Raw genomic sequence first — 72089 nt, 5'->3', positions numbered from 1 at the left:
CCTGTTTATGTGCCTGTCAGGCTGTCAGACATGCCAGCCCACCTGGGAACGATGCCATCAGCCCAGGGTGTGCTGGTTAGGATTCGTGTTCAATCACTGCACTTGGCTGCCGCTCTTGTTGCCTGTGGCATTTTGATTGAATGTTTTCCATTCACATGCAGAGCTCCTTTTAATGGCCCTTTTTATGTGACAGTGATCTATATGCAGGTAATTACAATTGGCAATGATGGATAGCACACTCAGATTTACCATGATTATATAGAGATTAAACATGTTTCAGAAATCCCAAATGTCAAAAACTATTACAAGGTCACAGGAAGAATTGTTTCTCCAGGTCCCACAATTGTAATTATTGGAAAGGAAATGATCTTTATGATGAGTGTTTACTTGCATTGTTCCAAATACGGATGACCCAAGTGAAGAAGTACCTCGCGATCTCGTGATGATAGAGTGGAGCGCGTTTGTGCAGCTTCTATAGTGCTACAGAGAGAGTAAAGCCCAGAGGAAAAGCTCTCCATTTACTCGGCCTCTGTTCCCAGTCTTACTTGCGGTCATGAGCTCTAGATATTAACTGGACAAGCGAGATCAAGGATACAAGCGGCTGAAATGAGTGTCGGGCCCCAAAGGGGCAAGCTGAGTGGAAGCGTTGCTCCTGCGCATTGAAAGGAGGCGGATGAGGTTGTTTAGGTTTGTAATCATGGTGCTTCCTCAACACCACCCGAGGGAGATGTTTCAGGTACGTCCAACTTGAGAGGAGACCCCCGGGCAAACTGAGAATACGCTGGAGGAATTAGATGTATCCCATCTGGCCTGGGACCGTGGAAAATGTTGCCATAGGAACGCCTGAACGTCTTGCGTAGCATGCTGCCACCTGGACCAGGATAAGTGATGGGAGATGGATGAAAGTTTGTTTTCATGCCATGAAATCTCATAGTGTGTACTTTATAAGTGACATGCTCATAAGATTGTAGGTTTCATCATTAGCTTGACAGCGAAAACAGACTTTTTGGAGACATAACGTCCGAGACAAGGAGCCTGAAAATGTCTGTGAAAGCAAATAGGCAATGGAGAAACTTTTATCTAATGTTTTCTGCAAAACTTTACAGTTTGAGCTCTGATTTTCCAAGCAAACTTTTCTGATCTGGGACAAAATCCGCAGGTCAGGCCCAAATCAATGCTCATGGCGGCCACACACTCGTTAGATGTAAGGTATGAGATGTTTGAAATCATCAAATCATCATTCAGGTGCTGATGCAGTTTGATTGGATCCGGAAATAGTCCATGATCAAGAGGTCAATGGTCTTGACATTCGTTGTCATGGCAGAGACAATTTGGAGATCAGTGGAATGACGACACCAAGGGAAAATGTTTTGTTCAAGGTAGTTTTTCTTTTTAATAACAAGAAAAGTTTAGGATTATGACTTCAAAGCCTCTTGTTCGGTAAAAATGTAAAGATTTAAAGGAATTGTTCAAGGTTGTTCTCTGAAAGCTTGGCAGGCAGGAGGAAGAGTTCAGTGAACTAAGAGGACATCTGCCAGGAAGACAAGGCCGGGAAGTCTAATTGGTCTGATTAGAGGGACTCCTAAGCCAGCACTTCAGATTAAGGGGAGCGATGGAGGCGATAAAGGCTGAGTGGCAGGTGGCACAGGACCATTAAGTGGGTAAAATGAAACAAAGTTCACTCCTGGCTGGTTTGGGATCCACATTTATATTTTATCCTCAGCGAGCAGTCAGACACGACTGCATCAGTCATTATCTCGTGTCTGTGCTTCCTCCATTCACAGACTGCTACATTCTGGAAGAGCGAACATATCTCACAAGAGAGAGGCAGGAACATTTCTGCTTGGCCGGTTTCAGATTTTCCTCCATTGTTTAATGATTTGTATTCCTTGCCGGAGTGTTTAAACCCAACGCTGCACCTGTGCTTGTGTGCGATCCAATATTTGTACATTTATACAATCAGCAGATTTGATTTTGCTTGCTTCTGGGAGTCTTACCAACAAGTTAAAATTCAGTTTAAAAGCAATAACTGAGGGAAAGAGAAAGAAAGGACACCCGTGTGGCTCTGCAGGGCGTGTGGCATATTCATAAAGCACAGAAACTGGTTTGTTCTTTTCCTTCAATTCTGATGAAGGACGGCTGTATTGTGTTCCGCAGCGCTGACAGATGTCCCCCCCTTAATCCACTGAAGTTCACACTGTGGCATCTTGAAAGAACGTGTTTTAGCCGTGTCAGCACCCTGCAGAACACGTACACGGACGTACTCATTCCTTTTCAAAGCCCACGCTCGGGTCCTGTCCAAGTGTAGATTTGGGGACGCTGTTATTGATAAGAAATGAGGTCGTTTGTGGTGGAAGGAGGAGCGTTTGATAAAAGCAGAGGATGCTTTACACCGTGCCTCACAGGGACTGGACCCGATACAACTGTGTGCATTTATCAGCACGGACAACAGGAAATTGCCAACCTATGCTTCAGTAAACAATTCAAGAGTCAGTGTCATCACAAATGTCAAGCTGTCCGCATGTACGTCGCTCCTGCTGTGATCGCACTGAATCATCGTTTTCTGTTTTGTGCTTTGATTAACTTCGGCCTGCGCTGTGCATTAACGAGCAGGGTGTGTGAATAAACTGGGGCATAGGCGGGTTAGACATGACATCCCATAATTTACCTTCTGGGTTTGGTTCATATTAGCATACGGAACGGTCCAAATAGGAGCATTTATTTATTTATTGCCTTTAGTTCATTTTGTTGTGCTTGGGCTCGGACCAAAAGAGTCAACTCTGGATCTTTACGTCTGTTTTCCCTTGAATTATATTTGTTTTGTTTTCCGTCGGTGGTCGTCGGTTTGTTTGTGCACAGGCAGAAAAGTGAGTGTGTGCTACCAAATAATCCAATGTGTTCATTATTGTTAAGGGGGGGAAAAATAATCAGGTGTCTGTATTCTTATTACCATTTTCAATTATCCCCTATCCGTCTGTGCTGCAGCACCACTGTGCCCACTGAGTGAAACGGGCCAATTTAAGGGGCTTCGATTTCGGCAAACGTGATGTATTTCTGCAGCCGTGCGCCTCGTTTGCCAATCGTTTGCTCTGCTACACGAATGAGAAAGGAAACGTACCTGCATGCAAACACAGTTGGACTCTTTTCCTTTACAGTACATATTAATAGTGCTGTTGGCTATTTATTTAAACCCATTTACCCATTTATCCACTTATTATTGCCATTTAATCTGTCAACATTTGTGTTGCAAACCGTCCCGTCTGCCTTCTGTTGAAGGGTTGCTGCCTTTCATACAAAGCAGCCATTCATTATTGACTTGGTTTGTTATCGTATGTGTGTATGTTTCCCTTCACCCAACATCTTGTTCTTGAACTTTCTTTTGATTGATTATTGCCTCCCCTTGCTTCCTTAGCCCCACCTTGTTTCCAGCGCCATTTAACATCTACGGTTCTGGGTCACGGTTACATAGCTGTGGTGTTAAGTAAGCGTGCTGGTATTGAATTCAAACAGTGCAGCATGTGAGCCCTTCCTCTAAGAGAACCAACACTTTCTTTTCGTGGGCGATTAAACGTCATTTTCCTCAATCAGCCAAACAAACTGCTCTAAAGGAGTAAACACGCCAGGGATTGAATTGAATGCTGCAAACACACACTTCACAGAATAGATCCTTTTTCAGTGTTTTGTATTGAGGAAAAAGAGTGAAAAACACGCTGTGATCTGAGAGTGGGTATGAGGATATTTTCAGAAGATGACTTCTTAAATGTCAGGCTTGGTGTGTGTACAGGCTTCTGTAAAGGAGTGTGTTGTGGCAAAACAATGTCATAAATCAAGTTACACAGCTCCGGCGTGTTGAAGCTTGAGTGGGATACGGCAAAATAAAATCAGAGCAATTATTCTTTTCCAAAGTGAGAAATCAGCGTGCAGAGACCTTTACTCATTGTCCACTCAGCAAGAGGAAGAGGAGGCTTAACTCATTCATCCTTCCGTAAGACGCTGCAACTTCTTATTGCCTCTAGGTTATGAAAGGTAAACGTTATATTGACATTTCAATCACTCACCCTTATTGGTTTCTTCCGGATACTGTCACGGAATGTGTAAATCTCGGGAAATTTCCTCTGGATTTTTGCCTCAGTTGCATACAGTGCTGATGTAATCGGGGCAACGGTCATCTATAGTCACCACGAATGTAGCAATTAGCGTCTAATGAGGCTGTGCGCTTATAGGGCTCACATTTTAAAGAGGACCCATTAGAGAGCTGGCCGTGTTCTGGTTTTCATTTGGAGGTCTGTTTTCAAACCTTTGAAATGTTTTAATGTGTGGAGGGGAAAAACTCTGATCCCCTCTTACTCTCCACTTGCTGCAAAGACAAACTATCTTTCCAGTGGAACGGGACGCACGCAGGTTAGGTGAACCGGATACCCCAAATTGAATGTGTGAATGAGTTTGGCTTCCCACGACCCTGAATTGGACATGTGGGGTTGTAGTGTAATATCATGTAGTACACACAGAACCCATGGTGCAGCCAGCTGACGCCGTTCTGTCCAATCCTTTCCATGTCAGCGACTATCTTCAAGTGTAATTTGGCCTTCAGCTCCCTGTTCTGACTGGACAGCAACACCTGTCAACTACAAAACATGGACGCGGGCAAAACGTCCTCTGTTGTCTGTGTGAAGGCAAGGCGAGAGAGAAATATCACAAAAGTAGTAGGAAAGTGAAAGATCAATCAAAAAATAAGTTTTCCAGTCAGTTTGGTTCTGATAGTTACTGCATTGACTCAGATGTTGCAACTTCGACATCGTTCAATATAAATTCCTGAATATATTATACCATATAAATAAAGGAAAACAACAAAAAGCTAAAGAAGTCCATTTTAAAGTCTCCGGGGAGATTTGAGGTTTTTCCTCACTCGTGCTGCGGTCTGCAGCTCTTTAGTTTATCACAACAACCCAGATCTCCTTCCTTACATTTTCCGGCCCTGCGCTGCACTTCCGAGCGTGAGTTGATGGTTTAATTGGAAATATGCAAGAATATGGCGTTTATGAAATCCCCCCGCATTAATCTCCATCCGTCCTTAATAAACCGCCGCTTCCTCTCAGTCTCTGCCCGGTGACAGCCTCCGAAGTTGTGACATTTATATCCAAATGGTAATTGATTCAGAGGAAGCTGTTAGTATGCAGCTACAATTTAACAACTCTCCTCTTGGGTGTGGGGGGCGAGGGGGCGGGGGGCGGTGGGTGACGGCAGGAGGATCAAGCCCTGGAAAGGAGAGACAAGATGTTTTATTTGTTGTTTTTTTTGTTACTGCTGTTGTTGTTTGCTGTGTTTGGAGGCAGCTACCTGTGTGGCGGCGTGCCCACCCCCAGCCCCCTCCCCCCTCCTTCCAGATGTCAGAAAAGATTGGAATGCTGTGAAAAAAGCATTTTGTTTTTCGCGTTTCGTGTTTTTTTCCCCTCCCCTTCTTCCAACGTATCTGCTGCCACGGGATGCCGAGGCTGTTATTGATTAGATGCCACTGACAGAATGGACTTTGTCACAGGCGGTACACACTCTCCCGGGCTGTGTTTACTGGTGCGTCTTATTCTTTACCTGCAACGTCGAGTCGCCACCACTTCCCACACGGCCGCTGCCGCAGACAACAACAACAACAACAACAACAACAACTGGGACTGACAAGCAACAGTAATCCTCCCCAGACGCTGTCAGGCCCGGTGAACAGAAATAATGGCATCGCATTCGGTGTGCCGACCACGTGCGGAGACACAAAATTGCCAGAATTGTCACTCATGATTACCGCTCGTGAGCACCAGCCACAGAGCGTTACAATTATGACACACTTAACAAGAACAAATGAAGCAATGATTGGCCAAATAATGTGACCTCTACTAACAGCCAGAGGGGATCATTGTGCGCTATCATCCTCACTTTTTTCCTTCAACAGCTGCGAACACCAATGACGGTAATCGCTTATATATGAAAGGTGCTTTTGGCCAAACACATTGGAACCTGGGCAGGAAATGAGGATTTGTGGAGCCCTGCATTATTCTGTTCATTAGAGCATCCAGGGGTGTTGGTGAGTGTTTGTCTTGAAAACAATCACCGCTACATTCAATTTGAAGTCGGGTGGGAGCAGAGGTGCAATGTAATTACAAACCCAATCTGAGCTTAAAACAAGATAAATGTACTCCGATGTTCTACTATTCTACAGTTTATTTTGTCTTAAATCATCCGAGAGGTTTGATTGATCGGTTCTGGGCCCTTGCAGGAAAGAGAGATCTCAGCCAGACGCGTTGCAGCCGCTCTCTCCTTCCAGCTCAACGCTCGGCTGCCAATCAAGCTCAGGGGGATTTAATTGCACAGCGTGATATGAGATCACCCGTAGCAAAACATATTACGCCGAAAGGGTTTTTTTCCTGTTGTGGACGAAATCAGGCGACCGGCCAACGAGCTCAAACCTGCAACCCATTGGCTGGAGCCGCCAAGATGCGGACGCGTGTGCAGGCCGGTTGTTTGATGAGCGTGTAGTACTCACACAGACCCCAGATAACATCTTATACAGTATAATCATGGAGCTCAAATGTGCTGATGTTGTTATGCGCCATATCACAAGAAAGGAAATCGTATTAACACGTTTTTATAGGTCAGACTCAGAACTTATCAATCTAGTAAAGTCTTATTGTTTGGTTAAAGCTTCCTAATTTGGTTCTGAGTAATTTTTATGAGTATGATTACATTTATATTGCGTGTGTGTATACATTTATACACACACGCACACACGCTGTTAGATAAATGAACAGGAGCAAACATGTAGGTAAATATTCGCAAATGTACTCGGTTGCTCTTCACTTCTCCTAATTGCTTCTCGTCTTCCCTTGATCATTAGTTCTGCAGAGATGATTTAAGAGAGGAGATGTTCTTTGGCTCCTTATCGTTGCCTTTGTCTTCCTCTTTCCTCTCCTCACCTTCTGTTATCACAATAACAAGAGATTATTTGATTTTACCCAAATATAAAGAATAGTAACATTATGTAGAGTCAAACTATGTCAGCGTACTGCAATAATGCTCTGAAAGCTTAAGAGTGTTCGCTCTTAACGCTTCATCTCATTGGCCCAGCAGATGTCTTCTCATGAATATGTTTGTTCATCACATAACAACCTGTGACACACGCGCAGACCCACACACACGCACACACACACACACACACACACACTCTGCATTCCGCTCTGCTCCCTCCTCCCCTTGCGTGTGTTTCTGTTTGAATATTTACTCTGCAATCACTCCCCTGATCTCCTCTGAGAAAATGCGAGCAACTTCCCCTCCTGCTCTGAATCTCCTCTATTCACTCTCTGCTCTTCCTCTACGTTTCATGAAAATCACGTTTCACCAACAAAAAAAAGTTTTAATTTCCCTTGAACCTACTTTGGGTGCTTTTGTATCCTTAAAGGTGCAAACCTTTCACTCACTTAGGTCCAAATTAGACGCTGTGCATCTTAAACAGATATGAAGCGGAGTCGACATACCGCACACCATCAGGCCGCCCGATCGTAAACACGGGAGCGCTGGCTGTGCAGCTTCGCCTTGTTTGATAGAAAGACTGAGTCGAGCTCCTGGATCTTTCCCCTCATTTGCCTCGTCTGATTGCCACCCCAGCTTCCCCTGATGTTCTCACACTGAGCGTGTTTGCAGCAGTTTGTGTAAGCTGTGGGTTCTCTGCTCCTCTTCAGGCTCAGTTTGTCCAGGTCGTAACGAAGCTGTTTAAAGAGCGCAGAGACCCCTTAAAGACGCCTTGGCCCTCTTTCAAGGAAGCGGCAGCGAGGACGCGTTTGTGGAGGGGAATGTTGTTTGCATAGCGCTTTGATGGTGATGAAGATGATGGTTGGGAAACTCAATGGGTTGTGACGCAGAAAAGCAAAAATACAACACGACCCTGAAAGAGAATTTGCCCCCAAAACATCCAAGCGCCACATCACCAACACGCCACTGACTTCAATCTATAAAAAAAAAGTTACATAACGTCCACAACAGACAAGTTGCTAATGAAACCCAATTGTGAATTAGCGACTATCAGAGTAACAGAATTTACATACATAGTGGTTTTGACTTATCTGCAGAAATTTCATGCTGCAGAGATTTCAGAAATCATCTCACGTACCACCAGGAGGCGCTTTGAGTACTAGCGGGGCACATCCCGTTGCTTGAGAACCACAGAGAGAAGGAATTCAAATCTGGGGAAGGATGGATGTATGCGAACATATGAGCGCCATATTTCCTTGGAGGTTATGCAGTTGGCTGAACAGCTGCTGCTTGTGGATGAGGGACTGCAGAGTTTTGGATGTCTTGGGTGTCATAAGCAACCGTCAGGATTTGCTAGAAATACTCCAGTCAGGACTCCACACATGCCCTCCACATACAATTTGCAATGTTTCAGAATAAAACATTTCATTTAATAATTAATATTTGACAAATCCACATTTGCAGCACCACCTTTTATGGTTAATCAGCATGAAACAGGAAAATGCACTCAAAGTTCATCAGCAGACTCTCCTACTTTTCTGCACATTCTGTGAAATCCTCACTGAATGTAAAACTCATCACTGCCAATGCTTTTCTTCACTTAAATTTAGCATTTCCAGAGCGCAGGAATCCACTTTACATTCTGATAGCGTCGGAGTGGTGAGTATCTCCGCGAGGCTACGTGCTTGATGTAAAATAAAGATGTGCCATTATTGCATAGGACCACTTTAAGTCAAGAGGCGTCAGGCACCTGCAAGGTCGATAGAGACAGGAAAGGAGAGAAAAGCTCGGCCTCTTTAGCGACTCTGTATGTCGTCGATGCACGGTTTAGTTTTTTGGTGCAGAAACGTGTCGAGGCTGCCTGGCTCATTAACAAAGGCAATGAAAGGGACCCTTCAACAGGGCCAGTGTCAGAAGAGAGCAATTCCCCTCTGCACGGGGAACTGGGGCAGACATTTTGGTTGGTGCTCTGAGCTCAGCCAAATCAAGACCCACATAAGAATCCCTGAATGAAAGACAAAATATAGAGCGGCGCGATGCAGAAAGAATGTGGAGCAAATATCAGCGACGCGCCTCGCCAGCGTGACAACTCTCTCTCCGCATTCCTACTTCAGCGTTACTTTTCTCAGTGTGGTTGTTTTGTTGGCGAGCTGAGCTCCAAGCAGGAGATCTCCTTTGGTGTCATTCATTATTTCAATCTTTTGCAGAAATACGCTCTCATTATTCTTAGGCTAATGTCGACCCCCGTCGCTACCTGTCAGCGCTTTCTGCTGAGGCCAGCTTTGTGTGCTCGGAGCTGTTTAACACTAATGGACAATCCCTCTTCTCTTTGTGCTCAACACGCCATCTGATGTGCTATTTTGACTGACAGAGGAGCGGAAGGCCAATTTGCAAATGCTGTCTTCTAGTGCATCCACTGTGGAAAGACATTCATCAAAACGCCCCCGTGCCCTTTTATTCCTCTCGTCTGCCTGTCTTATGTCAGGGGTGCCGTGGAGTTGATCACACTTTATCTCAATGGCCTGCATGGATAGATCGTGTGATTTGTGGAGTGAATGAGAATCGAAAGTGAGGTCCTCTTCTTTCCCTGCGGCCCGTCGGTGTGCAGCGGCGCGGAATTAGCAGTTTGAGATGGAAGTCTTCGGTCCGATACAAGACGGGTTTGATTCCCCAGACATACTTTTGAAGCCATTTGGAGTGTGAGACGAGTGTTTGTGTCCTCTTTAGTGATGGTACAGGTTGCAAACTTCATAATCATCTGCAAGGACGTGCACATTTTTGCCATTTTCTAGGATATTGACACTCGGCACAGAATTCACCTCGTTTATTATGCTTAAGTAGAAATTGACGTGATGTTTCTTCGAGTTTGAAAATCAAAGTAATAATTTCCAAAGGCCAATTTGATAAAGATTTGGATGTCTCCTTCACAGTTTCTTATCCGTAAGATCACCTCTCAAATTTGACAAAATAAAGTCAACGTGAAGGAGGTCTTAGTTTGAGTTACTGACGCTAATATTAAGAGCAATCGCTGCAACAGAATACATTTTTTAAGCATCGCACCTAAACTCTTTGGCTGAATACTGATTTCACAGACAGATTTGTGGCCGTTGACCACAAGCTTAATTGCTTTATTGTCATTAAATGCCGCAGAGGACTCTAATAAATATAATCACCTTTCCCCCATTGAATGTAACGTGAAACCTCTTAGCTGTAGAAGTAATAATAACAGACCTTGGTCAAACAGCATTCACCTTGATCAAACAGCACTCAAGCTGGCTAAAGCAAATAATTCTTGGCCGTGGTTTGAGCCTGCGTGCAATACAGCAGATGGATGAGCTTTGACAACCAGGATAATAACTGTGAGAATGAGGACAGTGCAGTTCAGGGAAAGTGTTTTAAAGTCAATCTAATATGGTTTCCTCTCATTGCAAAATAACCTGTCTGGATCGTTTCAGTATGAAAATGTTCACCATCTGTTGCGGCCGTTATCCCAGGTTGAAATGCAGCAGTGACTGAGCAGCTCCCATCCAAATGAGAGGATTATTAATCGCCTTCGTTTTTAATATTCCTCATTTTGTGTTTTTGCAGGGAAAGGGCTGATTTATGATGATTATACACCCCACTTCCGGTCTTTTCTGTCTCTGCGTCCCCCACCCACGGCTACAGCTGCACACCTGTTCTGTTCTGGGAGAGGGAAGTCTCTCACTGGATTCCCTCTCCAGATGCTTCCATTTCTCCCCCTGTGCGTGTTAAGGGTTTAGCCGTTTTTTTTTCCTCGTCTTTTCTGAGAGCTTTCGCCGGAGCTGTAAAGCCCTTTGAGACGTCGTATGTGATACTGGACTAAACCAAAAAACTTCGGTTGACTCGAGTAACAAATTTGCTCACTTGAGACTCAACTTCACAGACAAAAAAGACCCGCAAATCAACTCTGACACCGCTGAGTCGTGACTTCACTTTGCCTCGATACTTTCCACAGAAGCAGCGATGAAACATGACGCAATCGCACACACATCCTCTCAACTTGTGACTTATCTTGCAAAATTGATCACCAATATTTCAGACTCGTGCTCTTTTGATGCGATTCGTTTGAGGCCTTGGCTGTGGAGGAACATTATAGGACTGCAGAGGCGAGAAGGGAGTTAACATTAAATAGAGATTGAATTTTCCCTGATTTTTCTTTTTTCCCCAAGAATCTAATATATCATTATCTGTCTCCCAAATCTTCCTCCTGCTGCCGAAAGGATTACGGTAAAAATCGGGAAAACAATTTCTTCACCAAATCCTCACATCTTGAGGGACCCCCAAATTCATTCCCCCCACCCCCCTCCCTCTCAGAGCCTATATGAGTTATAAATCTAAATTACACCGAGCAGGGCATGTTTTCACTTGACTTCACTTTTGCCAGGCAGCAACACAAGAACGTGATTGGCGACTTGTGAGTGGCTACAGCTTCGTGTGTGCACTGGAGTGTGAACATACACCATGCAAGTGCCTCTTATAGTCAACTTCTGACGCAGTAATACCTTTCCACTCCCTCCGGCTTATCGAGTGGGAGCATGGAGCCATGATCAACGAGGGGGGAGATGCCGATTGATGATTAACTGTGGTACCTGAATCGGTGACGTTGGTGGGTGGGAGGGGAGGGGGGCTGCAGAGAGAGAGAGGGAGAGGGAGAGAGAGAGAGAGGCGGGCCGGAGAGGAGAGGAGAGCAGAGAGGTCTTGCCTCTTGTCTTTCTGAGGCTCTTTGATTCAGTGGCAGCGGCTCAGACGACCATCATCAACCCGGTGAGTGCTCCCCATTCTTCGCGTCTCTCTGTCTTTAATATTGATCTCTCATTGGGAAAAAATGTATGTAATGCAGTAAATTGTCGGTTGTCACTCACTCAGCAAGTCAAATCTGATGTAGTTTTGATTTTGGATTGTAGCCGCGGTTAGTTCGTTTAGATTAATAACGTAATATTGACTTTTAAAAGTGTAAACGTTGAACTAAATGGTATTTGTTTTACTTTGGGAAGCTGCGCGCAGTGGAAACTTGGGTGCTACAACAGTGATGAGTATTTATGGCTGCGGGGTGTAAAATAGGTTAACGTCTCCCTATAAACTGCCTCCTTTCTCATTTGTACTTGCCTCGTAAAGTCCCGCATCGCCGACTTAATCCCTGTGTGCGCACACCTCCTCTCCACAGTGTGACTACCGGCTTCACTCCATCCCCGACTACTTAGAGCGGCAGCTCGCTCGTCTCATGCTCAAGAAAAGACTCATTTCCCTGACGCGTCCCCGCAGCCCAAATCAAAGAGGGCGTTTGGCCAAAGCGAACTCCCCCCCACCCACTCACCCGCCCTGCCCGCGAAGAAGAAGAAGAAGAAGAACCGGCGGCACTGGTGGATGCGCGCGAAGTCAGAAGATGCACTATGTCTGAGCAGTCCAAGTCCGCCAGTGAACGCAGGGCGCAGAGCGGAGTACCTGCAGCGAAGAAGCCGGCCAGAAGCTCCGCTCGGTAAGAGAAAAGTGACCGAGGAGGGACGAGAACAGACGAGAGAAGAAACCAAACAGCCGCGCGTCCTCACATGATGGGGATAAGGCACCTCCTGCTTCTTTTCATTTACTTAGACCCGCTGAATGTCCTGTGCGCCGCCAACAACAAGAAGAACAAAACCCCGCCGCGGAGGAACTCAAAGGTGAAGGAGGTCAACGGCACCACCACGGCGGTCCCGGCGGTCGTGCCCGGGAGGATCACGCAGGTCCAGGCGCCCGTCGTCCAGCACGACACCTGCCTGGGCTACTACGACGTGAGCGGCCAGTACGACAAAGAGTTCTCCTGCAACAACACCGACCACCGCTTCTGCTGCGGCAGCTGCTTCCTGCGCTTCTGCTGCGCCGACCGGGGCAAGCGGCTGGAGCAGAAGGTCTGCACCAACTACAACACACCGGACTGGATCAAGACCCAGCCCCCCTCCCCGGCGCCAACAGGTGACACCTACGACCCGGAGCTAGACCAGACCAACACCACCGTGTATATCACCTGCGGGGTCGTCGCCCTCGTCATCGCCATTGGGATCTCTGTTAAAGTTGCCTATGATAAAGCCACCAAGCCCCCTCAGGAAATGAATGTGCACAGGTAAAGACCCACACGCGTCAATGATTTGTTAGTATAATGACTCATGACATGTTGATTTGTTTCATGTGTGATCGTTTCTGGTTAAGTGGGAAATTCCTCGATTCAGCAGTTTGTCAGTCTATTTCCTGAAAATGTTTCAAAACTATATATATATGTGTCAATCAAAGCCTAACACAATCAACATGTTTTTCTGTTCAAAATATGAATTTGTGAAAATATAGCTATGTAGGATGATTCCGTTAAGAAATAATAGCAGACTTTTGATTTGGTGTCTTGATGGCTCAGCCGACTCACAGTTACACACAATACACCCAAAATGTCACTGCCTCAAATTCAGATCAGGACCTTCATCGTTCAGTCATTCATTCCTTCGCCCTCCGCTTCTCTCTTTCTCTGTCTTCGGCTCATAACACCTTAAAATCATCCAAAGCAATAAAGAGCTTCCTTATCAAAAATATCACCGCATCCTATACCTTCCCTGTGCTGTATGTTCCATTCTGTGTCAAGGGTTAGGAAAGGAGGGGTGGGGGGTTGTGTTTTCCATCCATTAAACCCTCAAGGACAAAGTAAATGCCACTGAAAGCCATTATGAGTGATCACTTTCATTGTGATGGGAGTGGTCTCGTCCACCATGACAATATTCCATATACCCAGGAGGCAACAGTAATGGTCACTGACCGTCTTGATGGGCATTAAAGTGATGTAAAAACATATTTCAGTGGTGATCTGTGGCACCATTTGAACAAATTGCTGTACGGTGACATATGGAAGAGACCCGAGGCTACACTTTCCACCACCATCAGCACAGCCAAATAATGGAATTTCTAATATAGGAGAGGTGGAGAGTTGTGATCATTCTGGAATCTAGAGTTCCAAGCGAGTGAATGATGGCTTTACCTTAAATGAGGTGATTATCTGTGTTGTGTTGTATTTTTTCAGGGATTTGTACACTAATATGGAGTGTGGTTTGGATATGGGAGTGGCATGGAAATCAATAGCAATTCCAGTCGCCAGATGTGTTAAGGCGACACAGGCTGTGTGTGCTTGAGGTTGAACTTCAAGGTGGATGAATGCTGTCACGTTTCTGATACAAAGTCAAACATCAGAGCATTGTGAGGCTTGTGTGTGTATGTGTGTGTGTTTGTGTGTGGTTGGGGGGTTACATCGCTTTCCAGCAAGGTTACGGGTTTGAATTGCGGTCCTGCTTCTCCTCTGAAAGGAGATTGTCTCTCGCCGGGTTTTCTCCTCCAATCCAAAGACATGTAGTTTGGGTGAATTGAACAGCCGTAGGTGTGGAGATGGATGTGTTTTTGCTCGGGGATAGACTACCGGTCTGTGTGATGCCCCCCTCCCCTCACCCCCTCCCTGTAGCCCTGAATAGGAATAAATTGGAACTGAAAATAAGTGATGAATGCACATCTCATCAGGCCTCTGTCTGACTAAAATGATGTGTTTTCCACCCTCTGGAATTTTGATCACACTCACTGAGTCACTGCTATTAACTGAGATTCACTTCAGTCACTTGCTATTAACCGGAGTCCATTTTAGGCAGAGCAGAGGAGGCCAGGAAGTTGATTTAACTATATGAAGATAATTAAGCCTTGTTATGTCTCAATCGTGTGACTTTGCCGCCTGTTGTTTTTAAAATGTCAAGGCGATTACTCAGCTTTGCTCAGAGAACATAGCGGCGGGGTTTTCTTTTGGTATCGAACGTCTTAAGTCCTTATTTTCACTGACCATAAAGCACGCAGAGGCTCTCTTTGGGGAGTTCAATGAGTTGTTTACAGATCTGCCTTAAGCTCCAGGGCTTAAAAGCAAAGTTAGCAGTCAGCTTCTTAATATCCATACAGACGTGTGAAACTTCACGATGTTAGTTCATATTGGGAACAACAGTGGCAGATCACCAAAAAAAAGGCAACAAAAGTCGTGACGCCGCAGTTTTTGGCTCAGAGAAATGAAGATGTTGTGAAGTTTATGTCTTCCTGCTGCTTCTCTACCCTAGCCAGGGGGCAAACTTTCAAGTGGAGCTGCTTAATGCGCCGCTTGGATATGAGTGGTGGCCATGAGAGTTTACAGGGAGGAGAGGGGGAGATAAATAAGGAGGCATGGCTTGGTGGCTGCTCGATAGCTTTACTTTATGATTTGTTTATTTTCACCAGCCGTTTGGCATATAATGCTGTCATAATGATGTCTGCTGGAGTCGACCTCGGTGCCTGGCAGGAGACATTCATGCTCACAGCCCTGACCGAGAAGAAGTAGTGGAACACAGGATTAGCTAGATATTTGGCAAAGGTCTGCTCCTAAAAAGTGGAGCTTCTCTGTTAATTTGCGGCGGTTTTTCCAATGCGATTTCGCCTTCTACCCTCTGTGAGTGAGGGATGGGGCGGGCAGTGAGCGGAATACTGAGCTCTTGGCAGACCTTTGCTGTTCTGGCCGTGACCTTCACCGAAACACAAGAAATGCCGAGTGAGAGCTCAGGCCAGTGATTTGAACAGGACTTATTGATCAGCCCCAGCAAAAAACCGAGATGCAATTCATGCCGGGTTGGTGGTGAGACGACCGACGTTCTCAGATTGCGAATCCGAGAAAGTGAGTTAAAAGGAAAGATGACTGGGTCGGGGCAAAAAATAGCTCCACCATCGCTGAAAGTTTAATGTGGAGTGAAACCAGAGGGTTGAAAGTTTAGACGAGGATTCTGCTCTTAGTCACCGCGGTTACAGTAAAAGCTTCAGTAGCTTTCATGTAACTTGATAACACTGAAGCGAGTGTGTGTGTGTGTGTGTGGTTTCCCTTAAGTGGCCACACCTCAGAGCTCATTAGCAAAAACAGAAATTGGTAAAAATCGTATTTTTTTTATATACATTGGCTAAAAACCAACGCATATTTTGGTTGCAGAATATGATTTTTAATGAACTCTTGGTTTCATCATTTGGCAGAAGCTTTTTGGATCTTTAGGCCTTTAGTGAAGACCAAGAGAGACTCTGCAGGGTGATGGGTAGGGCCGCTCCAACATTGAGGTAAAGGAAACAGTCCATCTTCCCACCTTCCTTCTTATTTTCAATAGAAGACTTAAAAGCTCCCTGCACCTGAAATGCAGACAGCCCACGTCCACAGTGTGTGGAGGAGGAGGGCTGAGCTTTGACTGCGCAACAACCTGCATACTGAGATCTGATCACAACGCAGCCAGAGCCCACATAACAAACATGCTTTTTAATGCACGGTGCGAATGCGACTCCTGTCTTAGGATGTTATTATTCTGATAACATATGCACATACAGGGTTCCCATTTTAATACAAGGCTGCGAGCGAGGCCGCAGAGGCACGCTGTAGTGGCAGCACGAGGCGTCGTTGTTCATTAGAGGAGCGAAGTGCCCGAGAAGGAGGGAGGAGGGAGGAAGGAGGGGGGGCTCAGGAAGGTGGGAGCTGCTCTGGTCTCCGCTTTGCAGGCAGCCATCAAGGACTTTAAAGTTGATGAGAGCGCAGCTACCGGAAACCAGTGGAGAGAGATGAGAAGCAGCGTGACTTGTGCCCCTTTGACTGGTTGGAGACGAGGCACGCTGTTGCATTCTGGGTCGTTTGAAAAGGTTGCAGTGTACATGCCAGCAGACGTGCTCATGAGGCACTGCAGAGAGTCCAGGCGTGAGATCAGGAGAGCCACATAAATCAGCACGACCTAGGAGCAGATGCTGTAGGTTTTCTTGAATAAAGTGTCACTTCCTTGTTTTGAATAACTCAAACAAGTTGGCGTGGCAAATGGGTTCAGTCGCAAATGGTCGATTTCCCTGCATTGTGCTTTTTTCCGTGAATGCCAGCGTAGCCGCCGCCGCTGCCGACGACACGGCAGCCAACTGGGACAATGTAAAATCAGGTCGCCCCTGTCTGTGAAGAAGAAACGGTTAAAATGTGCTCATCCTGGAAGGGAAATGCTATTAATATACTGTATATTTCCCAAAGTCACTGAGTTGTGGGAAAGTGGACTGTGTGGTTGGTTTAGGTTGACATTGACACAGTTAAATTGCCCTTTCATTTCCTTTTAAGAAGCGCGGTGCACTCCATCTTCCCCAGTTCCTCTGCGCTGCCACAAGTTGAAAACGGCTCTGGTGAAAAATCACTTTGAACACTTTTTATTTGGTGCCTTCAAAGGGGAAGAGACACAAACTTGACTCCAAATAAATGGACTCTGAGCTCAAGTCTGGGTAAAATAATAGCACTTGTCTGGGCTGTGTGTGCCGCACTATTGAAAATCTAACTCCTTTTTCGTGACTGGGGATATAATTAGGATTTCATCTGTGCTTTCCTCTAAACCTCCGTGATTCAAAGTGGAGCTGCAGCCAAATAAGTGAGAGGAGACCTTTAGGCAGATGGCGCACATGAAAAACATGCTGGTAGTTTGAAAAGGGGAAACATTCTAATTTACACTGTTTCACACTTCTTTCTTTGTCTTCCCCACCCCCCTCCCCACAGAGCCCTGGCAGACATTTTGAGGCAACAGGGACCAATTCCAATCTCTCAGTACGAGCATGAAAACATCGCAGCGATTGATGGATCACCCAAAGATGAGACGCCAGTCAGATCGTCCAAGAATCATTACACTCCAGTTCACGCCAAGTCATCAAACCACGGTAGGTAAACCCGCTCTCTGCTTTCATACAGATCGATACGGCAGACTGTGAGAAGAGAGCATTTCTGAAGGGCAAATAGCCTCGACAGTGAATGCAAACTATTAATATCCAGCTTAAGTCATGGGGTAGATGGGCAGACTGCAATCTTTAAGCTTTTTGCCAAGAGAAAAATGCATGAGGAAATGTATCGGGAATTAAACGCTGGACCTCAGCTGAGTTGCGCTGTCCGTCACACCGCGGCCCCATAAGCCTCCAATGCGTCGGCTAAAAATTGAAATGCAAATGAACGCCTCTCTGCATGAGATGGAAGCTTTTGTCCAGATATAATTCCGTCGCGCAACACTGTCCCTCCCTACTTTTAACTGGTCTCCAGATCCCTGCTCCAGGGATCGGCTTCTTTTTTTCTACGTGTCCTAGTACGGTGTCCCAGATTCAACGGCGCCATGCTTCTCTCCGGTGTCAAAGTTGCCCCCTTCCACCCTTCTTCCCAACCGCTGCCGAGCGCCCCAACGTGCAGAGCGAGCGGCTGAGAGCTGATTGGTAATGCGTGGAATCACAGGGCCGAATCTGCTCTTCTCATTTTGCTACAGGAAAATTGACTTTTTCGCCGGCATATGCACTTTATGTGATTGAAATGAAAGTGGCCAGACGGCGTTGAGAAGCTACGTGCTTTTGCCAATGTTCTTGTTCGACCATAGATGATCAGATTGTCCCAGGATGGCCAGAGTCGCTGATAAGGAAGGCGAGCAACAAAATGGTGTGCAATCAAGTAAAATGGGTGGATTTCAATGAAATTCCATAGAAAGGTGAAACTTTTTTCTCATTTCTTTACAACTAAAAACGTCTCTAAATGAAACAGATCCTACGCTATGATTGACTGACAACAGGTGCAGTGTAGCCCTGATGCACATATTGATCCAGAGCCCAAGGATTAAATTGAATCTTGTACGGGGGGGGTGAGGTGACATTTATGGAATTGCTGTGCTGAAACAAACAAGGCGAGAAACGTGCAACTGCGGCTAATGCGTACGTGCACGATGTGGATCTGGCTGACTCAGTGAGCAGATACGGCTCCAGAAGAGAGAGATGATGTCATTATGAAACATGAAGTGAGAAAAGCCAACATACAAGACTGAGATCTTTGACTTTGAGATGGAAGTGATGTCTACAAATCAAGCTCTTTCAACCGGCAATTGGTTGATTATATTACTTCATTGTAATATACAGATTGATTGATTGATATTACCAATAAGCGATAACCACCAATACAAAAAGCAAGACCCAGCCAATTTAACAAGACAGGGATCACATAAAGATTAGATTAGATTCAACTTTATTGTCATTGAGCAGAGTACAGGTACGAGCCAATGAAAAGCAGTTGGCATCCAACCAGAAGTGTGTATAAAGGCACTTGTAGGATTCAACTTCAGGGAGAATCGAGCTCAGCTGCATAAGGAGGAGCCTTTAAATCGGTGCACGTGTATGCTGTCTAAAAATATGGACTTATTGGGGGACTAACCTGGGAGTGTGAGTCCTGACAGTCTTCTGAGAGGGCTGACAGAGCTCCGTGTTTGCTGCCTCGCCTCAGGCGTGTCGGGTGGAAGCTGCAGGCACCAGTGACAGCAGAGCACAGAGCCTTCAGCACAGTGTAGCGTCTCACCATGTGGCTGGGGCGCTGCACAGGGATTTAAAGCATGCGTGCAGCCCGAGGTGATTCCTTCATCTTGGCCACTTCAGTCACTCTGATCCTCACAGATGTTGTTTTCAGTTTCATTATCTTGCCTTGGCAGGAGTTTTGTTTGAAAGATCTTATTGGCTCTGAGCAGTCCTGGGATAGTGGGGGAGTTCTGTCTGTAGATTTTAAAAAGAATCGCTGTCGTTGGGGTAGTTCCTTCTCCTGCAGCAATCAGTGTGAGTGAGAGTTGGAGAGAAGGTATAACACTAATGTGGACAGTGGAGACAGACCAGCAGTCACTCTGCAGTCCAATGTGTTCTCCTGCACCAACCACAGTCAGGAGATCTCAGTCACGTCTCCAGACGGAGCAGATTCGGGCTGTCGCAGATTGTGAGAAAAAAAAGACTAAATCTTTGGTCATCAGTCGGCGGGGGTCCTAGATTGCAGTATGAGAAGCTGATAAAGTGCTCAAGCAACCAAAGATGACGCAGAACAATTAGTTCTGACAGCATGACAAATTTAAGACGGAAATCTCACAATCTGACTGCTGCCAAGGCTGTTTATATGTTTTGTACTTATTTATCCCAAGGGCAAACAGGAAGGGAAAAAGAAAAGCAAACAAAAAACATCTTTCATTTTCAAAAATCTGCTCTTGTAAGAATGAGGGTCATTGCTTTGATGTAATTCCAGTTAAACAATAAACTTTATTTCCTCTGTAATTGTGTTCCTTTTAAGGCAGAAACACTTTCTTCACCCCATATTAGCATGTGACATCACATATATGTACATGCACGTCAGCTTGTGCAGATATGTTCCCTGCTCTAAATGGAATATTCCAACCAAATTTTGAACTCACCAAATTCTACTCGACTGTTGCGTCACCTTCGCCTTGCTGTAGGGATTCCGTTTGGCTTTGAAGTGTTTGATGAGGAAATGTCGTCAAAAAAAGCGTTTACAATCAATGCGGTGGGTTTAGATCGCGTGATGAAAGGTTCGCTTGGATTGTCGCCGCCATGCGTGACCTCAGCTACATTTCAATTAGGATGGTTCATGGTTAAATAAGAAAGAACAGATATCATTTGTAAGCCTTCTTCTCCGTCTCGGCGTCACGTGTTCAATTCCTTCGTTTGTCATCTTCCACCGTTTTTTTTGTTATGCATAACTGCATTCTGCATAATGCATATCCACATTTGCATTTAAAAGACGGTTAAGCGTGGGAACAATGAGCTCGCTCTGCCTAGTTTTGTACGTTTGGCGGTTGCGAATATGTAACTGCTCATTTTTCGCTGTACTCTTTGTATTAACGTAGAGATTTCTGAGGATTAGGGCCAATGAGCTGTGTGACAACCTAAACGCTTACAGCTGGGATCAATTTGGCTTCGTCGTCTGTTTAAGAAGTGCGTTGGCCCAGGTTCAAGTTAAACACTCACGACCTTACAACAACGGAGACGTTTCATATTTCTCTTATGTCTTTGCGCCACACACAATTCGTTTGAAGCAAAATCTCTCTTTCCTCACTCCGTTATATTTCCTCCATGAAGAACGGTGTTACGGCGAGGTCAAAGCAACACGAGGAGGCTGATGACATGCAACATTGCTTGTTTACTGGATGTGAACCAGAAACATCAGCGTTTCAGAGCAGATATGATGCTTACATTTGAAGCTGATGAAGTGTGTCTCTAAGCGTGGGTAGAGCTTTCCACAACTGTCCGCACGCCCCAAACGTGAACTCGGGTAATGTTTGTGCCGTTTGTGCCGGCGAATCGTCTTTGGCGGCGGATTCATTGAAACTGGGTTCTTTTCAAAGGACGCCAATGTTTGTGATGGCGTAGACCTCACAGTGTGTCAAATGTAACAGCTACAGATGCAGCGAGGCGAAACAAAACACTTTAATGACCTATATGCAAATCATAGTGATGTTTGAGGAGAAGGTGTGGCCGTCATTGATCATCCAGAAGATGGAGGAGCCCGGGGTGAAAAAAGGAGCCGGATCATCAAAGCGAGATGAATCAAACGTTCCCTGATCTCTCATGTTATCTACTGGAAGCCCGCATGAGGAAACATTCACATAGCTAAATTCTATTAGAAGTAACCTAATTAAGCTGTCAAGCTGTGTGGTAATAAAGCAGCAGAGAGCGTGATGCTACAGTGTGACCGCCTTCACCAAAACATTCAACTACTGCAGTCAGACATATACATTATAGTGTGGTGTCAAACACAGCATGCAAAGGAATGAATATGAGACGTGACAAACTAATGGGAAAACGGTTTCCCCCCGTGATTCTGCAAAGGCTTTAACCTTATATTCATTAAGTAAATGTCAGAGACGTTTCCTGTACGTGCCACCAGCCTCAAATCTCATCCCATGCGAAGCAGTGAGCACTGGGCACGAATGTTTCCTATTTGGCAGAGCACCGGCTTGTCTGCAGGAATGTTTGCTCGCAGCTTTCGTTCACCAACCCACAAGAGACGAGAGAAGTTATTCCACATAAGCTGATTGACAGACGACGGATTGGTCTCGCTCAGAGATCATCGAGGAACTCTTCACGCAACACCTGATTGCATGTGAGGACTCCCTGCCTCAGCTGTCACTGGGCTTTGATTCTGACTTCCAAATTTGATGTAAAGAAAATCTGTGTGGCAACGACTCCTCTGGGGACAATGCAGCAGTTGATTACCCGTTCTCGAAAGTTTGACTGTGCGACCAAACCTGCTCGCCTCTCATTGAAAATAAACCTCTTCAAACTGAAATTGCCGTTCTGTACTTGTGCGGGGGAACGAGGTGGCACGAATTCCACCTGGAGATGTTGATGAGATCTGAGGTGGTGCTTCAAGTCAGTGCCTCTCGTAAAGTCCATCTTTCTTTTGAGTTACCTCCACCTAGAGGAGTGTCTCTTGTGATTTCTTGTGATTCCTCCAACGCTGCGAAAAGGATGATATGCATGAGTGTGTGTGTGGCCTCTGGTTGAGGCTGCAGCACTGAGGACTAAAAGAAGGGCAGAATAGTGATGTTGCTGTGGAGATGTGTTTGATGAATAGTGAGGATTCTTTAAGTTTGGGCTCCCGAGCTCCTGCAGCCTTTGGTGGTGCAGTGCTTCAGCAGCCATTTGGTTTGACCAGGACGGGCGAGAGCTGAGGAGCAGTTTGATGAAGGTTAACATGTCCGTTTCCCAGGCCACTCCTGAGCTGAAGAGACGAGCAGCTTGACTTTTGGGTGCGGACTCTTTTTGAAGGACATTTCAGGAGTGTCCTTTTTGTGAAGGAACTCAGAGAAGTCCGACCCCAGAGTGTCCATATTAGCTGGGTGTAGGCTACTTCATGTGGAGGAGTCCAAGTTTCTAAAGACGTCTCTTCTGGCTGAGAGTCAGAGTGCGGAGCAGGGCCGTAATGGAGAGCTTCACATTCTATTCTACAATAGTACAATCTACAAGATTCTATTGGATTACTAATGAGACGAGGCAGGTAAATATAGATTTGAAGGTAATGTTATGGGGAAAGCTATGATGCAGCAGGATGAGTCACACTGGCACCAATGTTTTCATTCTCCTAGTCGTAAATTAAAGCATAATCTATAGTTAATTTCAGCAGAACAGCACCGAATTAACAATCGTCAGGGATCAATTCTAAGATATATATATATATATGTAAACACCACGGCCTTGACTGCAGATTGAGTTTAGATTGGGGGCACGGTCGTGAAAATAGGGCGGCGACGTGAGTTTGAGTGTAATTTCTCCCTCAACAATTACCATCAGACGTGACTTCCAATCGGAAAGTCATTTTGCGCAGTGAAGCCTGAGCGCTCATGTCGTTGTTTCTTACAGTGGGAACAGGAGGGAGTTGGAGGAAATCACTGCACCTCGCCTGGTCTAATTGCCACTACACAGCTAATCAGGAAAATGACTCTTGATTTAGATTCACCTGATTCCCTTCATACTGCAATGCGGTTGTGTTTGTGCTCTATTCACACATTTCTAACTGTGGATTTTCCCCCCTGATTAGCCGAGTCAAGTTTCCTCCCAATTTTCGAGAAGATTAATAAAAAAGACCGAGCCACAACTTTATCATAACAAACCAAGTTCAAAAAAACACACAGATTATTCAAATGTGTATTACTTGGCTAGTATTACTTGCTTTCATATTCAACCATGGCTTCATTTCTCGCTGGATTCCGAATCACATCGACACACGCGGAGCCCTGTGCTGCCGGGGAAGAGACGGCGGATGGAACAGAGTAATTGCGGGTCGCCGTCGTCTAGTTAGCGACTCAAACCAAAACAGCGTCTCGTGTTAATACACATTCAGCCCCGTGGAGTCAGCCCGCTCCTCACGCAGGCACACACAGCTGCCTGAATTAAATCAAAACGCATTATTTTCTACAGTCTGGAGTCAAAAAACGGAAAGATTGAAAGAGCTCGTTTGGAATCATCCGAAACCCAGCCAGTCGGTTTCCCGTCGATTCTAAACACTCAAAGGAACGATCGCTGTGACATTGATAATGATGATAAATCTGCATTCAGCTTCGTCCCCATGTTTGCTCTCAATGTTAGAAAATGGAATGTATGTCTCTTGATTATTAACGCAGCCTTTGATCTCCCCCGATTTGTGCGATTCCCTTTCCTTATGTGGCGTCGAGGCAATTGTGAGGAACATTTCCAGGTAGGATCAGGTTGCTGTAGGTTCACAGTGCCACATGGGAGCAATGTACATCACAGTCACAGTCGGCATCTCTGACTACCTGAATCCTGCCCCGGGCGTTTCCAACCATCAGCATTTCCCTACGTGAAGACGTGGAGCAGTTAAAGAACCTTTTCATGCACGCACATACGGAGCTGTGTTGCATACAAAGGCATCAGATGCAGGGAGCTTTTAAGTATGTATTTATTTATGTGTGACTACAGCGATCTGACATTAACAGCGATGGTCAGAGTGGCTCGCTAATCACCTTATAGGCGTCCTTTGGGTTTGATAAAAAAGAAGCAAATGAGCTTTGGAGCAGAGGCTTGTGCCAAACTTCAGCACGATGAAGACTACGGCTAATGGTCCCAGGTGTTTCTTCTCATTATGATGATTTCAAACGCTGTTCGATCGCAGGGCTTCCCGGGGCCCAAAGGTGTGAGTGATGTTATTGACTTTGAAGTGGGCCATTGGAGAGGGAGGCATTTTTAACTGTTTGCTGGTTAATGTTCTGACGAGCTGCAGGAGAGAGCCTGGACGGGGGGTGGGTGCACTTCGTTAATCCAGCACTCCTGGATTTTCCACTCCTCTTCCTCGGTTCATTGAAGCTTTGTGCCTCTATCCCCAGTTAAGGATTGCCCCGTGATTGACAGGACAATTGAATGCTGTCAGAGTGCGAGCAGGTATCTTGTCTTGCTCCATTGTGTTCGTCCGACTTTCTCAATTACAGATTTAGTTTCGAGCGGCGCTAACCGTGATGTGGAACAAATTGCGTTACACGCTGATCTTTTAACACCAGGGAAATCCAAATCGGCGTGCAGCCGAAGTGGAAGTGTGTGCTCGGAACGTTACACACACAGCGCTCCGACATCAACGCAACAGCTATTGTACTCGCTAAATCAAATGTATCAAAGCCCAGAAAGTGTGCGATGAAGTTAATTGGGCAATGTGGAACTATAGATCGTGGTTATATATTTATGAAGTTTTTCTCGTTAAATTCTTGGTTTCTATAGCCGCTTCTTTATTAAATGCAACAAACGAACATGTACAGAGCTGGCATCTTTATCGGATACCTGAATATTTAGCTCCTTTACACCCAATATATGTAAAGATAAATGACCTTAAGTGGACATTTTGGCTCAGTCTTATAGTATCGTACAATAGAGAACATTTAAAACAGTGACACCTTCAGAATGCCTCCAGATGATGAACTCACAGGGCCTGAACTACCTTTTAATGAACATTTAAGTGACAAATAAGGTCTACATTCAACCTTTCCTCCAAGTAATAATCCATTGGTCATTTTTCTCCACAGGGCACTATGGGAAGGAGAACCTGCGCAGCGGAGGCCAAGACATGCACAACTTCATCTCCTCCGGGTTTGTGACACTTGGACGCGGTCACTTGAAAGGTATGTCCATCCTCATGAGAATATTTGATAAGATATTGGTAATATTGTGTATGAAGCAGTGAGCCACAACACAACAACACTATCCGCTCTTAAAAGAGGCAAGAAATACTTTGATTGAGGCTCATTTGGCTTCATAAACCTGATCATTTCTCTTTAAACTCTGATTTTTAAGGTTAATGTCTGAAAACGTCTTTGCTTGTGACCATGTTGGAATGGGCCAAATGTTGTAAACAGAGCGAGTGTGAAGGACTCCATCAGAAATGCAGCACATGGCAATCAAGTGTGGAAGAATTTCCTCCATTAGAAAAAAAAAATCATCTCCAAAAGTCATTTTCTTGATTGCGGTGCAGCGGCTCTGCCTGATTCGGTCTTGTCTCCAGATAATGGCGCTCATTTCCAGCAGAAGAAAAAAAACGCCTCAGCGGCTTGAAATGGTGTCACAGCTCTGGCATATTCTGCCAGTTGTTTTGTGAAAATAGCGGATTGAGAAGGTGAAAACAAAACGGTTTGAGAATTCTTCAAATCAGCCATGCCATCTTGTTTCACTTCTCACAGTCGATATTTGAGATATGAACGTGCAAATCAACATCCAATCCACTTTCTTGTCAGCTCTATCTGAAAAACAGATGGAGTGACTTAACAACAGGCGGTCGATAAGATTATTGCGTCATTATCAGCGAATAAACCTGCTTGAGTAAAACTTGAATCATGTCAGCAGAGCAATCATTCAGCTCACAGCTATCGTCATTCTGCCAAAGTGCAACCAAACATTCGACTCCTGTAGGCGCCGGAACACAAAGACTTGAGTGTGACATCTTGCAAAACCCGCACAGATGTATTATCTGTGATTAACACCACACTTCCAATGTGAAAGTAACACTTCCGCACTTGGTGAGCAGCCAGCGATGCAGGACGCCGTATTTCCTCGCCGACTCCCTGTCCTATTGTCCGTCGTAAGAGTTAGAATAAATAAGACAGCGTTGGCAGTAAACAAGAGGCCTGTTGTTGTGTTTTTACAGCGCAGCACTCGATAGATGAAGGGCAGATGTCCTGGCAGGGCGATCTGGACATCCCTATCTCCTACGGTACGTATTGTGACTGTTGCCTCACTCTGGAGGGGAAAAGCTGCTTTCTGCTCGCACCTGATAAGAAAAGTCGCTTCCGCTTTTACACGCTCTCACCATCCCGAGCCCTCGGCTGACAGTCATTACACGCAGAGGACCAGAGTCGCAGTATTTAACTTGTTATTTACGGCCTCGTGTAGACTTTCTCAGAGCGCTTTGGACAGAACCGATTGTCCCGCTTAACGCAACGAGTCGTGCCAGTAATGGCGTCAATGTGTGTCCGCCGATGAGCATTGTGTGTCTGCAAGGTAAGTGAAGGGTCTGACGCTCACAGCATTTAACGCGACCGAGAGAGACACAGATCATCAGACCATCAAACTGAATCTGCCTGTTATCACCCCAGAACCTCTTCAGTTGCGTCCAGGGTCATGAAGCGCATCACTTCTGTATCCAATTGTGAATTCTACCGGGGAATGTGTTTCATTGCTGCCTTGAAACTTGACGAATGTACACAACAAACTCTGCCCTCCTTTGGTTGACCTACATGCAGTGTGAATGTGAATCTTTGGCCCCCAAAGTGATTTCATTTTATTATTTAGGGAACAATTCACTGCATCAGAAGCCTTTAATTTTAATTTGCCACACTTAATACAACATACGGAACTTAATTGCACTCTATTAGTGTAGTAGAAAGAATATAAAAAATGTGGGTCTCATGCATAACAACTGAACGGGTATAATTCAAAGGAGAATTATGCCAATGACTCTCAGAGAATATGGAAATGATACGCGATAAACCATCCAGTGAAGCTGAATCCTGCTGTTGTGCGATTGTGCGTGGACTAATTAGGATTAAGCTCTCACAGTCAAAACTTAAGCAGAGTTTTCAAGCTTATAAACAACTTAACGCAGTAGGTTGAGCGCAAACGGCAGAAAGGCTCGTGAGATGCGTCTCTCACAGGAGCGAGGACAGAGACGGAGGAACACAAGCGCAACAGGATTTCTCACAACGATGACCAAAAAAATGTCTGCAAGCCTCCAGTCACACATCTTAGTCGCGCTGCGTCTGACTAAACGGCGGCACTCACACTGCAGCCTTTTGTTTGATTTTTACACCAAATAATCATTTATTGATGCAGCTGAAGCCCCAATCCCCTACATACTGTAGGCTGTAAGCTACAAATCAATGGAGAGGAGCTTTATAGAAGCAATTCCAACACAAATTTAAACTGATCTGTGTCAGAAGGCAAAAGTATTTCAACGTCTACGGCAGTTTTAACACAGAAGCTGCCTTAAAAAGAAAGAATTCATGCTTAAGTGTAACATTTTTACAGTCCTAATAAAAGTGTCAGTGGGAGACCGTTTCACCTAAATTGAAATGATCTCATTATTTTATTTTTTTTGCTCCCAGTGTGAAACTGAGGCTGAATCACACGAGTGGGTAAAACGCATAGCGAGATTGATTTTGGCACAACATCTGGAAACAGTGGGTGATGGGAACAGAAAATGTCAGCTTTCATGATCCCACTACCCTGCAGGATGAATGGCTGCTCTGTCAGATCGCTTGACATTCTCATTTTGTTTTTTTGGTCCATTCCAGTTATTTGTAGGGGCCAGATATTTGAACAGGTTTTCTGAAGGGTATCTTGACCGAGGAGCAATATTTTAGTGTCACAACTCGAGACCCCCCTCCTGACTGCCGCCGTCAGTGTCTCGCCGCACCTGTTAGGTGACACGGTTTTAGCTGCGTAATGGCAGTAGCTGTCACTTCAAAGCGGAGGTCCTGTCAGACTCCATCGAAACGTGTCTTAGTTTAACAGCTGGCTGTCAGCAGGCTCCCCTCCCCCCCTCCGCCCCCGGTCAGCCGGCCCACTGACAGATGTGCACTCTGTCACTGCCAAATTCACGCCGCCCTCGCTCCCAACTCGGGTCCATAAACAAGTCATAGCTCATGTCCACTCCGGACATCTCTCTGGCTCAACAATAGGCCTCATAATTCTCTGTTTGCATTGAGTGACACATGATTCTATCAAATCCACTTACTCGAGGTAAATCCCCTTTAAGTAGAATTCTCATTTAATTAATCCCCACAGGGCATTTGCTCAGCCGACCGACTCCAGAGCCACAGCTTTGGTCAAGGGCAATGACAGGAGCATTAACCTCACCACTTCTATATTTAGTTTTTTTAAAGGGGACATTTTGTGTTTATGTCCACGCATTTTTATAGTGGATTGCAGAAGAAATGCGTCCAGGAAGTCAAGCCCATAAATCGTGAACTGCCCTGTAACATGTTTAGCAATGAGTGGGAAAACATTTCGAATAGTAGAACAAGAAGACAACATCAACCAAAAAATCCCTTTGTGGCTGTAATAGATAGTGAGTGAGAGAGTGGAGAAATCTTTATATTTTTGTATTTTATTCAAATTTTCAGTTCTGTGAACATGTACAATTACATTTTTACATTTACATTTTTTGCGACCAGATCCCTTTATGTTTTCCTTTGAATCACGGATTTGTGGAGGTTTGCGTTTGGGCGTATCTCTCTGCCATGGCTGCAAAGCTAATTACAATCATCGCCACAGGCATCAGGTCCGCTTCCCAGAACCTCCTGATTTCCTACAGACTACTGACCGTCGGACAGTTGGGGGTGTGCGGGGTGGGGGGTTAGTGAGCTGACAGCATGACTCTAACAGGTGAAAAGAGGTGGGTGGTGGTATTGCGTGTCCCGGCAGGAGCATGTGGTCGTCTGTACCCCCTCAGCTGACAAGGACAAGAGGGACTGGCTGCTCCAATTTAGGTGAATAAAATAGAATCCAGAAAAAGGAAAAATACCAACTGTTTTTCAAAGACACAAGACATTCGATCACAACATTTAATAACCTCAAACCAACAGTGTGCAACCGTGCTCTATGTGGGAGTGTGTGGACGCGAGAGGAACTAACAGAACAAGCAGTGCAGATGTGAATCTACGTCAGGGCTCGCAAGCTTCCAAAGCTCCAGCAACGTTGTCATCAATATTCATGCATCCATGATATAACACACAAACACACACACGCTGAGCTTTTGCTTGCGCTCACACAGACGCCCAGGCATCATTGGTCTATCTGCTGAAGTGGAATGTGACAAAGTGGCTGTGCGAGGCCAGTGCCAATAAGCGAGGGATTTATGTGGTATGAGAGGAGCGCAGCGTGGATTGGCCCTGTCTGTCCATCTCTGTTCCCCTGTGATGGATTGCCGTGGCGATGTGGGCATTTAATGGCTCTGGCCTGTCGCAGATTTGGATTGCAGGAGGTGAGGTGCCTGCCAGACAGCAGATGGGACAAAGTGGCTTCAATAGAAGGTGACTGCGAAATAAAGTGACAAAGTGCATTGATCAAGGATGGCGGACATACATCTCTGTCACTATTAGACGCAGAGCGAGAGAGGGATTCCTGTCTTTGACTAACTCTCATTAAATACTCGGGCTCTTCACACTCCACTCCTGGATCTGAATCGGCACCAAATTTAAAGGGATTCTTCCATGTATGAGTTTCGGAGTCATCCTGCTGATATACTAACGAACAGATGAAGGTGAAAAACAGTAACCACCAGTTTGTCTGAATTGATGGCATTATTCCAGCATGTTTGCAGTATTTTCTTGCAGTATATATAAAATCTAAAGATCTGAAGATTTTTGCAGCATAAATCCAATTGCGCCTTCTTAATAATTGAAGCAGTCAATACAGTACAGACCGATAGGATGAACATTCTCCACTCTAAAGATCTCGCTGCAGATCCTCGCTGGAGGTCCATCGCTCTTTTCATCCCATTTAGAAAAACAAACCGAACATATTCCCTTAAATTCCCCCCATATTCCCCCCCCGTGTGCGTTTAGCGAGCGTCTCCCGGATATCTTGTGTACAAACATCCCCCTCGTCCTGAGGCGTTGTTCATTCCTCTCCTCGCCGTCTCCGCCTGTGGCATCCACTGATGTGCATCCTGCTTAATTACTTTTTCATGAGTTGCTCCCTTTTTTCATCCTGAGGGAATTGCTTTCCCCCTCATCCCAATCCACTTAAGGTGACCTTGTCTTATTGGGACGCACTGCTGCAGCACTCCCACCTACCTCCCTGTGCTGTAATCCCTCCAGGCCGCGTGTCTATCTACGAGCATGTGTACGCCTGTGTAGCGGAGTGTGTGTGTGGGGGGGCGCAAGTGCAAGTGCAAATTGCATAGAGAGGAGCTTAAGTAGATATCGCACACTTTGCCTCCTTCATACGTCTCGTTCCTTATAGCTGAGAGGTAACCCGAACCTATCTACGTATATATCCTGACCTATGACCTGTAATGAGCACGCAGTATGCTGTGTTGCTTCATATTGACGAACACTCATCAGAGATGAAGAGGATCCAACAGTGATGAGTCAAGCACGTACGTCTGCCAAGGCCAAGCTGTCCTCCGATAATGTCTCTCAGTCGTGAAATTGAACAGGTTATTGACTAGACCTTTTGATTCTGTTTATTGATTGATATAGCGCCACCATCAGGTTGATTGATGCGGCATTTATCGCATGAGTAATGAGTGCAAATGTACACTGAGTGTGGTTACAGCAGACGGATTCATTCATGAGATGCAGCACTTCTTGAAAAATGAGTCACGCCCACTCAACTTTGACAGCCAATTATTGCAAAATGATGAAGAAGAGATAGGCACAAATGGGCGTGGCCTATATGGATGGATGTAGATACATTCAGTCAATACAGGAATTGGTATTGGGTTAGTCCTCAGTGCAGCTCAGACTGAAGTTACTCTGAACTGAAGAACTTTCACTTGTTCAGTCGTGAGGATGTGTTTGCGCTCTGCCGTCTTCCTCTCCTGGGCAAGCTTCCATCTCAAACACTCGTCTCTTATCTAAATGAGCTGTCGACTGGAAACAGCGTCTAGCCGAGGCAGAGGCTCCACAGGCGCAAACACAGCTGATCTGCTGTATAAAAAAAGAAGCTTCTGTTATTCCTTTTTTAACTGATCCTTCCGGCTACACACTTACCTGAGCCGTATCTCCTTCTTCTTCTGCTTGCCACCTTCGTGTTTGTTTCTAGGGCTGCTTGTCTAGTGTTAAGAGTCCGCATCCCACAGTTTGGGCCAAAAGTGGACCTTATAATCGTATGTCTGAGATGATCAAAGCAAGCAGAGGGATGAGACACGAGTAAGGGAGGCAGATTGAGTTGGGTCTGAACCAACGCTGAAGGTTTTATCTTGAGGTCTTCAGGGGTCCACTGGTTTCCTCAGAGCAGAGATCCAAGCTGGGATCCGAGTCCAAATTATCAGTCTGATTTGGATCAGGCCAGCCCCAGTGCCGCCACATATGGTCCTGTGTGTGTGAGTGTGTTTTATACCCGAGTGAATCCGGACAGGCTCTCGGTGCTTTGTGTCTTAACCGCCGTGGAAGAAAATTGACTTTTTTAGGTTAGACAGAGTGAAAACTGCAGGAAAATGGAGACTTTCTATGCTGAAGGTGTTTGTCTTTGTTTGGATTGGACTACATTTTGGATTCTAGTCTAACTTTCCCTGGTCTAACTTCGAGTGTGTCTCTTGTTGAATTGCGGTACATCATGTTCTGTCTCTTCCCTGCACTTTGCCCTCACACTGGATTCCTGCGTCTCAAGGCACGAACACACCTCTCACCATCTCGGTCGTCGTCTTTCTCAATGGGAGAGTTTGTCTTATTACTGCGATTATGCTAAGCCTCCGTTGTACTCAGAGAACAGCCGCGTTGTATCAATTCTGTCCACGTACACGGCTTCATCGCATTAATTGCAGTGCGGGCAAATTATTGGAGTATCGAGTGCATGTAAACACAGCGAACGATAGCCTCTCTCAGGCCACACTGACTCTAAATTGATGGAGATTTGAACCCAGACGTACTCTATGGCCTTGACTCTGAGCTCTCTCGTTTTCTCATGCATCGTTGAGTCGTTATTGTTGTGTGCTTACAAATCACGTCTTCTTCTCAAACTTAATTGAGCCTGGAACGTGTTTACTTCCAGGTGCCGTGACATCTTTGTGATATCTGTTTCCGACCTGGTTCACGTTCTCCATATGCTCCCCCTGTCACAGATCCAGAGAGATTTTAATTACTCGCCCCTGTGCGTTGTGTAGCTGCTTTGAGACAAGTCACGGTACATCTCACCCAGGGATTGGACAGATCTAGTCATCCTTATCCTGATAAAACTGGTCAAAACAAATATGTCAGAGGTTTAATTGGATACGTGACCTTTTAGATCGGTGAAATCCTTGAAGATTCATGCCGGAGTCGAGCAGATTAAAGACTGCCGTCAACTTTATGGGGCCCTTTTAAGTCACTGCAGCATTCGCCAAAGTGGTAATTTTCTCTTCTTTCTCAATAAGCGCCTTTCCGAACAGCTGGAAGACGAAAACTCTGACGGGGCTCAGATCTGCGGCAGCCAAATGCACAATATGAATTGATTCCTCTGCTTATCGAGCCCGTCCGTTAAATAGGAGGCTAATGAGGCTGATTGGCTCGGTTGCATTAATGTCACACACACACACACACACAGAGTCACCCAGGAGTCTTTCCTTCCACATGGTCAGGAGTGAATATTGAGATCCAGACGTTTCATCCCTCCATCCTGACATAGGGACAGAGCCGCGGCGTCTGATCCGCCCTCTCCTCATACATTATGGAGCACTGCTGTGTGCTGTGTGTTTGATCAGCGAGTGGGCTGGAATGTCAACCTACACTATCTTGAATTAATGCGCTTTGCCCCAAACATTCTTTATCTAAAATTGGAAAATATATATTGCTCTTTTTTTCATCTTCATATCAAGGATATATCTGCATGTATAGGTTTCTGTCAGCCCTTTCACAGTGTTCCTATACGGAACTGATTATACAGGATCCAGGTAGGAGTCGGTCAGATACGTGACCTCAGCATTTCATTAAGGCCGCGGTGCTTGGGTTTCTGTGACTGGATGATGACGTCCAGAGAGAATTGCCATATCAGAGCTAATACCCATATTAAGCGGTCTTCAATGTTACTTCTTCTTCTTCTTATTATTATTATGATTATTTGATGGATGAGATTGCGTATTCAAGCTGCCGAAAGGAGTTTCAGGTCTGCCTTCTCATAGTGACTTTAGCTGAGGTGGTTCAGGCATCTGATCGGGACGCCCCTCGGTATCCGGGGCACGTCTGTCTGGGAGGGGACCACGGGGCCGACCCGGTATAAAACGGGGGGATTATACTGTGTATACTATCTGACCTGGGTACGTTTCGGGATTCCTCATAGATAGCTGGAGGAATTGTTTCTCCGGTGTTTCAATTCTGTGCTGAAATCGAGTGGAATCTGGCCGTTACACCCACCATGTCAGTCACACATTAGTGATTCCAGTGGAGGATGAAGCACTTTACACCATCACTGAGTAAACGTAAATGAGGCAGGCTGCACTGTCACATCAACGCTTTCGGGGGCCGCAGTGCCATGAAACGCTGTTATCGGCATAACAAAGTAGTGAATTGAATGCAGTAACGATGAGAAAGCACTAAATGACATGTGAAATCCTGTTAGGATGCAGATTAGCCTTATCTGCACTGCACCTGTCAATATCTATTATGAGCGGGGGACAAGGACGAGGCTGTGCTGGACATGGAAGTGCCTCTGTCAGCACGGCAACTAGGCAGCGACCACAACCAGGCATGAATACTTAAAAGAGGAGGGTTCACATTGGTATGCAAAGCGTAGGTGCTGATACAGTAAGCAGCCCAGGCACTGCCAGTGTTGTTTTTATCATTACAAGGTTAACCCCCCCCTTAAAATAAGACGGGAGCTTCTATATAAGAATGTGTCTTTTGTTGAGTACTACAAGATAATGCGTGAACACAAAGCAGCAAATTCCTTCGTAGTAAGATATCAAGTCTATCGTTTGGAGCTTTATCATGAAAAATGTGGAATTAAACGTGTGTGCGATTAAAAAAAAGTTTTTTCGCCCAAGATCCGGTATATTTATGAGTCTTCTAAAACTTCCCGACCTCCTGAAGGTCGACGTGATTCACTGACCTCTTTCACTCCCTGAGCCTCTTAAGATAATGTCATAAATACTTTATGTCAAAATAAGTCTGAGGGTTTCACGAGGGTTCATCCCGACGACAGCGTGCGCCGCAACCTTGTGTCGCGTTGAATTTAAAGTCTTTATCTGCGAAGGAAATCCGCCCTGAAGCTGCAGTGAGGCAAAAAAGTAACAAGACGTTGACTGCAGTGTAAACGAGGAGGAGGAGGAAACAGGAAAGAATCTCCAGCTTTGTGTACAATAATTGAGCCAATGTAATTACTCCCCACCCATGTATACATGTGTGCACCAACACGTGTATACCTCAGCGTCGCACAAAAGCCACAATCAGCTCACCGGAGAGAGGGGGAGAAACTGCTGTACAAACGATTCGCCGCCTAGTTGGGTAGAAATGTGATTTAAGTTCCACACGGAGCCTCCCACCTCCCCTCGCTCCCACTCCTCTCCATGTGACGCTGCGGCGCCTGAGTGTCAAATTGTGACACTCCAGACTCAAATGTCTGGTAATTGTATGCGTGTATGTAATTCGTAGCAGAAATTACAATCGCAATTCATCTGCAGGTCGATGACGCCAGAGTCTCCTCTAAATGCTTCATTACTCCGTGCCTCTGAGTGGAATGTTATCTGTGCATGTGAGACGCCGCCCACCTGCTTCCTGTGCCCCTTACGAGCCACGTTGCGTGATGATAAAGCTTCCCTGAGACCTGCAATCTCAAGCAACGCGTCCTACGCACAGCAGCTTTCCATTCACAAAAGCGGCCCTTTGCTTTTTTCTTTTTTTTTTGCCTCATAAAGGACGAGGCTGTATAATGTGAGAAACTGCGGTCCGGCCTGCGCGGCGCCGTGCTGGGAGAGCGAGCGGAGGGAGCGAAGGTTTACCACCGATCTGCCGAGTAAAGATGGCAGAGGTGTGAGAGCTGCGAGTGGGAGGCGATGATGGGTCTGTGATTAGCACCGTCCCTTGTGAGTTGTCCTGGATAAGCAACCGCAGTGCACACACACACACACACACACAGAGAGACAGAGAGAGAGAGAGGGCAATAACAGAGGGTGAATTCCGAGGTTTAGGTATTCTAATGGGGGCCATCGCCTGTAATGTGAAACATCTATCAGAGATGTTTCAACAAGCTGTGCTTCGTTTCTTTACTGCTCATTAAGATCAGCCGGGCGCCTGCAGAAAGCTCAGTCTTTCATGATAACATTTACCAAGTTTGTCCTCATTCATTATTGGGCATAGTGTAAAGTTTCAGAGTCGCTATCAGCAGCAGGCATTAATATAACTGCAGACAGTACAAGCTTTAGGGTAACATCTGTAATAACATTTTTTTTTAATAACTAACTATGGAAATATGCAAAGCACACATGGAGCCCCTCAAGTAACATCGGGAAGTTTCTCATGTGTGTTACTCATTAATGTAATAATGCCACTACACTTTACAGCTTTTTCAACTCGGACGTTGTCATAAAGACATAACCGTGTTATCTTTGAACGCCATCTAAAGTGAGTTTCGCCTCAGTTTAGGGGGTTTGGCAAACCAGGCCAATGCTGGAACACAGTCTCACTCGAAAGGCTCAAAGTTCCGACGTATGTGTGGATGTAGGAGCGTTGTGTTTGTGCTTCCCAGACACTCTTTGGCTCACGGCGTCATGCCTGCCAGAGATACGAACCAAACACAGATGTGTCCCCTCCATGTAAGAGATAAGGCCTAATATCCTGGTGCATTTATTTTAGTTATTTTTTAGCTTTTTCCAGCACAAACCAGCGTGTTAATGAGCTCAGATCAGGAGGGGAAAAGCAGGAAGCGAGTTTTTATCCACAACAATCTGATAAAAGGTATTCATAGTTAAGTGGTGAACGCACTGGGCAATGATTCATAATGAACAACAGGATGTTTTGGCCTATTTCTGGTTTTAATCTCACCCGTGTCTGCTTTGTAAACACAATACAGACACACATACAGATGTTTCACACCTCTAATTAGAGCTCTTCATGGGTCGGGACCCTAAACAGACCCGTGGCAAACCTACCAAACACAACATGTATATTTTAAGATCTGACCCGAAATAGACCCGGGGATAATTATGAACCCAAATCCAGTGTGATCCAAAATGGACTGACCTGAACACAGCACAATAGATGCATGTACCATAGACAAAACCAGAAAACCCATGGATCTGAAAAAGGCATAAATATTCTGCCTATATCCAGGTTTTGTCAACCTTTTTCAGGTTTTGGAAGTTGCCCACATCCATCCATGTTTTCGACCTGAAACACAGCGACAAGGGTTAAACTAAATGCAAATTGCAAACTGTCATCTGGACTTCACAGATTGTCTCCATGGTTCATGTGCAGACAAAGTCGAGTGGTTGTGTTCGAATCCCTGTTTTTTTAGATGACAGCCTCCTATCCGACACCAATCAGATTTATGTGGTGACCAGAAACGGATGTGTGTACTCGTGTTGTAAACGATGATGAGCCGTATTTTCCGTTAAGTCGAAAGTTTTCTCTTGAGTGCAGCGGGAAAGGGGGACGTCTTTATGGAGCAGTAATGATGCATGCAGCCATCTCATCTCCCTCTTATCGCTGTGATGTGTGCTTTAATATGCCGCAGAGCTGTGGCCCTATCAGATCTGATGTGGCTCCGGGCCGAGCGGAGCCTTTTTGAGGGGCAGAGGGGAGGGGGAGGATGGCGTCTCTGTGTGCATCATATTCCTCCCGTTTTCCTCCAGTTCCAGACAACGGGCCCCGGCAAAATGGCTGTGGGTGCCGCCAACTGTGAAATTAATTGAACTTGTGATCCGAGGGGTAGAGACCAGCATTCCACCCCGAGGATGGCGCGCTTACATTAGCCCGTGACAAGGGAACAGCAAAGCCCCGGAGGAGGGGGGGTGCTGGGTCCTCGGTCAGTTTCTCCTGCGAGACGTCTCCCTACGCCCCGACGTGGCTCGGTCACGCCGTCGCTTGACTCGTGTGACATTGCAGCCCGGGCGTGCGTGGATCCTCTGCGTCGCTCGCGGCTCTCGTTGGAGGCGGCGTTACAGAATGAAATCTGGTTCCTTGGCGGTTCCATCATGTCAAATAATCCATACATGCTGTATATGGCATCTATAGGTTCCGTCTCCACGATGCTCTGGATGGTAATCACTGCTGGGGGGGGGAATCAATGCAAACATGAGAGAGCAGATGGGGCGAAGGTCCGGCCGTTGAGTTATGATTTGATTAAATGTAACCTGTAGGGAGCCAAAGGTGCAGAGTTCTAATAAGGAGTTTATGGACTATATGAATTCTTTAAGCGGAATGAATCATTTATTAGCGCTTTAGAGATCACTTATACCCGTATGAGCCACTGATAAGAGCCATTTTATCACTGCTCTTTGTCCTCCGCGGGCATAAAGGCTGTGGATTATTGGCCTTATTCTTAAGGAAAACTTGAGTTCAGGTCAGTTGAAATCCATCCAGTAAGACAAACCTACAGAAAAAGCTTGCCCTTCATTCGTCCTTTGCTACTGTGGTGTTTCACTCAGTGTGCACAACAGTGAAACAGCACATTGTCAAGGTTGTGAGCGGGAGCAGAAGGACGTGGGCGTTGGTGCCAGATGTCCCCGTGAGGCAGGACGCCATTTATTAACAACACCTTTAACTTTACAGACCTGATGGATCATTGCAGGAGGAAGTCTTTATTAATGACTTACTAACATTTACAGCTGCACACCATCAAGTCATGAATTATAAATGTAAGTAAGTCATTATTAAAGAGTTGTTTTATTGCAATAATCCATCAACGTGCAGTTGTAAATGTTACTGAGCTAATTAATGGAATTTGTCTCGACACTCTGCAGCTCCTCTCCAGAACCTGGGAATAGTTGAATCTTTCGTGAGCGGTCTCATTACTGCTCACTAAAGCTTCATTAAGGTATTTCACCGCTAATAAAGTTGTTCATACCAACATATAACCCGTTTATAGAATCCACCTCGGAAGAAAGCGATTCTGAGTGAGGAGAATAGCTGTTCCGTCCCTGAAGTTTCCCAGCGATGCGGTCCTCTGCCCCGTGGATACAATGCAATCTGTGCCGCCCCACATTAGATAAGTATCCTCCAGCTCTGCTCTCATCCAGGTCACATTGCACCACAGAGTGCGGCAGGGCTTCGAGACTTTGCTTTAAGGTGGTGGGAGTCTCTCTCCGCAGCGTCTCGTATCTTAAACACACTCGCTTTCGCTGTCCGGTCTTATCGAGGACAATCCAGCGTTGTTTCCCTGCACATCGCATTTATTATCGTTTTTTTTTCCCCCCCACCAGACCAGACGCAACATTTTCAGCAAACACCAGATTGTTGTAATATTTGGGATTGAATGTCGTCTGCAAGATCATAAATCAAGCCCAGAATATCAGCAATAGTTTCATTACAAAATAACAGTATCAGGCTTCAAAGCCCCATTTACTGTAAATTGAACCCGTATTGTCTCAGAAACCTGGAACGGAGACAGATTAATGATGTTCCAAAAGAAAATATGAGGGATGCTATTTCAGATTTATGGTTTTGTATATTTTTATGGCTTATTTGGCACGGAGAGGCCGTAAATCTAAAGTCCTTTAATCAACAAACACCAACAGAGGGTAATAGTTTGATGAAGAATGAAGACGTTTATGTCTCTCGCACAACTAAGAGCCACAAATTAGCAGAATATATGGCTGAGGAGCTGTTTTGACGTCCCAAAATAGCTCCTCATTAGTCACTGACCTTCGGCAAAACATTTGGGACCATTTTTTCCGAAAACATTGTGAATGAATTGCTCTCGTGAGAGAATATGAAAATGTTGCTTTTAAAGAATGCACATCAGTGCGGAGACAATTTGTTTGTCTACGTCAAAGTACGGTGGTGTTTAATTAGAAATCTTTTGCTATGTTGTTCAAATATCATGACCTTCAACAAAACAGTCTCCTTTGCTACAAAGCGCCATGGCTGCCTGCCTTAATCAATTAGACGTGTAAGCTTTTAAGCTCATTCCTCTTGATGTGTGCGATATGCATAATAATGACCTCATTACCGGAGGCATCAGCATTGTGTTGGGAGAGATTGGATGCGAAACACATTTTTATCATTTTGTAATTTATCCTTCAGAAGGCTGAGGAGCAGAAACAAATGTGAGCGCGGAGCCCGGGAGGCTGGGAGTCGCTCTCAGAGAAACCAGACACTGTGCGAAATCCAAACCATGTCTGAGTCATTCCAGGCATGAACGCAGATCCGACCATATGTGGCGTCTGGAGTGTTATCCAGTGGTTTACTGCATGAAAAACGCCTCTTCCCCTCTGTGAAGGCCAGAAGCCCAGAGGAGGAAAGAAATCCCCTTTGGCACCTTGGACGCGGTGCTTTTCCCACCTCCACTCTTCCCTTTTGCAGATTCCCTACGTTTCTCCGCTCTCCCAAGGTTTCAACATAAACTTTATCTCTTCTTCTGATAATTGGATGTTATCTGGCCCGAGCAGAGCGGCGAAAAAAGGCATTATTGGATTCCATTGCTGAAAGTGTTTGCCCAGACCTCAGCACAATCTAACTGCAGACAACAGCCCGGTTCATAGTTTGTGAAGAATTACCTCTGTGAAATACTGAACCCTACCTCAGAGTCGCCCTGCAGTTTGGAGGCATTTTTATTTCATTTAATCTTATTTTGTAGCTGGTTGAGTTTTCTTGCACCAAGAAAGCTTTCTGGATGCTTTGTTTTCCCCCCACAAGCCGTCTGCGGTCAAAGTAAACAAGAATTTCTATTTAAAAATATAGTGAAGCGAAAAGATTCCACGTTTCAGAGAGATGCAGCGTCCACACGCTAACAGCAGAGGTAAAAGTCTGTCACGTTTACCTACTGAGATCATTACCAAGCTGCCACTCCACACAGCAGCAGCTCTGCCATCTCCTCCTCACTGATGTGTCCATCACAGGGTTCTTATGTGACAGGCCACATATCTGACAGTGGCAAATATGTTCAAATGTTGCTTACGTTCGCTTGAGGTGGATCCGTTTTTCTTTGATGAAATTGAAACGTGGTGAAGGTGATGGAGGCTGATGTTTCTGTTTTGGACGCGTGGCCGTGACGCGATAACGTGGGGGAAACGTGACTGAAGGCAGCAGGCGTCCGTGGGGAGGAAATCAAAATGTTCCGAGCGGCTCTCGTAAGGGAACCGTTACTGGAACTTCTGACGGAAACCTGCAGCAGAATGCGTACATTTCTCAGGAGCGTAGGGCCCGGGGGCTGCAGCGTTGCATCTATGTGCTGTTACTGCGTGTTGTTGTGAAATAGACTCAGGGTGTTGATTTGGTGCCTTAGTGTCTCCTTTTTTGCAATTATTTTAAATGTTGGCTTGAATTTCCTTGAAAACCTGGATGGAAAAATGAGGAGTTTGTCTCTATTGTTCAGCAAAATCCTCCTTTATTGGCTGGGCGGCACTCTGACGCACTCACAGGAGACTTGAAAGCACCACAGGGACGCTTCCACTTTTTCGTATTTGATGGAATCGTACCAGTGGAACCCTTAAATAAAAAGTGACTGGCAGGGAGAAACTCCACGCGTCACATTCTGATAATAAATGAATGCGCTGTACTTGCGTAATCTGCAAGCCACAAAAGTGTTTCTCCCCTCACCGCCTGGCTGCTCGCTTATAATACAGTAGCAATCAAACTTCACGCTTAATCCACTGCTGCATCCATTTGAATTCGCTGTGGTTAAAGTCTGAGCGGTGCCGGTGGAATATAAATGTAATCCTGAGCTGAGAATCCGTGTGAATGTGGAATGTTGCCGCAGCCGCGACCGGCTCGACTGCTGGGCGCAGATGGTGTTTCCTCGCCATCGGGGATCCTTGTTGGCTTGGAGAACAGGTTTGTGTGTGTGTGTGTGTGAGAGAGAGAGAGAGAGCAGCGAACGGCGTCTCACTGAGGGAACGCAGGCGAATGTGCGGCTCCTTTTAATGTCGGTTATTCCACTCACGTCGGTCACACTGCACACACGACGGCAGATAACTATTAGGTTTTTTTAAACGGGTCATTGTCTTTTATCAACTGCGACAAATTTAATCAACCAGGCAAATTAAAACCTTTATAAACTCCGGCCATGGACACTCTTGAGTTTGAGGATGTCTGAGTCATGGATTGTTTCATAGACTGGGCGCCGTCTTGAAAATAGAACAACATCTTCAACTTCTTCTTCTACTGCAATGTCTACTTAAGAACATGATCACGTTTCCGAGAAACAGACCCAAACTACTGGGATTGTAAACTTGATTATTCAGGCTTGTGAACGTCTTGGCCGGGGTGAGACGGGAGGACTGGCTACACACTGCAATCACGCTTTGGAGAACAGCAGAAACCTATTAATTCTGCCTGTGTAACCTCTGACCTCTGACCTCTAAACCCCTCCGCCCTTAAACACGGTGCGGACAAATATGTGTGGGAAGCAGGAGGAAGAGGAACGGCGACTGCTAGAAAAAGTTACACTTCTCACAGAGCGAAACGCTATAAACCAAACATTCAGCAGGGATCCCGGGGAGGAAAGATGTTATTGTTTGAGAAGTTCAATTAATTTTCGGGGGGCGAAAACATTCCAACGTTATGGTAACAGATTGCCAAAAACAACTGGCGCTAAGCTGTGGACGTAAATATTTGGAGGAGTGAAACCCTGCGTGGAGTGCGTTTAATGTATCACATTCTTCCTGCGGGCAACAGAGAGTTTGTCAGTTATTAGCTGCGGCAATATTACATTCCAGATGTAGATATGTGTGTGTGTGTGTGTGGCTGTCAGGGAGAAAAATGTCCGTATTCTGCAGTTAATTGGCTTCCCCCGTAAGCTTTTACAAATCTCTCACTCGTTATTAACATTGGGATTTACTGGCATTTCTATCTGAACACCTTCTCCGCCCGACACGCTCGTAAGCTCGCGAGAAAATTACGATTGTCTTTGTTTATGTTGCTTTACATTTGTCGCCGACGATTTTTAAACGAAACTGTTCGGCTGATTAACAAGGTCATTTTTTTCCCGGGTTTTTTTTCTTCTTCTTCGTTATCCTCCTCCCGCCGTAGCCCTCGTGATTAAAATGAATTGTGAGTCTTGGCTCGCCAGCGGACGACGGTACGAGCAATCGGCACAATTAAAATGTCACGAGGAGAAAAAGGAGAAGTCTCGTGGAACTCGGGGCGGCCAATGAGATTTGGCGCGGCGCGAGCTGGGATAACGAGATCAGAGAGAGACAGGAAATGAAAGTCACTATGAGCGCCGGCATATTTAACACTTGACCCCATTATGGAGAGTGAGCAGGGAGGTGTGTCTCTGCTTTATTGCCCCTTGCACTGACTATGTTCATCTCAGCAAATGACATGATCTTTGCTTGGTATTCATGGCCTACTTTAGGCTGTGATATTCCCACTGTCAGGATCAGACACTGAATTAATAACTCAGATATTTATTATAACACCCTCATCTCTCTGCTTTGTCATATATTGAAACATCTAAGAATGTGTGTGTGTGTGTGTGTGAGAGCGTGCAAATGTGTGATTATGAGTGCAATTTCAGGACGAGTGCAGGAAATGTAAGAAGAAAGACGAATTTAACGGCGGTTTCGCATCGCCGATCCGTATGTGGTAACCACGGCAACGTAGCATTGTAAGAGGAGTTCCATGTAGTCTGGAGGGAGGGTGGTTATGGATGCGCATATGGCGTGATGTGGACATAAGACGCGCACTCGTGCTGCATGCTGATGTGCGGCCACGGGCTCGTAGGTGTCGAGGCGCCCGTGTCTGTTGACAAGGTTCCAGTTCAGAGCGAGCGCCGGATTGTCGCGAAGCCGGGAGGATTGAAGGCTAAGAAATGAGGTTGGGAGCTGAGAGGTGTGTGTGTGTAAGAGTGTGTGTTTGTGTGTGCCTTAACACTGCTGGAGAAACTTAAATGCTTGGCCGTCTGAGAGGTTTAGTTTGTTTGCAGCTGGATTCTTACCTGTTCAGGGAGAAAGGAGAAGAAGAAGAAAATGAAAGGGCTCAGCTTGAGTTTGAAACCTTAAAAGGGGCCGCCGTCGTTTCAGTGAAGTTTGGCTCGTTCAAAATGTTAAGATCATAAAACACGTTCTCATTAGCGGGAGGTTAAAGGGGCCATGAGGTAATCAGTCTCTTTTAAGGGCAGAATATCTGATGCAATGCAAATTTTGACATCAAGTCCAAGAATCAAGGCTCGTTTTTTTTTTCATTCTAATACAAGAATCAGATTTATTTCAAGCCATTTTCCACTGATTCACCCAGCAAAACATGTTGAGAGGGTGAACAAGCATACTGCTAACCGGGAAGAAGAAGATTTGATTCATATATTGATCAAATCTGAACATATCATATGTTTGGGACATTTATATTTCATGTATTCTCCCACAACACCTGATCGCTGCTACCAAAGCTTCCTGGGTTCATCCAATTTCAAACCTTTCACCGCTCAGACGCGTCACTGCGCAAAACATTGATTGGTACGGCCTGAACTTATCTCAATTCACCAGCATATTTCTTTACTCAATAATACATCAAAGTTCTATACCGGATTGTTGTGCAGTCTGTGTTCTGCCGGAAGGTGTGGCGCACGGATACAGATGTTTTGGATGAGTAGTTGAAGTTATAAAAACGAATTTCAGGCAGGAAAGTGAGTTTAAAAAGACATAAATCCTCAACTTTTCTTATTGCGCCTTTAATGGAAGATGGAGCGAGCAGAGCAATCGCAATTTATATGACTGTAATTCACGTTCCGTTGGCTGAGCACGGGCGGCGGCTCGGGTTTTTTGGGAAAACGTTTGTTACTGGGTGAACACAATTCCATTTAAAGTCTCCAATTAGTTGAATTGATTTCGAGGTTACGTGAAGTCACCAGAGACGAGCAGCCCAAATACAGAAAGGAGGTGATTCTGAGTCTCTTTTAATATTTGGGTCAGTCCCGCCTCGACTCAGAAATAATGCCTCAACTTATCCGCAACACAAAGCATCTTTTTGTCGGAGTATCACCTCGCGTATCCTTGCGTTTTTCTTCGCAAAAGTCATCTAAACGCCGGCACGCCGAAGAGGCGGTGACACACGCAGCACAGGGGGGAGCAAGGTGAAATGATAGAGGATGGCTGGTGTGGCGTCGTATAATGCAGACCATTACCTGGGCCTACAGGAGCCACACAGACCATCATGACTCACATTAGATTAGACCAGGCTGCTTTCATTGTTCCCCGGGGACACATTTATCTTGTGGCAGTCACCAAATATTGACTGTAATGGTGACAAATGTGGTCTGCAAACACTTTACAATTTATATTGTGCTCTCCTGTATAAGGCCAGTTCATTACTAGAATTCATTATATTTGCTGGACAGAGTGGGTAATGTTGTGAGAATTGAAAGGCACCAATTTTCCTTTTAACAATATGCAAGGCTCCCTTAATCCCTCGCTATAGACCTCATCAGTGAAACGGATGGCTGTGAATATACGGCCCATGAATCTTTAAGCAACGCCGCTCCATTAGGTTGTTTTAAAACGGCCGATTGTACAAGTCGCTTCGCTGGCGGTGCAGAAATGCAAAATGGAAGCTCCGGCTTTAATCCCCGGGCCTTTGCCGTTCCTGCTCAGTCATCTGAGTCGGCGTGCGGCAGGGGCTGAAAGTGGGCCTCTGTTCGTTTGGCGTGTGAGGAGACAATAACAGCGTGCTCATGGCTGTGATCGCTCGCAGACCCTCTTCCCCTTCCATCTTCATTATCATACCCCTCGCCCCGGCTGAATCCTGCTGCGTCTCGTGTCGGTTTAAGTAACTCGTGTCCCTATGTCTATGCGGACAGATTCGCCGCACGGTGTGTGCGCGCGGCGTTACACACCCCAAGCCTTGGTGTGCTGCCCTAGTTAAAGGGGTATTTTAAGACTTCCCACACGGGTTCATTTGCCCTCCAACGGCTGCCTGTCTCCTTCTCAAGTTCAGCCTTTTCCGTCTCAGCCATCCTTTTATGTCAGACGGAGAGTATGGTCGCCGGATGATTGTCACACCTCCTCCTCCTCCTCTTAAAGTGAATTCCGTATGAAATCCTGCATGCTCGTGTCAGAGTGAATGAGAGGATTTGAAGCTTTATGTTTGAAGTTCTTTTCGTTTAACTGTGACAGATTAAACAGATTTGCAGTCTTTTTCATTTCATTTAGGAATTTGAAAGCCTTTGCAATCCCTAAAGAAATCACCACCTACACTTGTGCACACTGAGTGAAAATGGACTTGCGATTCCAGCCTCGTACTTGTTGACGTGTTAGATGTTGATGTCAGCATGTTGCAGACGTCAGGGACCAATCCGAGTGAAGCTGTAGAAGATGGCCTCAAACTTGAGTTTACAACATTACAACATAAAAGATAGGATAATAACACAAGCACAGATAATATTCACAGCATTAAAGTGTTATCTGAGAAGGAACACAGGAGCCATTTGAATGAAGCACTGGTGTGGTGATGTCACCCACAGATGCACACAGCTGAGTAGTTTCACTCATCAACGTCCTATCTTTTGATTTGTTTCAGATGGATGCAATTTCAGTAACGCCACACTCGTGCCGAAGTCACTTTAATAGCTTTTCCCCCGACTTTCTGCGTAATTTAATTAGCGTGATATTATTTGAAATCATGCTTCCCGCTGCGATGTGTTATCCGTGTCTCTCCTCCGCGAACCAGACGCTCAGCAGAGTGGTTTCATTCATCAAACACGGCACACTGGAAATGAAATATGAATTTTCCATCTTTGTGTTTGATTGTTTTAATCTGCCGTGGTGATAATAGGTTTTTAACTGTGTCAGCAGTAGAGGAGGTGCCTGCCAGTTCATAATAGAGACTCATTATTTCAGATCATTCTGATCAGCATTTCGGGGATGTTGGTGGGGACCTTTTTGTAATTAAATTTAAATCTTCTCCTCTGGTTCTTTGAAGGCCCTCTTCACTGATGTGTCACATTAAAGGGACGCCAGGTTAATCTATGACCTCCATCCACCTCTATAGGCAGACTGCTGGACTTGCAGCAACTTTTTCTGGCACCTTCCTCACCCGATTCCCTTCGACCTGCAGTGACGTGTGATTTACACTTCCCACAGAACTATTTGTTGTCAAAGGAGAGAAATAGCTTTAACGTTTAGCTCTTCATCTTGAAAATGTCACTTTTTTAGCTCTCATGCTGGTGAACGCCGTGCTGTAAAGACAGTGTGTGGAAGAAGTATTTCCAACAAACAGTTTTCTTATAGTTTGTTCAGATATCCTTCTGTCATTTTAGTTGTTTGCCCTTACTTACTTCATCTCCTCTGGCTTCAAATTCGCCTAGCCTGCAGGTGGTTTTTTACTATTTCACCTCAATTTCATCGCTTAACCTGCATCCTTCTGCTGGTCATTTGTATCCATTCAGTGTTTTTGATGGGTTTCAATAGAAGAGAAGTAGCAATTTCATTATAACATTCGTGGAGGAAGTTGTCCCTCATCATTGGCTGGCAGGTTGACACTTTGTCTTTGTCTTTGTAACAGACATCTCACCAGTCATATGGTCATGGTGAAGCAGAACAGAATGTCTCATGGACAAACAGTTGTCTTTGTTCTCAAAGCTGCACACCAAGAAATAGTAAGTGAGCAACCGTCTCAGTCAAGGAAACACAGACGGCCATCTCCTATTCTCACACTTAGAACAGCCCAGCCATGGCACTTTGTGTCTCTCCTTGTGTCCATGCAGGTTACAGACGGTAGTTTATCATGTACCGGCGTCACCAACAAGCTTCATATCCCATCTAATACCCTCACACACAGTAATGCCACTATGATCACAGGATATCATCAGTGTAGCATTTTGCCATTACACACTCACTGTCAACTGAGAATGAGTCAGAGTTTATTTCCTTGGCAACTGCTGACATCAAAAAGATACCAAATGTACAAAACACGGTTGCTCTCTTTCTTGTGCACTCATAGGATTTATTATTATTTATTATGATTAAATATTGCATATCTGCTAACAGATGCTGAGCATGTATATCTAGTCCATGCTGTTGTTGTTCTACAGTTGTTAAACATTACATTACATTACATTACGATCATTTGGCAGACGCTTTTATCCAAAGCGACTTACATTACATTACCACCCTTCGCAGAGGGGGGAGCAATTTAGGGTTCGGTGCCTTGCTCAGGGGCACCTCGGCAGGGGCTCGAACCGGCGACCCTCCGGTTCCTAAGCGGAAGCACTACCCACCGAGCCACTGCCTCCCTAAACATGGTGCATTGTCTGGGTACATGCTGCTTGTTTCCTGAGCAACAGCGCACCCAGTCTCCACCTTCGACACCGAGCGTCCTCGTCAGGAGGAGCAGCATAGATTTAGCCGAAGACGGAGTGACTACATGGATTCTAATCACACAATGCCCACTAGGAATTCGTCTCCAACAAGTCATAACTCCTGCAAACCCTTCAACAGATGTGTCTGGCACCCAAAATGAACACAAACAGCATGGGATGGAGGAACGAGCCACTCCCAGGGCTTGTTAGTGCATCATTCTGTCTTGTGTGAAGTGCCTGTGTTGGGTTTGTTCCCACAGTCACAGCGGTGTGTTTTTTAACACCCATATACCCCTGATTCCTCCAGCCGTTTCATCTCGCACTTTAGGCTTTGTTCAGTTTGTATTTTGTTTTCATCTATCAGGTCCGAGAAGTGCAATTTCCTGGTGTTTTTTTCTCATATGAAAAGGTGTCTGCGTGATTGTCTGGACGTTTTAGCCACAGGCCCATATTTGGTACAAACACAATGAAAAGCCTTGCCTTTGTTAATGCAATCTGCTTTCAGATGGAATAATATTATATATACAGGGATAAAGAGAAAAACATGAATTTTGACACAATCTCTTCCAGATTCTAATTAAAGCGTTAGATACCGTTGGTTTAGTTAGAGGGAGAGAAAGAGGGATAAAAGAAAAGATCCAAATGTGGCTTGTGGAGGCTCACTGACAGCAGGAGACTTCAGATGTAAGGGAGGCGGGGAAGGGGGGGGGAGACCGGCTAAGAGGTAGTGGGAACTTCATTTACTCCATCATGTGAAACACTCGCAGGCACAACACACCTCCAAACAAATCAATCTTGCAAATTGTTGTTTAATTTCTGCTATTCATCGTGTCTGTAATTGAACGCTTGAAAGTCTCAGCACGTATCGCTCCTATGTACAGAGAGAGCTGACAGTAATCAAGAGTGTGTGACTTTTCTCTTTTTTCAAGTGACTCCAAATATGGCGATTCCGTTAGAATTTAGGGCCATTGTATGAAAGCGGCGGGGCGCCTGGCCCGGTGCAGTAGGGGGGCAGCCTGCCCAGAGCGCCTTTCAGGGACATTTCAGTCTGGAACTTAACAGTGAATGCACACATCAGGTACAGTATGTGGGCAAAGGAATGGAGGCTTTTTGTAAGAGGAGGTGAAGGTGGCTGAAGTTGATAATGGTTACACAAATGCATCTCAGCAGGGGGGTGAACATTTTATTCATCGACTACCAAAACAACTTGAGGTTTTTCGATGTCTGATTGATTGTTTTCTCTCGGCGCCTGTGATGTAAATGCGACCCTGGTGAGTTAAATGGCCCTCGAAACTTTTTGGGTAATGCCAGCAGTCTGCGTGTTTTCACGTTCTGTGCTCCTGCACTCACACACACGCTGAGCCTAACCTTAAAGGCGTTTCATCAGAAAAAATAGAATGAGTGCGTCTGTCAGTGCCTGATCACAGCAGGCTTCGGTGTCAGATGAAGTGCTGTTTCAGGGAGGATGTGATTTAGTGAAAATCAAAGTAAGCTGTGGTAGTCTGTCCAATCCATTATACTTAAGCCCAGCAACCAGCCTGAAATACAAGCTGTGTCCCAATACAACACACTAAAAGAACACAGAGCGTACTAGAAGGGCTCTAAATGGAGTGCATACCTCCAGCAGGGCTGAACGACAAGACTAGATGTATCTTGTGTCATACATTTGACTCATCGTCCCTTTCATGGGTCAGGTGATATTTTCCGTTACCATGCCGGTAGTCTGGTATTCGTTTATCCCTTATAAATAATACATTTTACATTTAAGACTGAAATATGAAAACCGAGAGTACACACTGGTTATGGCATCCCACAACCAACACCAACACAACTACAACCACTGTCACCATGAATGAGATCAAGTAGGGAGCGGTAAATGCCACAGCTACCACAGAGCGTGGTAGTGGTGTCACGTGACTTAGTGATGCAGGTGGAAACGGCCTGTTGTGGGATAAATATTCTCAAAAACAAGCTGGTTTCTGTGGTTTGTTCGTCTTGGCATGTTTGTGTTTTTGCTCATTGTGACCGTTTTCGTTGAGTATTAATCGTCACTTCTGTGGCCTCAGTCAGAAAATGCCTTGCATCCCTTTAATCAAACCATTGCTCATTCTCTTTGTTTGCCTTTGAGGGATTTCTTCATCTCGTGCGTATAACAGACCACCCTTTCTATTCTTATCTGTTTTGCTGACCTCTTCCTCTCCTTCCGTATGATCCAGACAGCTCTTCAAAGCAGTGATACAAAGCCCTACAATCACCTCACTGTTTCATACCAATTCATTCCCGACACATTCACCGTTTCCCTTTCATCTCCAGCCGCGCACCCGCTCCTTATCGTTCTTGTTTTCTCTGCTTCCTATCTGATCCCCGCCTTTCTGATTCAACCTTTCAGATTTTGGAACAAGAATATTGTTTTGAATCCCTCTACGATCCCTTAAACTACCCAAGAAACCGCAAATGTCCCCAAACCCCCATTCTGATGAATAGCAAGTAGTATTCTCTGTCACTCCATGTCTGGGTTTCTCTTTTAGCCTTTTAACTAAATCCCGTCTCTTTTTGTGATAATCTGATTCCCCTCCGTTTCGTGTCTGGTAGGCTACAGAAAAGAACACTGCATTAGTATTTCCCCCCCAGTATCATATTTCTGTTTTATTATCATCTCCTTGGTTTCATTTCTTTCATATCCTCAACACCCACCTGCATGGAGACAATATCAAATTTTGAGGTGAGGATCCGGTGCAAGAGAAAACCAAAGCTGAAGGAAGTTATTTGTATGCAACTTATTCATGTTATTGTGTGTTTCTCTGCTACCACGCTGCCATATTATTAGTTGTCACCACTGCAGTTTGGACCATGGGGGGCACTTTGAGCATCGGGTGGACGGCCGACCACTGCGGACACCCGTAGAGTACAAAAAGACCTCCCTGCGAAATAAGACAATTAACTTGCTTCCTAAACGGAGTGTTATTTAGTTTTCTTGTCTCCACACAGTAGTTATTACTTTGATACATGCGCCCACTGCTTGTGGAGGAGCACAGGGTGGTGCGTGGTGAGGAAAGGGACAAAAGGGCCCCCTGTAATGGGATTATAACAAGAGGAAAGAGGGGGGGTTGCAGGTTTTACAGGCAAAACATATCTGGATATGAAGCCATTCGCTGTTTAAAGCTGCAGGCAGACTGATCCAGCAGAGAACGAAGAGGATGTGATGTTTTGCTGATGATTTTGTTCTGTTTACCAATCGATTTTCTGTCCTCCATGCTTAGCGTGAGCAGAACGCACCAAAATACATCCAAAATGCATCAATAGCTCTGTTCAACAAGCAAACACACTTCAGTGGAAATCAATTAAAAGTGGACACACACACAGTGGATCAGTGTGGCTGCACCCATCCACCCACTGTGGCTTCAGCTGCAGGAGTGACCTTTATCAAAACCCAAATGTTGAAAAAAAATGAAAATATGACAATTGGAAAGTATCAAGCATGTGAACAGCAAGGGGCCCAGGACTGATCCCTGTGGGACATCGCGCAACAATGAGGTGAATAGATGTGGAAATTTCTGTCATAGGATAAAAAATCCAATTAGACTTGAGCCACTGTAGTGTGACGTCACCAACGCTTCATCGACGTTACACAGAAGGTAATTTATTCTGTAGGGCCAGGATGACTACACCATAGCACACAGAGTTGATATGCTGGCAGTAATGCTCACATGCCAGCTTCTGTACGATTCTGAGGATAATGTGACATGTCCACAGGGGGGCAATGTGAGGGGCCAAAGCATAAATCCTTCAGTATCATTTTCAGGGTCGTTACGGAAAGAGACGGCTGACCTATTTGCAGAACGTGGAGGAAAATATGTCGTACGGCTCCTTTAAAGAACGACACTTCTGATTAGTGACAAAGAAGAGCGGCAATCGATGAGCAACACTTTACAGATGATACAAAGCCGCTCGTAATGTTTGTAACATTTCTTCAAAGCACGTGTTTTTAAGCAACTACACACAAATGCCTATGTAGCAAGCATCCTAATCAAGCTGGTTTCTGTGACATGTTCTTCTTGGCATGTTTGCAGGTCTTTGACTGCTGTGGCTGAAATTAGTTTTGCTCGCTCAAGCTTTGTTTTGCAAAGGGTGAGGGCTTTCTTTTCGTTGGAACAGCGATGATGCAAAGTCCAGAAATTAAAGAGAGACATTTTTTTGCCTGGAAGCCACTGACAAAGTAAATTTCCTTCCTCTGTCACAGGCTCCCCAATGTTTAGCCTCTTTGTGGCTCTGTGTTGTAATGTAAACACTTGCACTTCCTAATGTGGAGAATAAACGAATATTCTCGACGTTGTGAGGGATATAATGTCAAACTGTGCTCAATCTTATGCCTAGCTGGGGTCGTACTTCCAACCTGACGCCTCTCACAAAGTGTTTTGTAGCTCCCACCCGCCGGGCAGCTCCAGGCGTGTTACCAGTTTAAAAGAACCCAGAGGATATTAGGGCTGAGAGCCAATGTTTTAATAGGCAGCCTGAATGTGGACCTGTTGAGGGCTTGGCAACGGCCATCACTGCCATTACAACCTGGCCAGAGGGGATGTTTGTCACAGGGCTGGCAAAAGTGTTTAACACCTTCACCCAGGGGTCTCAGTCACAGCCAAGAAAATAAGCAGAAGTTTGAGTAAAGCTTCAAATGACTTTGACTTTTAATATTCTTCAGCAGGGGTCTGTAATGCCTTTTTTGCGCTGTTAGTTGTAACTGATGTTATGAAAATGGAATTCATGACATCTATTTAAAAAGGTCCCTCCTGTTTTGGAGCCGATTGGGTTCATCTTGACATTTCCAGCCGTCCCACTGTGCGCAGATTTTAAGGAGTGCTGGCATTATCAGTCAACTGTTCATTTGAGATTCTTATGAGTGTGGTCGATACCACGGATGACAGCACCTAATCAATTAGGCCTGAGCTTTCTCCCAGACTGTGCGCGGTGCCGCTTGTCTCTTGTTTGTTGCGGGGTCGTGTTGCAGAGCTGTGTTAATCAGAACTCTCCTAATAAAACCCTATTAGAGAGACGCAATAGTCGCGTCTTTCCACACCTCACAATGCTCCGCAGCTCTTAATTAGCATCATTATCCCCAATTGTTTACTTGTCATATATGATCATTTCATTAGGTAACTGCAGATGAAGGATCCAAATATTATGGATGGATAATAACAGGAACCTTGGCAAACAGCTCTCGGAGTGGCTTAAGGAAGCTCGGCTCTGTAGAACAAGCATCAGTCACATTTATATGTAAATAGATACAATTATCATTCTAATCATCACACATTACTCATGAGGCAGGGAGGGAAGTGCCAGAAGTGTGAAGGAGACAAAGCCGCTGAAAGACACCAGCCAAGAAATGCTCCATGCCCGGAAATGGCTGTAAAATAACACCCACTTACTCTGAGCTCCCTGATAAAGGAATCTTCGAGCAGTCACTGAATAGCCACACACTGAGGCTGATCCGTTTTGTTTCCCCCCCAAAAAAAGAAGCCAAGGTTAGGTTAACCTGTCTGAGGAAACACATCCACATGGCTCATATAAAGAAAGGGCTTTGTAGACGTAACTTTGGATTCCTCCTCACACTGCAGTATCTCACCGTTATGTTGCACTGGACTCACTCGGCTGACTGGGAAAGCAAACAGGACTCCACTCTTTATCCTCTCGCAACTGCACACTTATTTCTCCCTGCTGCTTTGTTCTGCAGGACTGAAGAGTTTCTTGAGGGTAAGAAGTCACAAGGTCGGCCCAAGGGAAGGAAAACAATGGGCTTTGCCTTCCCTGGACTGGAAAAAGCTGGAAAACATGTCACCCGCGCATGATGTGCCCAGGAGCTGCGACACACAACCCCTAATCAATATAGGGGAAACAAAGATCCCCAGCCCCAAGGGCCCCTGGTGGGAAGTCGTCATGTGTAAAGCTGAGCCAGTCGCCTCAGTTCTCCAGTCTGTGTTTGTTTCACAGAGGAGAGGGGGGGATGGATGTCTGAAAGCCTCAGAGGCCCCACACACTCACAGATCTATCAGCATTACAGATGGCACTGGAAGACAGCCCTTTAAATCACGGCAATATGGTGACAAACACACAAACAGGAGCTGGGAGAGCGCGGCGATATACGCCCTCTCTCCCCTTCACGCCCATGACGCTGATGTGCATACTCAACATTCTGTAAGAAGCGAGTCATCAGCGTGAATTTCCAGTTCACGCTGAATTTTTTTTTATATAACGCATGACTCCACAATCGGGAGTGCGAAAACCCTCTGCGAACTCGAATTACCCGATTCTCAGTGAACAGAAAGATGTAAACATTTATCTTTTTCCATTTTGCGTTCATTCAATTGAATACAAACAAGCTGCCGAGCTCCATTGGTGATGGCAAAGTCATTAACGAGTGTCAGTCGTGATTTTCCAGTTTTTCGGTGTCTGCACACAGCCTGACATTTCTCCTTCATTTAATCGTTCCATCAGCCCGCTTATTAACAATTGTTTGTGCCAAAGTATCAACAGAATTAGAAGCAGAATTATGGGAGATAACTTTATGGATAAATCCTGTCTGGAATAGTCTGTTCTGCTCGCTCAGCTAAGCTCCTGATGGATGCACCTTCAGCTGCCAGAAGAAACTTTGAGAAACTTATTCAAGAAGCATTTCAGTCATTTTCCTCCACCTTTCATGTTTCAGTCAGACCAGCTTGGCCCTGTGTAAGTCAGAAAGCATATGGAGATATATGGAGATTTTATGATTATGCAGCGCTTTAGCATCTACATGACAGGCTTCTCTCTCAGGACGCCAACATCCACCTTCAACTTTGGACCCTTCAACTTTTCCCCTCTGTCCGCACCGAGTCCTTTGTACCACGGCATGGATAACGGCAGCTTTGTGTGATGTTACTTCTGACGTATCGGTGAAGACATCAGATAAATCTGTGCTTATCCTTGTTAGTAATTCACAGACTCCCCAAGAAGACGCCGGCGCTGGGTAAGGACGGAGACACGGACACACGAGCTGTTTGCCACTCCTGAGGCGATCCCGTTTTCAGGATATTAGACAGTGTCAAGAATTGATGCCTGGTTCTCATCCTGTGAGAAACAAAAAGTACGAGAGCGCACATAAACAATGTAGAGCAATCCATTTACAAAGATCTCCTCTCAAGTAGAGCTCAGAGAACAAACTATGAATCCTCAGTAGATGAATTAAAATGTCCTTTAAATGCCTGACATACATTCCTTCCTCTGCGTTTGGCTGCAGCGGCGAAGCTCGGAGCCGTTTGATGTTTTTGTGTCTAAAATAAAACCGCAGGCGCAACATAACACTTTTACAGCGAACCACACAGTTTGATTCACATCTCCTATAAAACCTGAATATGTGACAAATCGCATTTTGTGGTAATTCACAGTGAGGTGACCGACCGGGCGGCACCGTGTTCATGTTAAATATCTCAAAGGAGCAGAAGAAAAAGTAGATTTGAGCAGATTTGCTGCCCTATTTCCTGTTGATAATTTGATTTATTTCCACCATTATTAATGTCAAGGGGAGATACGAGGGCTTAGAAAAAAAAGGCCTGTCCTACTTGCAGTTACCACTACGAAGCTGAAGTGGGTCGTTTCCCAGGCAGCAGCTCGGAGGATCTACACTCAAATCTGATTCCACCTTTTGCTTTCGCAGCTTCGGTCCTTACCTGCAGTGTGGAGGTACTTTGACTCCACCTGAGTGTATCTGTCCTCTGTTTTACTTCTACTTGTCACAGGAAAAGGTTTGTTTTTGCTCCACTTCAGTCTTTCTTCAACTCTATTTGCCACTTTGCATATTTTCAGACTTCACATTCAACTGTTAATGTGATCACAAAAAAACCTTTGAGCTTGTTGATGCAATGCAATTTCGCATGTTTGTTTCTTCTGTAATTGTCAAAAATGTGAACACCTTGTATCTCCATGTACTAGATACACATTTCTGCATCATTGATTTGGAGCTTTATCACAGTTCACAGGTTCACATTGTGGCATTTTCAAGGAATTTTCTAAACTTTTGCGATTGTTCCTCCACTTTTCCACCGCACAGATCACTAGAGGGTTCACATCTGAGTCAGGAACATGGCAACAGACGTGACAGCATGCTCCCATCTCTCTCTCCCTCTTCCCCCTCTCTGTCACCATCACACACACACGCACATGCACAAGGGCAAAGTGAGGTGAGCTGCCCCGCCAGGTCCACATGGCACTTCACACTCTGCCAGCATAATGACACGGCACAGGCCCTCGCCTCAGCCGGCGTCTGTCCATCAGGTTCCCCAGAGAGAGCTGTTTAAAATGGATCTGGGTCACAGTGGGATCCCCTCTGTCCACGCCGCGCAACCTGGAAGCCTTTTTTTATTCGTTTGTGTGACCGAAGCGCCTGTGCCGCTGCAGCCAATCCATGTGACACACTTAAGTGATAGCCGCTGTATTACGCGTTACGCTCAGCAGGAGTGTTCTTTCTCATCTCCCCGGGACGCTTTGGAGTCCATTTGTGTCAGATTCATGATGTCACCGGGAGCGAGGCGGCCCCGCTCTCTCGGCCGAGGCCACAATATGCAGCCGCTCGCTTGTGGGGCACGCGCCGAGTACGACTCATCCGACCGTGTTGTATTATTTTACGTATCTCTGCATGACGCGGCCTTTGGGTTTTGCACCGCTGAGCATTCAATCATGCAGTACGCCTCATTATGAGGCTTTGTTATGTTGCCGTGGGTTTGGGTTCACGTTTCTACTCTGACGGGAACGACGACAATGCCAGCATGCGTCTTGTAACGTAATAGGGATTCTGTCACGTTTCCACAGTTTTGCCAGATATAATGGGAGCGCGCGTCGGGAAAATACGCCCAGGTGTCCGACGCCCATGATGTTTACATTCCAATGTGAATCCATTGACAGTTGCATCATACAGATGAGACATGTCACTCAGCATTAAGCATAAAGGTGCATACATCATGTTTGAAAAATATATATTATAATAACTAGACTATCCTGGTGGCTGCTGATGGTCAAACCTTTATTGCGGTACGTCACACACTCACACAGTATATTGGCTGGATGTGTGTATCAGTCTACACACTGGGGCGCCGTCTTCTATTCATTTGTCGTATTTTCTCCTCACACGGAGGAATGGGAGCGTGTTTGTGGGGGTCACGTCTCTTCGTGTTTCCATTTCACACTCCTGAGCACGGAGACGCTGCCATTTTTTGATGCAGCATCTCTGTTGTTGTTGTTTGTTCCATTGTCCTGTCGGCGGCTACTCCACATGACGTAGCGTGAATTTTCCTTCTCGACGCTCTGCGAGGCGTGATCGCTCGCTGCTCACTCACGACCACGAGGGGACATTAGCTACGGCCCGGAGAGTCCCAGGGACACCATTTCCACAGCTTGTCACGAACAAATTAGTTGTTTTTTTACAGTGTTTACTCTATTTTATGACAGATTTTCCTTAAGAGTTGTTTGTAACTAATGAGTCTATAATATTGGCAATAAAATCTCACATGAAGGGGATAATTGGATCACACACAAACGCCCCGAGTGTAACACCAAGAAGATCTGCTTTGCAGGGTGATTACCCCCCGAGTCAACTTTTGAACCTTGATTAAACACCAGTGGTACGTTTTTATGCGCCAAATGTGTGTTAGCGTTGTTTAAAACGGGACATTTCTGCAATTACTAAGATAATAAAAGGTTGTTATTTATGTTGTGCAACATTGCTTTCATTTCCAGTTAAAGCAGGGTAGTTTAGCTGAGCGTTCTGCGGCTGCTGCTGTAATTGGTCCCTTGATCAAACCTGTGATTGGAAAGTAAAGTACAGCTTTAGGGAGAATAGACCAAAGGTTTGTTTTATAATTATCCTATACAGCTACTAAAGAGCATTTAACTGGAGACGTCCTCACACTCATTCTTTCCCACCCCTGCACTGAATATCAATGCCGGTTGAGGTTAACAAGGAATTCCAACGTGCCTGCATTTAATTCCCTGGGCTTAATCTTCACGCGGCTAAAGATTGTATCGGAATAACAAATATCAAGCGGCATTCGTTGAAAGATGTCACATCCACCCACCTGCTGAGGGAACGCCACGTAATTGAAAGATAGACGGAGATGTGGGAGCGACACAACAGGCCGCCATTAATTCCGCGCTTCTCCAAAGATGTGGAACGCATCTTTGGAGATATGGGCGCTCTGTTCCTCCATTGTCTTTAGGACTTTTACAGGATGATAAATGGACATATTTAAATGCAAATAAGGCGCAGCTATCAAATATTCATTCTTTGTATTCTTTGCCGTTGAGGGAAGTTGCTCTTTGTTACAATGAACCAGGCGTAATTGAATTAAGGCAATATTTTCCGATTCCGTTGCCATTGCCGTAGCTGTAGCCGGTGATGGAGGGCTCGCATTATGCAGCTTCGTTCTTCGTCCATTTTAGAGTAAAATAACACTGAGCCATATTAGCGCAACATCAAACGACTTCCGTACAGCAGAGATGGATTACCGTGAGGTGCACTTTGTTCTACGCTCTCATCTCAAAAAGGCCTGTAATCAATCATCGCGGCGGAGCAATGTTACACGGGGAGTCGAATCGAGAGGCACACAATCCCGTGAGCGCGGTGACAGTTGGGTTTCGCTCGCTCGCTCGCTCGCCGCGCAGACAGGCAGGCCAAATCAAAGCACTCATATCTGGAGGAGAGCGGAACAGTGGCCTGGAGTACAAAGCTTGAAACCCTTCCTGTTCCCACTCTGACTGTGTTATGGCGGCGGATCGGGCTGTGCCAAACTCACTGGGGGAATTTCTGAAAGCTGATCGACAATACAGAGAATGTGAGCAGCTGTTAGGGCGGAGAGAACACTCGCCAACCCTTTAGAATTACCTTGCATTTCAGCATTAATTACTCCTTAAGTGTGAACAAGCTAATGGCACGGCAGCCGGTCTGCTCTCCATTCTTTCATCTTTCCCAGGCCCACGCTGGTGTAAGCTTGTGAACTTTCCATTTAATCACGGTAGAACCTCCTTTTTTAGCAGTAATAACCTTCAGATGTTTGCCATTGCTGCTGATCAAACCTGCAGAAGAGTCAGGAGAGACGTTTGATCGCAACATCATCTAGACATAAATGCTTGGGTACCGTTTGGCGTTAATGGTGGCTGCAGAGTTTGACGATTAAAGTTCTCTTTATTTTTAAAATCTTTAAACTTTGTGGGTTGTATGCTTGCTTGATACAATATGAAATGTGTTGTTCCTTGACTGCGAGCTGTCCACTTCTCCAGCTGAAGGCCCAAATCCAAACACTGCTTCCGTCTGTGTGCTACTCATGAGAGTAAAGACCTCAGATTTAAACTCGATGGGCATTAACTTTTGTTGTTGTCTACAACAGGAAACCACCACCATGATTACCAACACAGCCACCTGGACCTGACCGCCCTCACGCCTAAACTGGGTGAGTACAGGATTGGGGGAGTGTAAGCCTGCATGATGTGTCTGTGCTGGGATACCTTCACCACATGCTATCTCCATTAGCAACCGTGTCCAAGTTCTACTCCGACTCTCGCCAAACACATATAATAAATTCGTGGCGTAACCGAGGCGATCCCTTCCCAGATCGAGACTGATCTGATGGAACTAGACAAAAACTCACATCTCTTACGGGGGGAGAGGATTTGTAAACGCGAGAAAACCAAACCAAGGTCTCTGAGAAAATGAAAAGCAAAAACATGAGAATCAAAGGATAATCTACCCCGTTTGCCAAAGTTATTGAAAACGTAATTACCGCCATCAATTTTCTCTAAATGTGATTTTCCGTGAAAGGAGAGCGGCTCTTAGTGTAGGATTACTCAGCGGCCCTGCCTGGAGACTGTGATGGAATAAAACTCTGTGTAATTAAAGAGGGACCGGGCCTCGCTCGCCGTAAGCGTCCTACGTCTCCTTTGAATTACAGGGCCAAACTCCAAGAGATCGTTTTTCCAGTTGTTCGGCATTAATGGGGGGCGCCGCGGTCAAGTAGAACTATTGAAACGGCTGCTTTTGGGAGTCATGGGTGCGGTGTGCGCTCGGTGTGTGTGTGTGTGTGTGTGTGTGTTAACCCCCTTTTGCAACTTCTCACTTTGCCACGGCGCTTTGGTGAAACGTGCAATCAATGATTCTTATTGATCTTTTTCTCTCATTTTGGATCCATTAGCCCACAGAGAATTGAGATACGGTAAGTAACACACACACACACACACACACACACACTGTCCTTATGTACATTTTTATTGCTTTATCAGGTTTTTTTCTGCATTTAATCAAGTGTATGGTTCAGATGTTGCACCTGGGGGTCACTCCTCATTCGTTCTCTCATTCTCGACACAGCAAACACTCCAACACACTCCTCCACCTTTAGCCCCGCTCACAGTCACTCCTCCGCACATCGCCTCACTCGTTTCTCCTCCTTCACTCCACCTCGCTGGCTCATCCCTTTATCTACACACACACACACGCCCGACACACCCTGACACACACCGTATGCTCCTCGGTGCTGCAGCAGTGGCCTTGCTCCTATTTTTAAGTCGCTGCCCTCCTCTTCCTCCTCCTCCTCTTCCTCCTCCACTCCCGCCTCTGGCCAGACCCGTGGCTGAGCGTCCCAAATATGGCAGCAGCCAGGGGGAGCGCTTGGAAACCACGACGGCGCCGCCACATCTCACTTGACATCCGTAATTGTGAGCTGTCACTCCGTAACACGCAGGCTCTGATTAACCTCCTCCCTCTCTGTACGGACCCCTAGTGTGCAACATACCCCCTCCCCCGCCCGGCTCTGTGTTTGATTGATTGCACTCATTTCCCCCCGCAGAGAGACCCCAGAGGATGAACAACATCCTGACCTCGGCCACGGAGCCTTACGACCTGTCCCTCTCCAGATCCTTCCAGAACCTCAGCCACCTGCCGCCCTCCTACGAGCTGGCCCTCAAGTCTGACTTAAGTAATTACTCCTCCTCTCTCCACAAATTAAGTAGGTGGTCCCTTCGTTTCTCCCTCGCCGCCATGTTTTGCTCGCTCACCTGCCTGGACACTCCCGACGCACCCCTCGGAAGGTTTGACGCATGCGCCTGGGAATGACCGCGACCATCCTCCCGTTAAGTGCTTCCAGATGTTGGCCGGCTCAGCATGAGGACAACCCGCTCACTTCTTCACCTTTTAGCAGTTGAAACGTCTTTAAATGCACGACTGCACGCCTGAGCCCTCATCCATACTCATTCCCGTCCACTAATCTATCGGCCCCATTGACTGGCATCTAATTGGCGAGTCATTTGGCGGCCTGTGTCATGTCGCTAATGTCCCTCAATGATGTATTAAGTGTCATCATCTCAGCTCAACGCCGACTATATGCCAACAAGATGGTGCTTTAATGCACCTGCAGTGTGACCCTCCATCATCTCCATGGTGACGCTCTCCCTTGAGCGCTCGCTGCACGCGCTCGCTGCACGCGCTTCTGAATGGTTGCATGCGGGCGCAGTTGCGGCTCAGGGCGTCACTCCGGTGGTTTGTGTTTGTCCAGGTGGAGCAAAATGGAGGCGTGATGCTCTGGACACCATTTTAGTTTCAACCATAACACTAGAAACTTTTAGATAGAATTTACACTTAAACAACCTCATACGATTGGGTGAAGATATTTCCAGCAGAGTGAAACGTCTCAGCTCCACCTGCTCTCCTCTTGTTTTAACATGGAAATTCCTTTAATAACCAGTGTGTGTGTGTGTGAATGCGTGCGTGTGTGTGTGCCTTCATATTGCAACGCTGAACTCTTGCATTTCCTTCAGTACAGAGAAATTATTCTGGGTTTAAAATCGCAAAAGAATTGACGCTGGTACATTTCCTCCAAACTATTATCAGCAGAACTAAATTGGATAACAGCAGTTTGGGAATTTCTTCGCCGTCTCTACCTTCACTTTTTCTTGATCTCACTCTGTCCTTGTCAGGCTTTCACTCTTATCTGAATGTAACTGAGCGCGTGCAAAGGTAAAGGAGAAAACAACATTTAAGGTGTTTTTCGCGGTGATAGGAGAACATGGAACGGTAGCAATCTCTTTCCTGCGCTTTCTACCTTTTCCTTTTCTACATTTGCCTGTCCTGGCCCTTATCAGCGTGGCTCCGCTCTTATCTGGCTCTTCCCCGCACACACATCGGGAAATCAGGAGGATGAATCAGCCTGAACTACACAAAGGGGAGTTCACTTTAAGACAGAAGCTGCGGTTATTAACTACGGTATTTGTCGAGCAAGCAAGCAAGAGGGGCCGGGCCCCCGTTTAAAGAAAAGAAGCACAAATGTAAAGGCTGCATGTTCATTCATGGATGAGGTCTTTGGAAACAAGCCTAAAAGTAATATAATTAGCTTCTATTTTAATGAAACCATCTGGAGAGACGATGAGTAAATTAAATCAGTGTGGTTTATTTGCAATTTTAAATGCACGTTCGTGTGTGTGTGTGTGTGTGTTTCTGTGTGTGGGTGTGCGTGCCTCTCCTCTTTCATCCCGCCCGTCCTTCAGCGATGTCACGCAGGCGGAGATGGAGGACGCGGCTCTGAAATAACCCGCTCAGCTGCGGCGAAGGAGGGGAACACAAATCTTATTTGGCTCGGCAGTGTTCCTCATTAATCAGCCTAAAAGGGATTACAACACGGCCAACCAGCCACCTTAATCCTCCAAACAAGAAAAGTTCCCCCTTACTTTATCAACGCCTCCTCCCAACCCCTCCAAAGATCACTTTGTAATTGATGTTTGGCGCTTTTCACCAGCGTTAGTGCATTATATGATTACAGTCTTTTGTGCTCGGGGGCTGTCTACTGTGATCAAAAGCTGACGCGTAAATATCTTAGCTGTATTGTATCTCATCTAAGAGAGTGGGAGCCGGGGTTTAATTAGCCATTTCCTGTGTTTGTACTTCCACTTCACGTTTGGGAGCCTTTAGCCTCCTGCAATCATGTTAATTGTGGCACATTTTTCACTGCCGCAGAGAGCAGATCTAGCAGGAGGCATCGCCCCTCTTAAATCACTGTAGGCACTTAGCATGTAAGCAGCGTAACATGTGTGCCGTCTCAAAACCCCGGCCCCCCTAAATCAAACGGGGAGGCATTCGTAACGGAAAGGCGTTCAGACAGCTTGATAGATGGCCGCTTTGAAATAATCACGGAGCCCAGAATCGTCTCTCCAAATGAATGAGTGTGTTTGTCTTGTAAAGATGTGGCATGAAGGACAAACATCCGTTCAAATTGCGCTTTTAATGAATCTCCCAAATGGCTTTAAACAGCGTCTTTGTGTTGTCCACCCATAACAATCCAGACTCAAACACTCGTCTGAATCACCTCGTTAGTGTCGCTCTCTTACGGGTGGCAGTGGGTGCTTGGGTGACGCCTTTATGGCCTGTGTTGCCTCTCGAGTGGCATATAAACGTCTCCTAACACCTGATTGGAGGAGTTGTTGGAGGCCATCACAGACTGGGAGGAAGACGCTGATAAATGCATTATGCACCGCCAGACGTGTGTGAAGACGTGCGAGATGACACGTCTACTAAAATCACGGGGGCGTCAATGTCAAACTTTGTCACATCAGAAATGTAACCACTTTGAGAAACAAACAAAATGGCGTACAGCCTCAAAAACCCCAGAATAAAATCTGGATTTGCTTGTTGCTGATTGGAATTTTGAAAGTGAAGGCCTGGGGAGCGTTTAGGTTTGGGTTACCACATCGCCCCCTGGTGGATGTCGTGTTTTGACGGTAACTAAGCTACAGAGCTGTACGGGACATTGGTATCCACGGGAATGGGGTAAGCAGGGTTGGCATTGATACCTGTGTGGTGATGGGGAGGACATTTTGACACAGTCGCCGTAGGTTACCATGACCTGCGGAGGAGATTCTTAACAAGATGTCTTTTCAGGTCAAATCCAAAAGGTGTTTGTCACATTATTGCCAAATTTGAAGACGATGCAATCCCCTCCACTCGACACAGAAAGGTTTTCAGCCGTGCGGTGGCGATGCTGGTCGATGGGAGGGGCACAGTGGATGGGGAGGCGATGAGGTATCGTCCCTGTGCAGCTCTCTGATCTAAGCCAACACGGGCAGACGCGTATGTAGCGTGAATGGCGAAGAAACGGGGCCTGGCGAGGTTCAAAACCGCCCACACAGCACACGTGTTGTTCCGTCACAGAGGCTCATTCCTGTTCCCATACCAGCCTATAATCAGCACAGATCTCTGACTCTGACTGGATACTTCAGTCTGACCTATTAACGGCGCTCTGGGGCATCGCTTGTCGATTGTCTGAGCGTCCGTCGCCTCTGGTTGAGTTTGGTTGACATTTTCTACCATAATGTCACATCTAAACCCGCCCTCGAGGGTGGGGGGTGTGTGTGTGTGTGTGTGAGAGAGCACTTCACCACAGGCCAAAACTGGGTCTTCTCCATTAGTAATGCACCCAGCGGTGGAGCGAATCCCCCCTGCGCTCACGCAGGGACAATAAGGTGACCTTCTGTATCCGGGCGCGACATCTCTCCCAGGGTGCCGGTATTTCACAAGCTTCCAAACAAATAATTCCCATACTCCCTCTTCGCCGCCGCCGCCAGAGCGCCGGTGTGGTCCTAATGCGGCCGTCCGACCTCTGTGTTTTGCTGTAATTAACTACTGCAGAGGTAACGACCCCTTAGCCAAAACAGTTAATCAGCTCGCCATGGTCCCTTCCCCCCGCATCGCCTCGCCCCCGCCGCCTGAGACAGCTTTCCCAAAACCAGGTAGATAAGTGTGATTGCTGCCCGCGGTGAATACAGACAATAAAGACTTTAGCATCAGGAGCGTTTGTGCTCACAGTGGAGACGCTGCATCCTGGCACAATCACTGAGAGAGCGCTTACTTATTCAGGCAACCGCGAGCAAATCATCAGCAAGAGCAGAACACCCATAATCCCCTCGGCTCTGAAAGGACGACTTCACCCGTCTGGTTTTGTCCTTTTACACAAAGACAAAGGACAAAACAATTCAACATTTTGATGAGGACCCTCCGCCCGCCTCGAACGCCGTTATCGCTCCTTCAACAGCCGCCGGCAAAAGTGTAGAATGTGCAGTATAATTGAGAAGAATACATTCAGCTGCTGTGTTTACATTGGATTCCATTTTTAACTCAATTAAACACGATGGCAAATGTCACAATTCTCAGTACTCAGCTGCAGAACCAACGATATGATCCCAAAAAAAAAGTTTTGGTTCTGCCGTTTTACTCAAGCATCATCATCATCATCATCATCATCATCATCATTCAGTGAGAGATCCAGCGCTGATGAGGCAGAGATGGCAATTCGTGTACAGCAGTTGTTGTTTGAGTGAATGACGTGACGTGTGATAGATGTGAATGTTGCTGAAGGTCACTAACTGTCACAGACGCTTATTAACCCCAACATACTTCACAAACAACATCCATAGTCCCACAAACAAGGAGGAAGAGGCACCTTGAGATCGGTCACGACACACTCCAAGGTTTTCTCTGTGTAAATGTGTGCTGTACCCCACTCTCCCTGTCTCATTGTCCTCCATTGTCTTGTTTGCCGTCCTCTTCAGGTGACAAAGGCGTGGATGACTACTACTCAAGAAAGCATCTTCATCCCGATTTCGGAGGCCGGGGGCCGACGCACATGGTGAAGCTGAGTGCGGAGTCCCAGCAGCATCATCAGCAGCATCAGCAGCAGCAGCATCAGCATCAGCATCAGCAGCACCAGCAGCAGCATCAGCAGCGGCAGCGTCCCCGCCGCGTCCAGAGAGCCATGTCCCAGGACCACGTCCTGTCCCCTCCGAGGACGCCGCGTCGTGGCGACTACGGCCTGTCTTCGTACGGCGTCATGGCGGCCGCCGCGTACGGAAGCAGCCGCCACCTCTCGGACGAGCAGCTGCTCTCGGCGGACCGGCTCCACTCCCAGGATCCCTTGCTGTCCCCGGTGATGAGGCGCGACAAGTTCCGGGAGAAGGCCATGGCGCGGGCGATGTCTCAAGCCGACATGCTGCTGCCCACCACACCTGTCATAGACCGTCACAAGATGACCAAGATGCACTCTCAGCCCAATGCCTCTAACGACTCCTACAACACGCTGGCCGTCAACCACAAAGCCCCCACGTCCAAGAGGCAGGCGTTTGCCTCCAGACGGACACATACGGTGGACCACCTACAGTACATTCCCGGCCACCACCACACATACCGCACTGCCAGTAAGAACGAGGTAACTGTTTAACCCCCCCGAGCGGCTGAGCGAAGGGTTCCTGAGACAGAGCGGGGGAGATCAGCGGACGCCTCCAAAGTCAGCCCGTTCCTTCAGCGGACATGTAATGTCTTCTCGTTCAAACCTCCTTCATTCAGTCTCTTCCCGCTTTTTAGCACAAGCGTCCTGTGTCATCCAGATTTGGTCGGGCGTAACTAGAACACTGGCAAAGACAAGTACTTTCCTCTCTTAGAGCATCATAAGGGCTTTGCGTGTTGACACAGAGGGAATGCTTCATGTCAGAGATTTTGAGCGTGAAGAAAAATATTTTTTAAACTGGACATGGGACTGGAAGGGAATTGTATCACCTTTATAAATATATAAATATACTATATTTACTATTTGTATTTTCAGTCCTTGTTATAGCTTTAGAGATTCTCACTGAACGTGACCGGTGTAAGCACTTCGAGCGGTGCCTCTTAAATGTGTCCCATTTCAACAATGAAGTGGATTTGTGGGTTAAAAAGCACAATTAATGAATTCCCCTTTTTTTGGTTATTTTACTCTTCATTGATTAAATGGCCAGATCATATCAGCTTATTAGTGATAATAGAGGCTATTTCTGTTGCATACAATAGATGATTGTAAATAGGCTTTATTAGCAGCATTAAAACAAGGAAAGCTGGCCCTTTGGCGTCATCCTTTTCTTTTCTTTTTTCCTCCAACCTAGAATCCGTCACGGGTTCACAATTAATACTTTTCATTTTAGATAAGGCAAATATCCTAAATCCATATTATTTCCACAAATACGGAACAATGTGTGGACTTAATATGTATACGGAGAGGTTATTCTTTCTTTTCTGACTGTGCTTGTAGCATAGAATGATTGTGTATGGCTGTGGTTGCCGTGTCGTCTGGCAGCTTTAGTCTGCAGGTGTAGATCCCACAGGCCAAAATGTAACGATTGTTTAAATCAGCTCATTGTTCATACACTGTATGTTTTCTGACCGCCCGCCCCAGTCCTTCTCCCACTTTGTGTTTGGCCACAAATAGCTGCTCCCATCCCCACATATCAGGTATTCAGTGTTGAAACATTTTCATCGTCAGAACTGAGGAGTGTGGTCATTGTTTCGTGGTTACGCTGGTCAAAACTGTCGCCGCTTTGTTGATGTGCTGACCGGAACAATCAGTAAAGAGGACGCCATCGACATAATCAAAAGCCGATCGAGCATTAATTAAAACTGTGAACTGTTTGTCAAGATGTTTTCATTAAAGCAATGCCTTATTGTATGGATTCCCATATGCTCTTTTTTGAACAATCATGCTTGTCTCAATTTATGTGCAATATTTTGATTATTGACCAGCAGTGAAACATAAACATACAGTACATATACCTCAAAACCCTTTAGTATACTTGACATTAACTAAACATAGGCCACACCTTGTGTCTCGCCGACGGTATCCACTAGGGGCAGTGTGAGGGCTGAAGCATAAATCATTCCTTGTACTTCTGGATACTCCCGACGTTTCTGTCACCACACTGCTGAACTGACATTACAGTCCCCAATTTATGTGTGGCTTACGTACGTGAGGCAGCCATCATGCACACACAGGTGGAGTTAACGTCAAGTAAAGAAGGGAAACGATTCGCAGAGACAAGCTGTCCCTATTTCAGATCATGTGTTATTTGCATTAGCAGTATTTCAGTAGATTCAAATACTGAAATAGTTTGGAATCTACTGCCCAAAAAGTCCCAAAAGTATCAGTAAGAGCAAACTAACACCAGAGTGCAGATACTGTATGTGTTACGGTTTGTTTTACGGTTTCACTTTGTACAAATAAAACATCCTGAATATTGCTGTTGCTCTAATCAAAGGTTTAAGTTGTAGGCTGTAGTGTATAAAGACGAATATGATGATATCCGTCCGTTCAGTGGCTGCAAAGCTCCGTGTCATGACTCATAATGCTGTTTATGTTGAAATATGCTCATACGATGTTGCACATTTTCATTTGAGCTCTTCTTCTTCAACTGATAAGACAATAAAGGGACACGGAATGAATTATGTCTTTAAAAATGGTTCAACTTTGATTTGCTATTTTCCTTTTCCTTCATGTGGAGTCTGCATTAAATGATGTCAACTGGAGATTCTTTTGTTTTCTAAAACTATGTGAATTGTACATATGTTTTTTTTTTTTAGTTTCCTTTCTTTTGAGAGAGTGCTTGCAGGTATTAAAGTAAATAAAGTTGACAGCTTTTGTCTCCCGTGGGCGAGGGAGGACTTTGGGTCATGACAGCTTTCCTCTAGGCGGCTTAAGATCGCCCACCTCGCTCAACTAATACTCACCCATTCCATTCTTTTCACTTAATTAATAATGATGTCATCCCAAGAGCCTTTTTCTCGATGTGCAATATTTCCTACTCATGCAGTATAACGCTATCGCCATTTAATCTCCTTAAAACGGTTGTGAGTTTAATTTGCCGCCATTAAGGCCTTGTTGTCCTTTTGATTTAAACGCTGTATTTGTCTTTCATAGTCAGAGATTTCTTTTCCTAAAACAGCTTAATGTGGTATGAATGACAAAGGTGTCTATGTAATTGTGCAAACAATGGGAGACGAATTTAAAAGCTTCAAAACAACAAAATACGACTGTTCCTGTGCATTTATTTGTTTGTTTACAAACTATTAAAGCACTTCATGTGTGTTGTATACATCTGTTTAATCATTGTATGTGATTTCATATAAGTAGTATAGCAATCTCAGTATAGATTCCAGTAATCTGAGTTCTTTGCTGTGATGTAAAAGGGCCGGTCTGATTGCTGCTGTCACACTGCAGCGTTTCTTCAGTAATATTTTAATGGATATATTTTACATTTTCATTATAGAAACCAGGTTTCCGTGCTCATGCGTCACTGCTAATACTGCAGAACAAAATGACTCCATATTTACAATCACAACAGAGTTTTAATTTAGAGAGACGGACTTGGTCGTGATTGCTTCATCCTGTTTGTTCACACACAAAAACACACACACACGCCTCCATAAGGCCGAGCAGAGACTACAGCACCACAGGGAAATAACTTTGACATCACTAACATACAGGAAACAGTTATATTCAAGTATACGTTTACTTAACAGTTATTGTTATAATCATTCTAAAGAAACTAGTCGAGTGTAGAATGCTGCGGTTGACCAATAAAATCCTGCATCACAGGGAGCTGTTAAATAAGTTGAGTTTGCATTCATTGTAAATAAGCAGAGCAGACTGGAAAACAAGCTACGGAGGCCGGCGTCTCTCTAAACAAAGGCCCGCTCACCATTTAATGGAGCAAATGTGTAAATCAATCTGGAGCTTGAGGAGTTCAGTCTGGTCTTTGCCCCAGACTTTGTCACAAACCGGCACACAATGTAAGTAACAGAGGTCATTTTTGTGGTGTTTTGTCTCGCCACCATGCAATCATACGCCCCGATCTTTGGGAACTGGTGTTTGCTGGTTCCCTCTCAGGACTGAAAGGCTCAAAGCAATTACAAAATGCGATCGAACAGCCACTTAGTTAAAGGCCGCCTTTGTTAGAGTTGCACTTTAATCTATCTTATCTTCTCGCCGGGTTCAGAGATACGCTGGAGGGACAAACTTCTAATGGGTTCATTCCCCATTTGGATTACTGCTGCTCCCCACATGCCGCCCCATGGGTACCAATTTCCAGTCGGTTCTTGTGACCTGGGAGAAACTTTTACCCGGCTTAGCCTGGACAGAATGACTCCATGCCGTCTGAGACCAATCAGGTGCTTAAAATCCTCTGTAATCAATAATGACAAAGCTGAATCTGATCACTAACGCTGTTTAATTGATGTCAGACATTTATATAATATAAAAAAAATTATACAAGCTTTGAGACATCCTTCCTCGCAGCCTTTTGCTTTTACAAGATCATATTTGTTATCATCACAAGTTATTTTTCTAGTATAGCTTATATAGCCAGTACCTTATCTTTGTTAACAGCACTTTAAAACCCTTTGAAACAAACAAACAACAACAAACGTGAAGTTGTTGTACTTTTCTATGAATAACTTTCCACAGGTTTCATAGAACAAACTGAAAAATTTCCGCCATCTAGACCCAGTGGATCATATATTATTTACTAAATTGAGGTCATTTTTTATGTTAACTAATAAGGAAAGCTTAAATGAGTCATATATTTACCGAAACAAAGCTCAGAACCTTATATTATGAGTTACTTTTCATTGGAAACCCGTCTGTGCTTATTCACCTGCTTCACTCACTCAGGCTCCAGAGCCGGACAGACCGCCCCGCCCTCTAACTCCCCTATTGGTCAGGAGCTCCAGGCCACATTTCTCCGTCAATGATTGGCCAAATGGCGCGAGCAAGGCGTCAACGTGAAGTTTTAGAATCGCTCCCATTGGATGAAACCGCCGAAAATGTTACTTAGATTACGTGACAGCGCCCCCATCTTGATGGTGGTCGTTTCTGGAATTACAGCCTTCCGAATGCCGGTAAGATTGCTAATTTATTCAATCTTTTGAAGGGGTTATGGCGGACAGAATGAGATGAATGTGAATGTATGTAAAAATGTAAATGCTCGGCTGGGTAGGAAGCTGATGTCTGGGCTCTGGCTCCGGCTGCTCTGTGGTTGTGTGAAACTAAACACTACTTAGCCTGATTGGCTAGGCTGCTAGCTGTGTTGCTGTTGTGAAATATCATGTTCAAACGCTTTTATTGGAAGTTTGTTCTTGCGTTGTCATAGTGAGGGAGCGAAGTGCTGGTAATTTGTTCTCTTAAAGAAATTGAAGGCATATAGGATATTGTAACTTGTGGCGTTGTAATTTGTTGTATTTTCATTTCAAATTGTTTTCGTTCATGGAATCTCATGGTGAAGGTGTCTTGTCATAATTGTGAGCTTTGTTGTGTTTCTGTGATGTGATTGGTGTGTTTAAGAGTTATAAGCATAAATAACAAAATCAAAAGTACAGGCGACTTTTAACATTACTGCAACAACATATACATAACATACATAAAGCCACACATATTCAGCCATCCAACACATGAGAGGGTTCACACAGGTGTTTCCACTTATGGTGACTGATTGAGCCTCTCCTCAGGTCTCTGTGTTATCGATATTTAAAGGGCCAATGCAGTGAAAATCTAGGTTTGAATTTTGCCATCAATTTAGGTTAACAAACAAGTGTGATGTTAGATGAGTTCTGATTTGGTGCAGAGGATGGACTAAAGCTCCTTTCTACTGTCCTGGACTGTCAATTTTTTATGGAATTAAAAGTAAATAATGTTTAGCAAGGCACACAACATGACCTGTTTGTTTAGTTCATCCGGGTCAATCAACCGGCAGATGTAGCACACTGCACCAAGTACACAGTGTACGTGTGTATGTGCGTTGTGCTAAACCAGATTGATAAATGAAAAATCATCTCTACTAAATAAATAAATAACTAAGCCTGCACAGACGAATCAATGCTTTAAAAAAAAAAAAGCAGCTCATTGTACATTTGGGCGCCGACACCATCAACAGAAGCCATTGGAACTCCTATTTCCTCTATGATATTAATCCGTATCCGTTGCATTTCCAGGCGTCTCAAACCTCCTTGAAATTCATAGAGAAGTACGCAGGGAATACATCTCTCACAATACGAGAACCAAACCGTACAATGGTACAGACGGTAAGGAAAAGGACAGACGGAAAAAGAAAAGACACAATGGTTTTCCGATTCTTCGACATTCTCCTATTTGCATTTAGATAGAAAACGGAACAGGAGTGTTTGGACAACTGCGACCCTAAGGGAGGCGCAGTGGTCAAATGTTAACGGCCATTAAGTTGATTCTATTCTTTCAGCATAATCATCA

General features: G+C 45.5%; 1 protein-coding gene across 1 annotated transcript; it reads left to right on the top strand.

The window, feature by feature from the left end:
* The first annotated feature begins 12578 nt into the window (after positions 1-12578).
* On the top strand, positions 12579-66245 carry shisa6 (shisa family member 6). The gene is made up of 8 exons (XM_076143247.1): positions 12579-13129; positions 17594-17751; positions 25419-25514; positions 26534-26599; positions 59382-59444; positions 60183-60203; positions 60834-60992; positions 65581-66245. Exons 1-8 carry the CDS (start codon positions 12579-12581, stop codon positions 66243-66245), a joined length of 1779 nt encoding a protein of 592 aa, XP_075999362.1.
* The last annotated feature ends 5844 nt before the right edge of the window (positions 66246-72089 follow it).

Source organism: Genypterus blacodes, unplaced genomic scaffold (assembly GCF_046128005.1).
Source record: "Genypterus blacodes isolate CSIRO-AG114 ecotype Tasmania unplaced genomic scaffold, CSIRO-AGI_Gbla_v1 ptg000022l_1, whole genome shotgun sequence".
In the NCBI taxonomy this organism is placed as follows: domain Eukaryota; kingdom Metazoa; phylum Chordata; class Actinopteri; order Ophidiiformes; family Ophidiidae; genus Genypterus; species Genypterus blacodes.
Note: the sequence above shows the minus strand (reverse complement) of the source record. Positions and strands in the feature narration are given on the sequence as shown.

Coding starts and splice junctions, on each gene's coding strand:
- shisa6 (XM_076143247.1), top strand. CDS start 12,579: ATGATGGGGATAAGGCACCTCCTGCTTCTTTTCATTTACTTAGACCCG. Junction 13,130..17,593: donor CAGGAAATGAATGTGCACAG/GTAAAGACCCAC, acceptor CCCTCCCCACAG/AGCCCTGGCAGACATTTTGA. Junction 17,752..25,418: donor CGCCAAGTCATCAAACCACG/GTAGGTAAACCC, acceptor TTTTCTCCACAG/GGCACTATGGGAAGGAGAAC.